At 45.1% G+C, this 60,948-nt stretch overlaps 1 protein-coding gene across 1 annotated transcript; it reads right to left on the bottom strand.

The window, feature by feature from the left end:
• Positions 1-17,432: 17,432 nt before the first annotated feature.
• On the bottom strand, positions 17,433-58,799 carry LOC121616192 (anosmin-1). The gene is made up of 14 exons (XM_041950885.1): positions 58,555-58,799; positions 52,554-52,601; positions 38,902-38,964; positions 38,357-38,579; positions 33,428-33,612; positions 32,959-33,088; positions 30,189-30,394; positions 28,406-28,550; positions 27,142-27,288; positions 23,842-23,930; positions 22,563-22,734; positions 21,460-21,680; positions 20,651-20,792; positions 17,433-18,655 (listed from the first exon to the last, which is right to left on the bottom strand). The coding sequence occupies exons 1-14, from the start codon at positions 58,744-58,746 to the stop codon at positions 18,597-18,599; spliced, it is 2,022 nt and encodes a 673-aa protein (XP_041806819.1). The 5' UTR covers positions 58,747-58,799; the 3' UTR covers positions 17,433-18,596.
• Positions 58,800-60,948: the final 2,149 nt, after the last annotated feature.

The raw sequence follows: 60,948 nt of genomic DNA on the forward strand, positions 1-60,948 counted from the left end.
GCCATAGCAACAACTGGCTACTTTCAAAACTATTGATTTATTAAATAAATCAACTTCTTTGCTAGAAAAGACCTCAGTGTGAATCAACATCTGTAGCGCTGTCCAATCAAAAGCCATCAAGTGTGTAAACAGGAAGTCGCTAGAATCATAAGCTGTAGCATGACACCCAAAACAGTTATGAGCACGCATGCAAAATATTAAGTGTGTTTATCCCTTGTAGAAAAAGTATTGCTTTTAGTAATAATATACATTAATTGCATTTACATATATATTATTATGTTTTTAATAGACATTATTCTCTTTATTTAGCAAAATCAGGACACACACTCTATGAACAACATCAGCTTTGTCATTTCTTGCAGTAACACCTGGCAGTTGGAAAACCAGGGATGCATAAATCCCCCCTCAGTAAACTAGAGTGATACCAAGGCCGAGTTTGATGTTGGTTGGTTGGTGCACCAGCCTCCAGGTCTCCACAGTGACAGCTAGAAGCCTGGCACTGTGGCCTCCAGAGAGCTGCCTCCTCTAAGCCAATAATAAAACCCAGAGCAGCTGCCCTGACTGTCATAGGATCATCCTGTTATTTATTCTATAGCCTACAAATTACTTTCATATGTTTGGCTCTGCCTTGCCCCCCAGGTTAAAGCTCTCATCCAAGCCCGAGGAGGGATACGGAGAGGACCGTTGGCAGAGTGATAGATCTCAGCTGTTGTCTCTCGTTTCCCATCCACACCTCGCGGCGAGGTCCGCGCACCGAGAGAAATGAGTTCCAGAGATTTCCATGTGAAGTGCTCTGCCGATGCTTGGCCTGCTCGTGATCACACCTTCAGATCCAGATGAAAGTCAAATCAGAAGTAACTCAAGCGAGCACCTTCACATGGCAAACCATTACAATCAACGTCATTTGTCCGCGCTGAGCTGCCCGGCGTGATGGGAAGCAGAGAGGGTGACGAATTGTTTTGTTTCCGTATCAAAGCAGAGCTCTTAGTTTGAGGATGGCTGTACATCGACAGCGTGCGGCGAAGGGTCTGACTGATAAATGAATATACTAATTCGAGGAAGTCGTCCTGCGGTGCTACAAAGCGGCTGGAGCTCGAGGTCTGGATGTCACGGCACCAGGTTTGCAACACGGGCCTGTCAGGATGGGCGCTGGACAGCCTGACGTTATGCCCTTCCCAGCACCCCTCGTGTGAGAAGATGAAGCAGGCAACAGCTATTCTCTTTCATCACAGGCCTTGTAACTGTCAGCACCCAAACTGCTGTCGACATGACATGCAAACGAAGGTGAATCTAAACAAAAATAGGTCATAATCTGGATTCCATTACAAGACATGCTGCGGCCTCCTGCCTCCGTTACTGTTTAGTATCTGGGCTGTGCTGTTGCTCCACTTACGTAGCTTTGGCTGAAGTGCAAGATCTGTTTGTAGCTTTTAATATACTGTACGAAGGTCATTTGTAGGAAATAAATCATAATCTTAACTTTGGTCGGATACCAATTCAAAGGTAGCAAATGTCAATGACACCATGAACAATAGCGCAGACTGGGAACCAGCAATAACAAACACTTTTATTTCACTTCCGAGTTGAGTTCCAGGAAAATTTTATGACGCTTCGGGTCACTGGCACAGTTTGTTAGTGAACTTTTCATATTTAATAAAACATATTGATAGCAAAAGCCATTCAGGAAAAAAGAGCCGGTGCAGATTTCGCTCTTAAAAGTCTGGCCTGCTGTGCTGGGAATGGTATATCCACGTGTTCCTCTCTTTGACATTCTGCTTTGCTTTTTAACAAGCTGGCAGAGACACATAAAGCCCTCATCGTCTATCCAGAGAACAAGGTTGATGCAACTCTTCTGAGCAGGTTCTCAGAGGAATTCTCCTCCCTCCCAAATGCAAATGCAGACTGGAGGAAAAATAAATCATAAGGTAACCATCATATCATGTACAGTGGCTGTAAAATTATTTGAAATGTCCACAAACTGCGTGGGTTCAGACTAACTAGGCACACTTGCAATTATCATGAACCAACTATCCACTAAATGGATGCTAATCTATATTCCACTGTATCAAGTATCACCAAATCCTGACGTTTCTTTTGTTCTTTCATGTTTTGAAGCTCGTTTCCTCATCCTAACATAATTCATGAACGCTGCACTGGCTAGGATGTAATGATTAAGATAAACACTTTGATGGTTTGCTTTTGTTTTGAAATATGGATCTATTATAAATGGGCTCCTGACAAACAAACACATGCCTGGCTTCCCCCAGACGTCCTCAGAGGCTCGCAGAGCTTAGGCAGAAACAATGCCACAGCAATCATGAAAGGGAATAGCAAATCCTCTGCATGTCATGTGCTCTCACCGTGTCCATCAGCTTGAAAGAGCTGCTTTAAAAGGGGTGGACAAAATATACATATCCCTGGATTTGACGTGGAATTATTTGAACCTCCGCAGGGGCATAAATCCACCCTCTCCTAATCCTGCGGTGACTTGTAAACAGTCTGCTGCTCACATGACGTTCCTCAAACCCACTGAAGTATTTTTCAGCGTCTTTCTTGTCTTGCAATATGTCATGCTTTTATAATCTGCTTCCACCTAATTCCAATGTAAAGTCAATAGATTGTGGTGTTTCTCACACGGGTGGTGCCGGAGGGGTGGGCAGAGGTGCCACCGCCCCCTCAAAATCTTATTGGCCCCCTTGTGCTGCCACACACACACACACACACACACACACCAGAGTCAGAAGTTTACAGGTAGTTGGTTTAATAGTTTCATGGATGGACTCCTGAATGGGCCCTGATGGGTACTGGCCGGGGATCCCTGGACTAGAACCTCCGTGAGAAGTGAATGAGTCCATCAAATGAATAAACAATCGCAAAACCTCCACAAAGAAACACAAAGACAAGACTCAAAATGGGTAAAACAAGGCATAAAATACCTCAAAATGTAAAACAACACAGAAAAGGACTGAACGTAGACATACAATGACTAAACACCTTTATTTGTATATATTGTTTATTGTATATACTGTATTGTATATTGAATTTTGTATATGTTGTGTATATTGTTTATTATATATTTCTGCACTATGCAACTTATTGTTCAGTCTTTTGTATGTCCTTTTTTCTAATGCAATTACACTGAGTGCAATGTTTAAACCGGAGTCAAACACTTTGTATGTGCACATATACTTGGCCAATAAAGCCATTTCCGATTCTGATTCTTATAGAGATGTAAAACAGCTAAAAAGAGGCAGAAACAACCACAAAGAAATGCAAAACTTCACTTTAACCGTTGTACAGTTTTAATATTGCCAAGAACCTGCGCTTCAGATTTTAGTCTTAACACATTTTTACTAATTTTACAAAACCGTGGCCTAGTCCAGCCCCTCCATTGAAGAGTTTCTAAACCCGCCCCTGGTCTCTCACAAAAACATGTGTTCAGCGCTGCTTTGAGAGGTGATTGCATGCTGTGTGGCGTCCAGACTCCTTGGCCCTGACCTTGGCTCCATTCATTTGAATCAGAAAGAGCTTTTCACTGCATGGCGTTGTAGTCACAGAGGAGCTGGACTCGACTCTCCTCTCTCTTCGCTTTGACTTAACAATAGTTCTGTGCCAAGGGACAAATATTCTTTTTTACTGCAAACCTTATATAAGCTCGCGCTCGGATAAATGATTTTCTTGAAGAAGTTAACGTACGCTTGATTTTTAGGATTTGATCCGAAGCGCATGTGGAGCACACCTACGATTATAAAGCCGTAGCTGTAATGTGAAACAACGCCTGATGTGTTTTTCTTGTGTGTGTGGTCACAGATAGATCTGTCATCTTTACAGTGACTTGCCAGATTCATTTTGCATCCAGCTCTGTTAGATGTCAAAAAGCCTCCATCTCCATGATAGACAGAAAGCGTGTCTGTCGTTCAGATATGACGAAAGCGTGGTGTCACTTCAGGCATGCCCTTTTTTGCGAGAGTCCAAGGCTCAGATCAGCTGCATCGTATGCTTCTCCCTCAGTATATTGCACAGGCGTCATAGCGCAGGCCCCTCTGCCCTCATAAACACATCCAGAAGGGAGTGATTATTTCTCAAGATGTGGAGATGGCGGACTTGCCAGTTCATGCCTCTTTATGAGTGTTTTGGCATGATGGCCTGTTCCGCTTCGCAATGCTTTTGTTCCTCTTGTTAGAGGAGATGCTTAACCCAACCACCCTGTGGGCCATGTGTCTCTGTCACCTTGAGCTCAGCGGCGGGGCTGAGAGAAACAGCACTGTGGCTTTCTATGTTTGTGTCTCCCTCTAATGAAATGCGCAGTATCAAGTGTCCCCAAATTAGTAACAGTTTTGCAGGTCATAAAACATGGCATCTCCTTTAATCCACAGTGACACGACCGTGCCCGCATTCTCTCATGTTGCAACATCAGGAATGCATTTTCATCTAATATGGGGCTTCTTAGCCATGTTCATGCATTTTTGAGGAGACCAATTTGTCCCCAGATTGTGAAATTTGAAGATGTAATAAATCAGGAGTGTGGGCTTTGGAAAAGGATAAAAAAATTGTGTGCTCAGTCACAAGAAAGTTTTTTATTTTTCCGCTCTTGGATAGGACCTCTGAAAAGGTGCCAAGAAGCAAGTTTGTCATTAAAAAGGCACAGATAAGCTTCAGTTCTTAAAGCAGCAACGTCTTACTTCATCTTCTTCCCTTCTGATCTGCGTTCAGTGATCACATCTAATTATCCTAATGCTTCCTGCCCAACGCAAGAAAAACGTCATATCTTTTTATGATGCATTATTTCTGATTATTCATCCATACACACACACACACACACACACACACACACACACACACCTCCCATTCAAATTATGTTCCAGTGGAAGAAAAAAAAATTTGAACAGCTGCAAATGACAACTGGGCTCCCTCCCTCTGCCGATGAAGATCATGTGATGTGACTGAAAGCTCACAACAGCTACTACTAAATGGACCTTGTGGTGATTGTTTTCTCAAATTCTAGAAGAACGTCATGGAACAACTTAAGCTTTGACTAGGAGGAGGGTTTTTTATTTTCCATTCATAAAGCTGAAGAGACATCAACAGTGTAGGATGAAAAACATATAAGAAATCCATCAAATTCTATCTATTTGAAGTAGCTCAGTGTTTGTGTCTCCTTTGTTTATTTCCTGCTTTTCTCACTGTACTGTAGTGTAGTCTCTCCAGAGTCTGGAGTCAACACGACTGAGTAATGAAATCATCACTCCTCCTCAAAGAGCGACTCATCTCCTGAATACCTATCATTTTAATTATATTGCAGAAATACTACTGGCTCTTTTCCCAGACCTATACGGAATAAAAACATATACAGAATCAGTCACACAAGATTGGGCTTGGCAAATGTTTATTTTCCCAAATACTAAATGGGACCCTGGGGATATTATGCTTCATTCCACTTTGTCTCTCACTTCAAAGACACTGCTGGGAATCAACTGACATATTTCACTGAGCTCACCGGTCCTACGAGCAACTGCGAGACACAGATCTTATTATATAACGTATTCGCCAGGGTTTCGCTGGATAATTTTCAATTTTTGAAAGCATTCTCTATCGAAATGAATAGAGAAAATCCCTACAACCCAACAAGCAATAAAAACATCATTTCTGATTGTACTTAGGGGTCTTTATTTCCCGTGGCTGAGCATTATCCCTCAGCATCAACATCGAGGAGGAATGTTCTGGCTTCATACCTACAGACCTCATAAATTAAAACGTGTAGACAAATTACACACAATGGCAAAAAAAAAAAAAACATGAGACGACAGAAATGTGAGCTGTGTATTTAACAGCATGCTGTTTGACTCTCTGGCTCTATAACAGGGCTTTTATTATTGTGCTGCTTCCCGGTACTCCTCAAACAAACTCTCACACTCGCTTAATTAAATCCTCGATCGAAAATGTGTTTGTGGAAAGAAAGGAGATATTCCGTGCAGAAAACACTTTTGCAGACAATCCACGGCCCTTTGTTTTCCCAAAGACGGCTGCACTCACTCCAACCCAGATTGTGTCTGTGTTTGTTGGCTTATGAGTGGCTGAATTTATTTCCAGCAGGCTTTTTTTTTCGAAACTTCTTTTCGATGTCTCGCAAGGCTGTGGTGGATTTTTTGCACTGCTGTGAGCTGACACTCAAACGGAGACCCAGCTCATACGAGCAATTAAATTACTCCAGGCATCCAGGATTCCATACCTGACATTGTGGTGGGATTTTATAGCACTAATGAGGCATCCTTCTTACCCCGGTCAGGACGTATTTCTTTGGAAAAGGTTGCATTCTTGCTCTGTTGTCGGCTTTCATCGCCTCTAATGATTCATCTTTTCAAAATGGCTGTTTCTGAGAGCCGGGATGAAATCTGTCATTTGAAATGTTTAGCGAATGAACCGCCTTGAACTTATTTTGCAGGACTCACGCTGTCCTGACTTCTCTCAAAATGAGCCCTCTCGTCCGTCTTTCTAGCAGGTTACTCTCCGTCCTAGCTGACGTTCAGCTTTCAAGAAACTGTAAATGATTTGAATGTCATCACATGCTAATACATACTAAAATAATTGTTTAAAGCCACTTGATATGAAGTTTAAAGGCATTCCTCGTGTATTATCATGCAGGGGGTTTGTTCCAAGAGTGCAAAGCCACAGGCTACATCACGCATAATGCTGCTTTCTTGCACATGTTTGATGATTTGGGATCGCTGGGCAGGCCGGGGAGTCCACGACAGCCTGTGATGTAGTAGCAACAGGCCTGTTATGATTGACACATTTCAAGTGGGGTTTTGTGGGATTGAAAGACCGTGAGTGCATTAGGAGTGGAGACATGGCGCCAAAGGCAACACCTGTAATATGAGTTGCATGTTTCAAACAAAGTAGCATTGCAGTCACTTTCAATCTGCGCCCTGCAAGAAAAGCGAGCACAGCGGCCAGTTAAACCCAGAGAAACGTAAATCGACTCTGTCGTTCACGTTTCTGGTGATCTTTATTTACCAAAACAGTGAGACGATGGGAAATTTGTCTTTTCATTCCGTGCATTTAGGCTTGTCTTCAGGAGCCAAATGCTCTCCTTTAGGTGGAGCCCAGTGGAGCGGAGAGCAGGAATGCAGGAGGGATGGCAGCTCTGAGAGTGTATTTACTGTAATGAGAAGCAGACAGGAGGAACTCTGAGCTGCTATTGTTGCGCAGGTTTGCTTTGGATTCCTGTCTCACCCCTGCAGGCTACAGACCCATGAATATTTAAATAGGAAAGGGACTTCCTCTAAACATCAATCAAAACCCTATCTATTCAATTACTGGCCTCAGATCTGAGATGTTCAACCAACAGCGGCTTCTGATGGAAAGAAATTCTGCCCGTGGCAATGCCCGTGAATATACCAACCATGTGGACAATGAGTCAATTAAAAACAGCCCCTCAATAGCTGGCAGACCTTCAAGAGAGGAAGGTCGCTGGATATTTGTTCAGTGACACTGCACTTGGTAGACATTCATAAGAAGTTTTACTCAATTGAAAGAGGATCAGAATACAGCAGAAAAATTGCAGTAAAGAAATATAATCCCCGCTTCTTGTGAAAAAACTTCCCCAGTATGAAAGATTAACTCAATTCAATATTTTCTCATAAAGTATGTTGAATAGGCTCAAATTCAAAGGCACTTTCTCTCTCTGAACACATTTCATCCTTGATAAATGCCAGAGGCTAACACTATTTCTTTTGTATGAAAAGAGCAAGAGAAAAGCAGCCGAGAAGCAGTCCGTGGGCGTGTGTGAGAGAGTGGGAGGGGTGGACGGAGATGGGATCACACACACACACACACACACACACAGACACACACACACAGACACACACACAAACAGCGACCAAAAAAACAGAAAAACCGGAGGAAAAAAGAGCGGTGAGAAAGAAAAACAACGGCTTTGGACACCTGTTCAAAGGCATTCTCGCGGGCCTTTGCCATGAGAAAAAGATGACTCACGCTGGCAGAGGATCAGTTGATTGGAGGTGTGTCATTTAGCAGCTCCGACGTCTCTGTCAGTGAGCGATTGCACACAACAGACCCCTGATCTTTTTTAACCACAACAACAACAACGGCTCAGCCCTGCAGAGAAGCCGTGCTCGACACAAACCTATCCTCCACTAACAAGAGCCAGACACATCAGCCAGAGTGCTATTCTTGGCAGTCAGCGCTGGTCCTCTATGAGAGACAGATCACGCAGCAAGGCCAGAGGACTACTAGAGGGATTTTGCAGCAACCACTACAGTGGTTAGTTAATATAATGTTTGCTTTTTGTATTATCTTTACATATTGTGGCTTCCTCTTCTTGATTTGGTCCTATCAATCGAGTTAATCAAGGATCAGAGTGTTGCGCCCTGCAGCAAAAGCTCGATTTAGTATCACGAACACAAACAGAGGATTTCATAAAACAACAAGAGGATGAGAGCGCTGAATCACTGCACGAACTGAACACTGCGCTCTGATTAAAGGAATATAAAGGAATAGGGAAATGCGCCTGTTTGCTTTCATGCATGAGTTAAATGAGAGGATCAATGCAACTCTTGGATGTTTCCACGCTAAATGAAGCTGCAGCGGCTGAAAGCAGGGGGAAACTGCCAGGCTGGCTCTGTCCAAAGGTAACAAAAGCTGCCAACGGGCAACTCTGAAGCTTACAAATGAACATGTTATATCTCGTTTGTTTAATCCTCACAAAAACCAGAGTGTTAAAACAACAAGTTGTGGTTCGAGTCCTCATGCAAATAAAGATTATTAGTATGCAAAGCTAATCATCTGCTGGCAGTAGCTTCAAAGTTAGCATACAAACATGAGAATGCTATCAATCTTTTGTCTAACTCTTGGCAAGAAAACGTACTTCCTAAAAAAGTAGAACTATTGTTTTCCTTTATTGGTGATGCCTCTGCTGATGTGGGCAGCAGATTTATTTGCCAGAGCTGCGCAAAATTACAGTTGCTGTGAATGTTCCATCTCCAAAATATATATATAAAAAACACTTATGAGGTTGTAAAATGCACTAATGGACACTCATATTTTAAGTTTTCATCACCTGGATAATGGTGTTAAATATATGGTGTAGTAGTGTGATTGGAGCTTAACCTATATACACTATGATGCATAATTCTGCAATTTCTTTATTCATTTACGGCATCGCATGTAACATGAGGTCGCCGTTGCTCGAAACAAAGCATAATAAGTTTGCTTTTACTCAAGATTAATTGAAACGCAATCCAGAGAGCCACTAAAAAGATGATGGTAAAATACTGTCAGAGCTGAAAAGGATCTGCAACGCATTAGGAGCCTTGCTTGGAGGAGCAGATGAAAGGCGCTGCCCTTATATTAAAAGAACTGCTGGGGAGGTGAAGGATTCTCCTCAGGAGAAATCAAAAACACTCTTTTCCCACTGGCGCACTGACAGTAACTCACCGGGCTGTCAATCCATTTTAATCAAATTACTGTGATGTTTCAAACAGTCTATTTTAAACCTGGAATGACATAAGCCTGAGAGACTGCTAGTTTCACATTATGGAAGCTGTTTCCAATCAGATCTGCACAATATTTCATTGTCTTTGGAGCTTTGCTTTAAAGGGCCGTGAATTTGAGAAGGGATGAGCGCAGAGATGAGCCGAGGGGGATCGTTGGCAGCGTCGTATGTGAGGAGAGTGAACGCCCCGAGAGACGCGGCACAAATCACACGAAGCAGTAGACCGTCTCCGAATCGAAGAGAGGAAAACGTTTGTTTGTTTAACGCATGTGGCTCTTACAGGAACCATGTGGTTTTTCGGGAATCCTGAGGTGCCCCGCCTCGGCCCAGTGACAGCTGATGTTTGATAAAACAGAGTCTCGTGTGTGGAGTAATTAAACATCAAGCAGTTAAAACCACCCCAAATATGCTGCTGCGGTCATCGGATGTCAGTGTGAAGGAAAGGGGAGAGAGCCGAGCCTGGAACACAGGCTCTAGGTGTCTGTCATGAGTGATGAAAAGCAGATTGTCTCAAAAAAAAGTATCAGATAGGTAGCTGATAATGTCATTTATCCTGATGGTGGGACGTGGTTAACAGCCACTTACCATCAAAGCGTGGAAAAAGAGAGATTATCCATCGTTTAGCTGTGCCGTGCGGCCCTTCCTAACCTGTATACCATGTGTTTTTTCTCCTCCTGAGTGTCATAAACGCGTTACAGGCTGCACGGGCACAGCGGCCTGCCCCGACACTGAATCACAGGAATCCCTCAGCTCGCCTAAATCTCCGGTCCACTCAACACCTCAACACAAACGGAACTGTTTATGTTGCAAACAGCCTCCAAAAAGCACACATGCGACGCTGCATTGAGACAAGGGATTCATGATCAAGATGTCACTGCTCTGTCTCACATGCGGATCCTCCCACTGTCCCCGGATATTAACGCTGAAACACCCACTGCAAATCTCCCCGCTGTCCTTTCAGCGGCCTGTCACTGCGCTGAAAATTCGGACGCTGACGAATGCTTCGCCGGCGTGGCTGAGATGTAGAGCAACGCTCTCTGCTCGCCATCACCCTCACCCTCCGAGACAAACGAGACCAGGCTGTGCCTCGAAGCGCACTGAGGCACAGGAAATGGTCAGCCGTCACCGAGGCCATAAATTGAAGTCATGAGAGTATGTGATGTGGTTTGAACTGTGCGTTGCGTGGTGATAAGGTGCACTTTTTAATGGTTTTTAATGGCTTTGTTGGCGATTATAACTCATTCAATCAGTATTAGCACGTTAATAAGAACGTTTAGCTTCAGAATTGAAGGCTTATTATGCAGTTTTTGAAAACCTTCATGAATGTTTCAGCAATGTAGATTGGCTTAATGGTAAGTGAATAAGCGTTAAAGGGTTATTTCACCACAAAAGTCCAGGTTTCAGCGTCTTTCTGTGGACTACTTCGATCCATGACCTGGATGAATGATAATCTTGACAGATATATTTCAGGCTCTTCTTTTTTTTCTTTTGTAAATTATGTTTTTCGGCCTGTAAGTGCAGAAACATGACAGGAAATGAGGGGGGATATAGGGAATGAGAATATACACATAAATTGACAGTCAGAGGCAAAACAGGGACTTTACAGTCCTTGTTGGTCCTAAACCTCCATGCGGAGGATGGAGTTACGGTGGAAGACGACATACACCAACCAATGGGGCTTTGCCACAGTTTGTTCTCACTCATCTACTTTAACTATTTTATTTATTAACCAATGATAAAGCCATTTGTAACAACTTTTCTAAACCTTTTCTAAAAATGTACACTCAGATATATGAAGTCAAAACGCAGCGTGACTTGTATTTATATGTATACAGGCCTATTTGTGTAAAAGCTTGATTTCTTTCACACCTAAAGCAATCATCGCTGGTTTTCCCAAACTATCCAGTCCAGCAGGTCGAGCGCTCTCTCGGCGTGGCAGCCATGCATACGGCGACAGACGCCGGTGACCAGAGAGCGAGAGGGTTTGACTTCCACCAGCCAGGCCCTCTGTTTGACATCATGTTTTTTTAACGAGAGCCAGCTGCCTGCAACATCAGCATTCAACTTCATACCAGCATCAAAAAAAACAAAAAAAACATGAAAGTTAGTGCTTTAAACATGTCCAGATTCCTTTGTACGCCACGGGCAGAACTAGCCTGCTCGTCAGCATTACAATCAATGGTGCCTGTGATCATCAATGGTGGAAATGAGCTCTTAGCCTTGGAGCGCGTGCGCACACACACACACACACACACACACACACACACACACACACACACACACACACACACACACACACACACAGAGGCAGGATGAAATAGTGCATATTCATTATATAAACATTGTGGTTTGCTGAGCCATGTGCTGGCTTTGTTTTTAATGTATTTAGATCGTCATATTCCTACAAAATGAAAACAAAAAATCATATTATCCTGGTGCTAATTTATCTGTGGAGTCAATTGCTGTCCCATGTTTTCGGTGGGGGACGGGGGGCGGGGGGGGCTGTAAAAGCCTTTGCCTCTATAGCTGCAGTGATTGCACGTATAAGCTGTTCTTTTACAGTGTAATCAATTTCATGCTCCCTTTTCAGCTCATGCCTCATTTTGATTTTCTCAGGACAACAAATGGATTTAACAGAAATTTGGAAAAACATCCCGATGCCTTCACGGCGAGGGATAATTACCTCTGATGCCCTCTTTGTTTGTGTAAACAAACGGTTCATTTATCATTCTGGGTATGAACCAGATGTTGATCAATAGCGGCCCTCCCATATGAGGAGAGAGGACAGGCAGACGTATGGGTCAGCAGTCTTTGCCAGTTAGGATGGACACAGAGCAGATATTCCTCAGAGAAATCTCACACTGGAACGTGCTGCTGAAGAAAGACCCAGACTTTGGGTTTGATGTAAAAAGGGCAAGATAAAAATATGTGGATTTCAACCTCAAAACAAACATGCTCCTCGCTGCTCTTCTCCCTGTCACGCAAGTTTCTTTCGACACAGCGAGGAAGCTGTGGCGCTGAAGCGTGGTGTTTACACATCACATCATGCCTGTCATAATTTCCACTTGTGCTGTAACTGCCGCTCTGCATGGCAGATGCATCGTCTTATTAACGCCTCCGAATTGCCGCTCAGAGCTGGAGATGTGTTTACAGTGTCTGATCCTGCGTCTGCCTCGTGGAGACTTTGGTGGCAGGAAAAGTGGAGGAAAGCCCTGTTCTCCCTTGGCAATATCTGTTTCAACATCCTCTGTGTGGATTCCATCTGAACTCAACCCCTGACCCCTTCCCTTGTCCCTGAGCGCGGGTCCTGCCCTCGCGCTGCCGTCCATCCTCCTGGGTACATGCTGACCTGTGAACTCTGCGTCGCCTCTGAGGCCTTGGCTACCGACCCCGCACACTGACTTCACAGGAGAGGAGAACACAAGCCGGAAAGTTGCCCCTCATCACTAGTCACGCCCTGGGGTGCTCGGCATTGTAGAAAAAGCAGACGCCACCCGGTGATCTCAACTTGAAAGTACCAGCTGTTGGATTTTGAGTTATTACTTAAAAATTGCGCCATTAAGAGCATATTCTGCCTCAACACGAGCTTGTGTAACACTGGGTTGACCGCGGCGAGTAGATGATGGCAAACTTCCTAACTTCATTAATTAGGAGCGGGTCACTCAGGTCAACATCTGTTTATTCTCAGGAAGGAGCATTAAGGGGATTAACACTAATCAGAGGGGATTATAAACAGCTATTACCCAGCTGGATGGTGCTTTCCTGCCCCATCTCTTCACTTTGTAGGCCTGTGGAGAAGGATGTTTGGTTTAGAAAGAGGGACCTGGACACTCTTCCTCTGCTTTCCTTCGTTTTCTTTGTAAACACAAACATGCCGGACCTCTTGCTTACCTTTGACCCAAACTCTGTTAAATGGCCTTTGAGCAAAGTGCATTTCAAGTCAGGAGAAGGGTTGGCAAAATGTTTCGTGCTGTAGGTCAATCCTTCGCGAGGATCATCGGAGGACTCAATAGCTAGTTATGGTGCGGCGCTCATTAGATATTCTGTCTATGGTTCTAAACACTGAGCAGCCAGTTTATTGGGTAAATCTGTGCAATCCAATGCAACAGCTCAGCTAACGTTTAGATTTGTTGACACTTGAGGTGTTGATTCAACATGTGGTCATTTTTGAGGCTGTAGTTAGTGTTGTTGTTGTATTACACTGCGTTATATATGAACATTTAAGCATGTTTAAGTACTTTACCTGAACACTTCGGTTTCATGCCAGCTTTCTACCTGTACTCCTCACATTTAGGAAATATTGTACTCTTTACATTCATGTGACATATGTGTGACACTTAAATGCATTACATGTTATCATCTAGGATATTACAGCATGAAGCATCATACACAATATATATCATATAGCAAGTAGCTGCAATAACTATAATAATAATAATAATAATAAATGAATAAACAACACTATGAAATGGCTCGTTCTTTTACTTTTCATACTTTAAGCACATTTTGCTGATTATGTTTCTGTCCTTTTATCTGAATGAAAGCACGAGAGCATGGCTTTTACATGTAAGGGAGTATTTTTACAATGTGCTATTGAAACTTTTACTGTAAAGAATCCACCATTGATCACACTGAGAGACGAGTTCATATTTTCCGTCCCACAGCACACCTCCCTACAATAGTCCAATATATCTCTGCCACATCTGCCACGAAGTGACCACAGAGCTGCGTCAACAGCTCGCCGACACGGTGTCAACACAGATGAACATTATGAGATTGGAGAGCTGTTGTGTCGGACTGCATTTGATTGCACAGGTGTACCTTGTAAGCTGCTAACTCTGCTTATATGAAGTAACTCTGTCTCGGTTTTATTGCAGCCACGGACGTGCACAACCCAAGATGGCACATCTTCCATATCATCCAAAATATACACGACAGAGAGCTTTTCCAGGCACAGAGAGTCGGAAATCAAATTCCCCTCTGGAGCCACACGAGCAAAGGAAATTGTTGCTAAAATGAAAGGCAGAGGAAACAAACGCAGCATCTGCCTGTCTGTCTGTGGATGTTTTCATTTCTGCGTCCTGATAGGGCTGCTTCAGAGTCACAGCACACACACACGCTTATCAAGCTTTGCACTTCGTCAACGTTTAAAGAACCAGAGAAGAATACTAAGCTTGTCGTCGGTGTTGTAGCTCGTATAATGTGTGGCATACATGTTCTCAGGTCTGTTCATGCGTTCTGGTCTTCATTAGTCTTAGACTGAACATCTTTGCGGCCTGACAGAGAGATCCTTTCATGTGTCCCCTGCCTGGTCCCACTCACCAGAGCCTAAGCAGAAACATGCCACTGCCCAGGGCAAGGTCAGATTTCTCACCATACCGCAGCATTAAAGCAACATTGCTTTTCCTAATGGAGGGGGGAAAACACTCTGGTTATTTTTCATCAATCTCACAGACAATATATTCCATCTCATCATATTGAAGGAGTACCAACGCAAATGGATGTGGTCCATGTGGTAGTAATCTGGAGCGAATGCCTGGCTATGCTTGATGATCTCACTGACCTGAAACTCACAGGAGGGTAAAATTTCAAATCGTTCAGGTTACGATCGGTGTCATCGGAAAAAGGGAAAGCAAAGTCCATCCATTTTATTTTCTGCCTCATCCCTCAAAGCCACGTTATGAGTGGGATTGCACCTATCATCAAAACGCATCCTGTGAGGCGTAATGTTACAGTTGCTCTGTCAACTACTACAGGATGACCATAAAAGCGGTTTAATTTTTGATAAATACCGATGCACGGCTCATTGCAATGTTTATCGGCAGGACGGGTGCAAAGGGGTTAGAGGAAATGTGTGGGAGAAAAAACAAACTGTCTTTGTTGCACTTCACACAAAGGACTCACTGTGTTATTCTCGATTCTAATAAAATGAGGGCTAATGTCAGCCAGGAGACGGGTAAATATTTAACCGACCGGGATTATTCGAAGAGACAAATGAATTTTCCGAAATATGTGTTAAAATTTGAAAGCAATATCCCCGGCCTGACTCTCACAATAGGGATGTAATGTCATGCAAAGTGAATAAGCCCTCTGTGGCCTTGTACCATCAGAGACAAAGCTTTTGTACTGACGACTGGACTATTATTTAGTTGTTGCATTTTTTTTTTCCTTTTCTTTTATGTCCTCGGAGACTTGGACGTCTTGCAACATGCCTCAAAAGAGGCTAGAGGCCCTTTTGTTTTGAGGTTTTCACACTTGAGGACCATGGTATTTGGTGTGTGTAGAGAGGGACTGTGACAGCCTGAAAGGGAGAGGGGCTGGGCTGGCTCACACAGAAAGGAGCCTTGGCTAAACACTGGCCCCGCTCCTAGAAAAGAGAGAGGGATTAGCGTGCACAGACCAAGAGGAACTAATCTCCTGTGACATAATAGAACTGTACATAAACAACATCCCTGAGAAGTGAGTGGCGAAGCATTGACTGACTGGAGAGGCTGAGTGTGTGAAAACGAGGGCTCGCTGCATGCGAAAAATGGTGATGAGAGCACAGACTTCAAATCTAAACATCTGGGCAGCAGCAAACATTGCTCAACATGCACAAATATACAAACACTGCACCCAATTCACACAGAGACAAACAACACAGTGCATGATTTATCATTTTTCATTTGACACTGACATATTTGCAATGCCGAATTGACACTGATTAACCTCCAACTGCAGAATGGGAAACTCTGACTTTGCGGGTGGAACACTGGAATAATATTTGTCTATTTGGCGACTCTAATTTTCCTTAAGTGTATCAGAGGTAAAGGCAAATTAGGATTGCAATTTGAAACAAGGCAGACCATGGCTCAGGGGGGGAAAAACAAACTCATGAAAATGCATCAGTTTGAGGCTGGGAAGCAAACTGCACCAGTTGGAAAAGAACAATTCAAATTCATCAATTACTATTTTTTGTTTTTCTTCTCACGGTAAACTGCTAACAGAGACACTATATGATTCCTGTTTGTGTGCATCCTCCTTCACATACATTTCTGTGTTTTTCATCTGAATTTAACTGAATCTTGGACATATTTTATTTTTGGAAAGTCAGTGTCATTTGGGATCCAAAATACCAGGTTTGAATATTAGTGCAGCGCATAGATGCAGTGGTTTGAACACTCTGATGAGCTAGCTGGGGCAAGTGAATGAGTTAACCATGAACTGATGAGGATGCTGATGTTCATTAATGCAGTGCATTACCTAAAGATTAAGTCACTCAAAATGTCTGCAAAATGAACTTAAATGTAGTGATGATCACGTACCATTCGGTATATCTCTGCTGGAAATAAACCTCTGTGTCACTGGAACCTGGATACACGTGATGAAATACATCAGCCGTGCAGTATTAAACACTGTTCTGCGTGCACTCCTTTTAGGATTATTGTATATGCGCTAAAAAAAAACAAAAGGTTTTCATGTGACGCCCACGAATAACTCAGCTTGCAGTTTTCAACACAAAAATCACCCATTCTGCACAAACACGCTTAACGCTCACAGTGTCACTCTTAGCTTTATTTTCTTGTAAACATTTCCACTTTTCATTTTACGAGGGTGAAAGGCTGCTGAGCAGAGGAGGGATTTAATGCTTCTCAAACACACAAGCGCTCTGAGAAGCAGAGCATTATGTTGAGGGGTGCCCGACCTCAGCGATGGTAAATTCACTCGGGCTGTTGAGCTAGATGACCTGTTTATTTGGACTTGCAGAGCGCATGTCTCGGGCTCCTGGGCCGATCAGTGAATATGCTGTACACGGTCTGCCATGACGGCTCTCGCAGCCAAAATAAGCAACAGTAACTGCCAAAGAGCTGAGCACGGGGAGGAGAAGCATGTCTATTTACTGCTCGCAGCAGCTTCAATTACACAAACAGCAAAGGGAACTGGTTAAGGATTATTTTATTACTTAGCATTTTGTACAGTTTCTACCATGGAAAAATAACATGTAACATAAGACTGTATTTACAATTCCATTTTTACAAAATGTCTTTACAAGATTTTCTGACGGTTCAAAAACTTGAGACTAGAACACACAAAAACATACACATTCACACACATCCAAACCAAACTTTGTAATACACACATAAATAAATATAGACATTCACTGACTGTTCCACGACAAATATTTCTACAGCCAAGAACATGTACAATTCATCATTTCCACACAAGTTATAATTTCAGTAATAAACATTACATATTACTCCCAATATAATTCTTTGTTAATCTGTTAATGAAATATTGCTAACATACTGAAAAGAGGTAACACAGACATTATTTCATGCCAACAGAATGCTAACGGTTGTCATGCAAAACCATTACGAGCTTTCAATTTGAAGCAAGTAATTCATTTACAGTTCAAAAATCAAATGTACTACATGCAACATACTATGTGAAATATTCTGGGTTAGACAACAATGACTTTAGTTACATTATCCATCAGTACTGACTGTATGCCTAAGCGCCTCTTTAATGGGTAACACAAAATAAATAGATGAATTTCTACTTTTCTTTCTCCGTGAATAAACAATTGTTTTACAGTTCTGGCATTTCCCGCCATCCGTGTTCAATCAACTTCAATCAAGCTGTCAAAGTAATTGTTTTTCTTTAAACCATGAACTAATTGCTTGTCATTAATCACCTCATTAAATCCGATTGAAATTTTGTTGCTGCGTGCAATCGCAGCTGGATCGCAACGATTTTAGGGCTTCATCACTTTTGCATTTCAGATCGCCCTGATGAGTTGGGGGGCGCGCTGGGAAGCGGTGTGCTAACCGGCGCAGAAAATGAGACCTTGCAGCGTAAATTTCACTGTACAGACCGACCGTCCGGTGACACGCGTCAGTCAGGACGGAGGGGTTACGAAGGAACAGCTGACGTGTTGTGGAGCCTGGAGAGGATGGACCCATATTTCACGAGCAGGGGTGGGGAGGGGTCAGTTCATGGTCTGGTGCGCTGTGTTTCTGTTTGGTTCCACATTCCTTCCCTGACAGACAGGAGCAGAGAGCCACGGGTACTTCTCCCTGTTGGGTTTGCCTCCGCTTGCAGCTCAGTGTCTCTCGACTGATGGCTTCTGGTGGTGAGAGTGGTGCTGCCGGAGTCTGGGTCCTGGAAAAACAAGAGATCTGTCAGATGCCACTTCAGCGACTCAGAGCTTAGTAATAACTGACGATTTTTCAGACGGTGTAAATGGGCTTGTTGCTACTTGCTGCTGGTGGTACATAGCAGTGATTAACCTGTTATCTAGGTCATAAATACTTTTTACATCCTCTCCCTCTGCTGAGCTAAACACTCAGTGCTCAGTGTGTCTTCTCTGGAAAAACATGCTGCCTAACAAAGAAATGTGGCGGAAGCACAGCGTATTTTAATGCTGATTCTTTGGCAACTTGGGGGCAAAGGAAAGAAGCTATAAACACAACATTGACATACTGTCCCCTCATAAAGTTGATATTGTGAGTTTGTTGGCAAGCAGCTGCCTATTTACACTTCCAGCAGACACAGCATGTATATAAAGTCGTGCTTTTGGCAACCTGTTGCATGTCAGATCAATATTCCTGAATGCAAGATCAATAATCACTTTTCTTTTAGCTTCGTTTGGCTCTCCACTGATTCACGAGGGAAATATCTGACTCGTTAACTGCAACACGCTCCTCTGTGCTCACCAGCTAGCATTTGGTGCCAGGCAGGTAGGGTACGCTGGGCTACTAGAGGTGCTTTTTCTGATACAGCATCTGGAAACGATGCCAACGAGAGCAGCGAGAGCGAAACAAAACAGTAAAGTTGACATCTGGAAAACAGTGAGCTGAAAGATGGCAAAATGCTCTGTAGGGCTGAGGGAATCTGCTGTAACTCTCTGTGGGTTCATCACTTCGAGCAACCGCTTTCACAAACAAGCGATCCAATGCTGTTATTGAAATCTATATCGATCATACTTAAAGGAATACTTTTAACACACTGTATTTTGTTTGTTTTAAACTGTAGTGTAAAAATGTGCAGATTTACAGCGGGGTGTGCACCAGGCTATTTCTTGACTCTGAGGAGTTGCCAGGCAACGAGTTTATTCGTGAGCTTAGAGCCTCTTTCACACATAGTTGCCGGTAAATTACTGGGACAACCTTTTAGGCACTGCTGGTAATTTTCACATGCAGCTACATTCAGGAACATTTCCTATTTTTTTGCGCCTTTTCACATGCACCATGGCAATGCCAGAGCAGATGGGGAAAGGGACAGTCCAGCAGATGGTGGTAAGACCTGTGGATGCCAAGCGCCATAAAATTTAACATAAGAAGAAGAAGATGAAGCAAGGCTGGTTGTACTTGTATACGGTGGAGACGTCTCTTATTATTGTCAGGAACGTGGGCGGGCGAGGAGCCATTTTTGTCTGCTGCTCTTGTTATTGATTTAATATCGAACACGTTTGCGAGACGAGTAACGTTTTTCAGGATCTGCAAACAGTAAAAAAAAAAGGTGCAGTGTCACTTGGACCATTCCGCCCCATCCCTCTCAGAGTGGTATGTTCCATCTCCACAACTATTTGGGTTTTAATACGGGTGTTCCTGCCTTTGTCTTTACCCTTTACCCTTTTCTAGTCCCTGCAGCGTTACTGCTTTCATTCACAACACAGCCGGAGTTTGCCCTCAAATGTTAAAACGCCAGGGAAACTGGCGGTGCAGATCTCCCTGAATATTGATCCCTGCTCCTATTCACACATGACCCGATGCAGGAAATGTTCCTGAATATTTCAGGGATTGACTGCATATGTGAAAATGGCTTTATAAGTACAGTGGATAGACTTTGTCACATTTGGACAGAGTCAGGTTAGCTGCTTCCCCTTGATTCTTTGTGTTAAACCAGCTGCTATATAGCACAGACGTGAGAGTAGGATCAATCTTTTAACTGTCACCAGGAAGCAAATAGACAATGCAACAATAGCCCCAACAAAAACTTAAAGATATAGTCAGAAAAAAAAAATCACATTGGTGGACATGTTGAAAAAACAGATACTAAATATGTTTTTAAAATCCAACAAATTTTCGGGCCAGTTAAGATACAACTCATTATTCCTCAAGATGTTCGTCATAGCAACAGGTGACAGCAACTTACGGTGTTGAATAACTGGTAAAATGTTCGGGGTCTGGAAGGTCTTGACAGTGGCAGGACCCTCTCCTCCGGTTGTTATCACCTGCACCTCCAGTCTGTAGTAGGTGGACGGCCGCAGGTTGGACACGACCAGCAAGTTATGATCCTGCCGAGCGAGGGAGGAGAGCAGCAGAAGACATGCAATCAGTTGAAATACGACAGAGCGTGCCTTTGAATTTGACAGGGCTTGAATTTGAATGGGCTGTAAACCAGGGGAGTATCAGCTGCATAGCTGTCTGCGCACAAGCCACAGACAAAAACAAAGACTTTGTTTTCATAAGGCTTGCTGTCTCTCTTCCTCGCTGCCAGCTTGATAAAGTGTGCGGTGGGTGGTTTTATTTATAGACAAGCTCCAGAGGCTGGGAGGTGCAGATAGGCGGAACGTGTTGTTGATGGAGCAGATTATGTCAAAGCGCGGCGTTTTCAGAGCTCTCACGGAGGATGAAAGAGGAAGACGTGAAGGCAGATGAAAAGGTAGAGGAGGAGAACTTCCAGCAGGACACAACACTTCCTCAGATCTATCCCTGCGTCTGTCTACACACCGCCGCTTATCACAAGATTCATGCAAAGAGGCCACAACAGTCTTATCTTTAAATCGCCCTCACCTCTGACAGATGCTGTGAAACGAAAAATCTGAAGATAGGACACAGTGTCCTACTGCAAGGGACGGTTTACTGACTATATGCGACAGAGCATGTCCCTGTGGTAGGAACTGCCTGTACTCCACAGCTCATAGACAAACACCAGTCCTGCTTTAATGAAAACAGACTTACTGGAGGCAGAATCTGGGACTGGGAGATGATGCTGTTGGGCAGGCTGTTTTGCCGGCTTTCAGTGGTGATCTCAGCCCAGGTGACCTGGAAGCCTGTGATTCGCTGGTGGGGAGCCACCCTGGACACACGCCACAGGAAGTTGCCGGTGATGTTTCCCTCGTTGATGGAGAAAGATGCCGTCAGGTTCTCTGGCTTAGCCAAAACCTTCGGAAGCCCTGTAGCTGTTGGGAGAAAGGTGGTGTCAGTCGGGGTGCTGATATCAAAGGAGTAGTTCAACATTTTGGGATATACTGTAGGCACACTTTTTTTTTCTTGATGAGAGTTACCCCCCAATTTCCACCGGGCGTGATCTGTGACACGTACGACGGAGCTGATCACTGCCATTCTAGTCAATGAGTGCATTTCCACCTGTCGCGTAGTGTCTCCGTTTTTAGAAGCATACCAGAAGCGGATAAGAAGATTGATACGTCTCTCATATCTGTATGCAAGCAGCTGGTTATCTTAGCACAAACTGTAAACGGGGGAACATCTAGCCAGACTCTGTCCAGTTACCAGCCCCCATAAAGCTAACTAATTAATAAGGTATATCTTGTTTATTTAATTTTAACAAGACCCAAAGTGTAAAAACTTAACCCTGTGCTTTTTTTGTGTTTTACATGCTGGACAACTTTTAAACTGGTTTACTTCATTTGCACCATCTGATACCACATCTATAAAGGGAATCATCCATTGTTTGAGTGACTGAGAATCAGTCATAACACTTTATTACAGCGTGCATGAGTCATAGTGATTGTTTCCTATAGTTGCCGATCAACCTTATGGTGACAACAAGACAATAAACAAGGTATAAAGTGCTGACTAGTGAGCTTTAGAGGTGCTGGTACGTGGATTTTGTTTCCGGTCTTTATGCAAAGCTAAGCTAACCAGTTGCTGGTTTTGGCTTCATATTGACTGACAGACATGAGAGTGGCGTCTATTTTATTCATCTATTCAAACAAATATGACGACTAGTTCCCAAAATGTTGAACTCATGATTACCGTGTCTGCACTAATCCAGATGGATCTCAAAATGCCCTTTACGCGTCAAACAGCTGAACACTCACCTCCCTCCCCCGGGCAGGGGATGTGTTTGTGAGTCTTGCTCCGGATGGTGGCGCAGGATGGGGTGAGGAAGGTGGTGCTCTCGTCCTTGGAGCGTCTCTTGGACTTGAGCATGTGAACGGTGACTTTGTACTTGCAGGAGAACAGCAGGCCTGGGAGGTTGATGTAGTTCTCCTGAGCCAAGAAACACATTATTCAGCCCTGATGACTTTGACATGTCACCGAGGTCAGGTCCCATGGAGCTTCAGAGATAATTAAATACACAGCGCCGGGGCAGATCACATTCCCACTAAGGCCTCAGGAACATGCCCCACATTACAGGACCACTTTGAACACTCACATGGTCGGGGTTAGACCACTATTCTTCTATTCAACTTACAATAGAAATGATGTTTTTATCGCTTCCACATGTGGCAAAACACAACGAGATCTTAATTAAGAAGCAGCAACCAAAGTGAATTCAGACAATGAGAATGGCCCGTAAATCCATGATATTGAATCCTGTGCAGCAACACTCATTTCAAACTTTAATCATCTATTGATCTTACCAAAAAAACAGCTTTCTCATCTCTTATCAAGGAAACAAAAAAATTCCCGCTGACTAGTGCATTTAGATCTTGCATTTGTAATAAAGAGGTCCTACATTAACAGGCAGTCCCGTGAGAGAGGGTGTGTGTACATTCTCTCTGATATGGAACAGCTTTGATTAAAAGTGAATGAGGCGCTGTGCTCACATAAAAGCACAAGCCTGGAATCCTTCCCAGCGATCTATAGAAATTGGATGTATATTCCCTAGCAACCAGAGCGCCGGTCCCCAAAGAATGTGTTGATTGCCAAGCCTCTGCCATCCTGTATCAGCCTGAGCCCCAACAGTTAACCCCCCCACCCCCAGACTCTCCCAACGCCTGCACAGATCCTACTACACCCTAAAAGAGAGCCCCATGCAGGAGCACGGCTTGGGCCGTTGGAGGCGAATGATCCCCCATTCCGGGAAACACTGTTTAAGTAAATGTGTTTTATTGGCCAACGCACCACATGTCCGACCACACGACTGACTCATAATATTCAAAACAACAGCCAGTGATTTGCCCAGTGCAAATCCAACGCAACAGGGCTTCAGCTCACTCAGTGGAGCGGTTTCTTTAGCCGAGCTGTCCTTTCTAAGCATCAGACAAAAGGTTCGGCACGTGCTTTGCATAGCACGGAGCTGCTGATCGAGCGACAGCTCTGCACGAGGCGCTCTGTGATCGGACCCTCAGCTGGACGGGGCTGGGGACTGACCTGCGTGACGGATTTTTCTGGTCCTCGGGTCTCGTTGTGGCTGCAGTACTCCGGCATCCACTGGACGTGGTAGCGACTCACGGAGGGGTCTGAAACAAAGGGAGGATGAGATGAGAGACTGTCACACAGCAAAGACACAACTCAGCTATCACATCTTTCACAATTTTAATTCAATTCAATTTTATTTATATGGCGCCACGTCACAACGGATGTTGCTTTCCATACAGAGCAGGTACACACCAAACTCTCTCGCTCTAGGTGGACATCTTTCACTATTTTCTGACTTTTTACAGATTAAACAATCATGCAGTTAATCAATAATAAAGATATTCCCTAGTTTAATCTGTGGTGGAGACAATTCTATTTACTGTATGTACGGTTGTCTAGTTTAATCTAGAACATCAGACTTATTTGATATATATATATATATTTGAAGCTGTAAGGTTGGAGGTTCACTCCCTGACCTCCTCCTCTACATGTTAAAGTGTCTTTTAGCGGGACGTCAAACTCCATACCGCTCTAGATGTACGTGTGTTCATAAAGGTGTAACTGCCTTTCAACAGAAGCATCAAATTACCGTATTTTCCGCACTATAAGGTGCACCTAAAAGCCTTTAATTTTCTCAAAAACTCACAGTGCGCATTATAATCCGATGCGCCTTTTATATGGATCAATATTGGTTAATTATGGCTATCGTAGTCAGGGGGCGTGGCCGAAGTAACAGCGGTAAATGTGTAAAGGGCATTCCACTCTCTGCGTGCAGTTATCCTTTTACTGGCGCGTGCAATCAGCTGTCAACCTGAATAATAAAATGACTATTTCACTGAACAATGAAAAAATAGGAATATATGCCAAATAATAGGCAATTAAAATATTTATCACGTTAACGTGGTTAATGTGATTTCTGCTCCTGAACCTCAGCGCACAGAGTCTGCACATCAGCGCTGTGCGCCGTCACCTGCATCTTTACGCAGGATAAGCTGTCATCTGTGAGCGCGCGCGGGGTTTGTTTCAAAATGAACGAACTAAAATAAAATACATTTTAAATAAATGCTCATTAATTATTTTCAGGCTCCGGAGCCGCAGGTTGCCGACCCCTGATCTAGTTGATGCATAATGCAACCCCAGACACCACAGTACGGTACTTTCTGTCAATGCGCCTTATAATGCGGTGCGCCCTATATATGAAAAAAGTTTTAAAATAGGCCATTCATTGAAGGTGCGCCTTATAATCCGGTGCGCCTTGTAGTGCGGAAAATACGGTAATGTAGTCGAGTGTAAAGAAGAACACTTTTGCCCCTCTATCTCCTGAGTACAAAGTATAAAGTGGCCTGAGATATCTTAAAACTGTACAGTACTTGAGTAAATTTGCTCAGTTATGTTACAACACTGCGCTCACTGAACATTAACCAGATATCAAAAGACAATATCGAAAAACACTCCCTATCTGAGATCTGATATCAGCATTTCCATTATTGATGATCATGATATCCTCTGTCTGTGAAAATAAAAAGAAACCACTTCCTTCTTTGTCTTTGCATTAGTTTATCAACATGACTTTCCTGTTTCCTTTTGTCCGCTGAAGGCTCAATTCCCAAACCAAACTTCCCTGCTTCAACTTTAAGGATTTGCATTCTCATCAGCGGAGCGGCAGCCTTGGTCATGCTGGGACACAGCAGCTCTCTCAGCTGCAGGCCCCATTCGCTTACTGTACAGCAGTCCCCCCCCCCCCATGAGCTCATCAGCAGTGTTTATCCGCCCATCACCCTCATCTTGTGTTACTAGATTTATTATTCATTCAACTCTGTCGCTCGGATATGTGAAATACTTCTCCGATTAATAATTGAGTTATGCTACGTTCGCCCGTCGGCGCAGGGCCTGGGTTGTAGTGGGGAGATAAAAGGGGTCCTTTGAAGGCTTAGACACAGATCTGGCACTAGGAGCCCCTGAGGTCTTTGGAAGCAGAAGAGAGGAATTACAGGGAACCAGGAAATCGGGAAAAAATAAACAAGATATGCTTAGCCGGGTCTGGCGGAGAGGGGAAGTGGTATGTAAAACAAGAAATAGGACATGGAAATCAGGTAGAGAACAGAACCTCAGCGGCGTTCGATAAATCATGACTGGAAGCGAGCCTAAGAAGTGCCGCCACCGCCGGACTGCTCTCTATTGTCTGGGTGTTGTTCAGACAGTGATATATTATCTGAGCTGGTGTACAGTAAGGCTCTCTTTCGCCTGCTGGAGACTTCCCAGAGGTCAGGCTGCTTTGGATCACAGAGACAATGCCTGGGAGTTTAATCACGGTTCGGTTAACCTGTCCCTTTTGTCCGTCACACAAACCAGATGTCCAGAGAGTCCTGCTCTCCAGGCCATCTGCATGTCTGCATGTTAACAGTAGTGGAACCCAGGTTGCCAAGAGCCAAAGCCCGGGTCATCTGTCAGACTAATGAGCGGCAGTGGCACATACACATACTGCAGACCAGCACCGCAAACAAGAGGCAGAGAAAGACGCTGGACCGGGATTAACTCCGCTCTGCAACACTGCGATCCCCCAGCCATGCTTGATCCCCGTCAGCATCACTCAGCTCTGAGTCCAGGCCAACCTCGCTAACAGCCCTGGGCCAACTCCATCTTCCCCTTCTCTCTCGCTCTGATTCAGCAGTTGGTGTCTCACCAGGCCTCTCCTTCAGCCAGGGTTTGCATTCTTGACTCTAAGATGTGGAGTTTGGCTGAGGCGATGACATATATTAGTAACATAACATAGACCAGTGAATGGGACTTGACAGGTTACCCTGAGAGCATGGCTTTCAAGGTTTCCATATTTCCACTCTGGTATTAACAGAAGGGTTGGGGAATGGACGCTGCTGGGGCAGGCATTCCTATAGGCTTTAACCCCTTGCGGAGCTTCAACCCATGACCGGTTCTGTTCCCTATGACATCAGGTCTTGTAAAACAAAATGGGGCGCTAACGCGAGGGCGAGGATCTATTAAATACAGCTGTCAATAAATCCCATCGCACGGCTAAGCTCCGTGTGTTTATTGTTCTTTACTAAACAGTGGCTCCGCTCTACCAGTCCGTGTGCAGGTTTACATCTCCCAGCTCCCACAAAGACACATTGTTTCGTTTATTTCATTTGCACCATCTGATACCACATCTATAAAGGGAATCATCCATTGTTTGAGTGACTGAGAATCAGTCATAACACTTTATTACAGCGTGCATGAGTCATAGTGATTGATGGGCATGCTGGGGTGCTAATTGGATTCTAACAAAGCTATAAATCAATACAGTGGAGTGCATACCTCCCCGGTTCTTCCAGTAGACACGGACCTGCAGCTGGCCGTCCTGGTAGAAGGGCGTGCCCACCTCTAGAGGGCCAGAAGGGCGTTTGGCCAGGGTCGAACCGAGAGGGGATATCTCCTCCTTCTTTGACTTGAGCACTGATTTTACTGGGAAGAGAAAGAAGAAATGTTTGCTGCTGTAGCTAAGACACAACATCGACTGTGTTGTGGCAAACGCTCCAGCATGGAAACAGAAACACAATTATTTCTTTGTAAGATCACAGCAGTTACAACACGTTCTTTATGCGTAAGTGTGGTGTAACTCCTCGGGTACACACAGCACTAACACGGCCAAGGTTAGAGGTTCAATTCCCTCTAGAGCCACACATGCTTAAAATGTACACACTCGTAGCACTGAGGCTTGGTCTGTGTTTCCAGAACACATGGGAGACCCGAATGAATGCAGATGTGCCGTCTGCGTACCTCGGCCTTTCCTGCTTTTTGCAATTCTCACAATGATTGTTGGCCTGAAGACTTGCGGTAATTTAGGAAAACTTAACTCTCAAGGAATACAAACAAACAAGAAGGGAACTGGATTCTCCTCGGTCGGTTCAGCCAGTCCCATATGGATCGGCAACCGCAAAACTGCGGCTTCATCGGGTTCTAGTTTGATTTCAGGTGGTGCATGACCCTGCATGTGACTCTCATGTGCGCCTTCAGTGACTATTTGGTTGCCACATAACCTTGGCTGCATCAGTTTCTGGTTGGACCCTTAAACAACACTCAGTTGTTTTGGATTGCAGTATGGGAAGCATACTGCAGTATAGTATACATACATATACTGCCATACTAGAAGCTCTGTGGTGATTATAGGTAAATGCTCACAATGTCAGAGCTAAAATGCTAACTTTTACCAGGTTTACAACATTCACTATCTTAGTTAAGCGTGTCGGCATGCTAACATTTGCAAAATTCACCAAACACGAAGAGCAGCTAAGGATGATGGGAATGGTTTGGCAAAGATTTGGTTATAAACCAAAACTTGACAAAGCAAATTTTTTAGCCAGTAGATGTTGAGATATTTCACTGGATAAATTAAATCTTTGATCTGTTGGTGGCGCTAGATGAAAAGTTGGAGCATCATCGAAGTGATTAGGATTCATCTTCTGAGATATTTTTCTTTCAGGCCCAAAATAGAGGACTGACCAACCGACATTGCCACATAGTGAGTTCAAAACAGAGAAGGTCCGACAGCTGAATGAGCAACAGGAGCACCAGTGTTTACCTGACTCATTATTCTGGGTGGTGCTGAAGTGGAGAGAAGCCTTGGAGCTCTTCAGACGCACCTGTCCCCAGTATGTGACGGCCTGCAGCTCCACAGTGTAACTGCTGTTTTGTTGCAGCCCCTCCAGATCCACCCAGCTCTGAGCCTGCGACAACACAAAACACTTGCATGTTGGCATTTCTGTGTTACCACACCGTCACTTGAGCCCTGTCCCGGTCCCAGTTCCAGCACAGCTCAGCCTGGGCCGACCCGGGTCTGTGGGAAAGCCCTGCTTATTAAGAACACATGTGGAGCTGAGGAAGGTATCGTGGAGAGGAGATAGCCTTCAGGGCCTCGTGAGGGAGCCATGTTATCAGAGCCTCCCAGGGCTTCCTCACTGTGTTTGACTTGCAGCATTCCACCGTCAGCGTGGGCTTGATGAGTTCTTGTTATTGACTGTGCGTGTTTTGACATTCCTCTACCAGCAGGCTGCTTTCAAAGCCCCGAGGTGCCAAAGTGGAAACCAGTAGTACATGTGTCAATAGGTGTCTGGTGTCTCCCACCTCTTTCTCCTCTGTGTTACATCTGCAGTGCATTTCATGAGCTAATTCAGGGGAAGACTCTGCAGAGGTGTGTGTGGACTGTCTAGACAATCCGTCTTCCTGCTTTTCACAGATACTGAGCCACCGGTATGTCAGGTCACATGTTCCTGAATATATTGCGCAAATGGCCAAATTCATTCAGTTATTCATGACACAGTCTGTGATTTATTCATCAATGATCAAGTCTATTCAATTTATGTGTGTTTACTGGCCCACTGCTTCAATCTGTGACAATTCAATTAATGTATTTTCTGCGTAAAAAATGCAATACTATCAAAATATTAGTCTAGTTACACAAGCCAGGAAGTCTAACTTTGTTAGCTCTTCGCTTGCCTGATTGTTTAGGCTTTTATAACCAAATTATGCTTCTCCTTCTTTGTGTTTGTAAGTGGGGTCTTTATCGATGAGACATCCCAGACAAAACTCTTCTTTCTGGTTGGGCCGAATAGTTGAGATTGTTCCAAGGAATTAAGACTGTGCTGTTTTCATTAAACATGATATTAATGCCATTATTAGAGAGAGTTTCTTGGAAGTCTTTAGCCGTTTTGTCCTGTTTTTACTGAGTCTCCCCTTCGTCTAGACACACTCTGTGCATTAATGATAATAACAGGATAGGAACTGTGAGTGTAGTTATATAACCACTTAACTTTGAAACTGCTGATATCTATCTTAAAATTAAGACAAATAAATAAATTAATAGGCCGATGTAGCGCTTCAGAAAATAGCTGAATTACACAATCAAACACTGAGTAGGAGAAAACATAAGCTCCAAAATACCAACTGCACACAAAAAAAGAGAAGTGAACAATACAAATTGAGATATTTAGGAAACACAGACCTTGAAATTTGATTCATAAATATAAATAGGGCTATTTATCAGACTTAATATGTTTTCTTTTAAAGCTTAACAGAGCGTTTTAAGGGTTCTTTCATCAGTGTAAGGAACTGAAACAATGAAAAGCACATTGTCTCAATCTGTGTGCGATTGATAGCCTTGCAAGTACATATAAATAAATGCAACTCCTATCCCACGGTTAGCCTCTTTTTCCACCGCAGGGCTACATGGATATTTACAGTGATGCGTCGAGGCTAGAGGGGAAGATGCTGAGCTAATCCTGTACAAGACTGTGAAGTCTAAGAGAGCGGAAAAAAAAAGCGAGAAAGAGAAAGAACACATCACCAAGACAGGGAGAGAAGATTACCCCGTTGGTGGTCTTTCTCCTCTTCTTCTTGGATGGCACCATGGACTTGGTGGGCACAGTCCAGCTCCAGAACACTTTGTAGTGATGTATGGGGATGTCGGACTCCTCTGGCAGGGTCCAGTTGAGACGAGCTGTCACCAGGCCTTCGTCTCCCAGCGTCACGTTGGTGACACGCAAACTGGTCGGGCCGGGGGGTGGGGAGGGGTCTGGAGACACAGCAGCAACATGAAACAGCACTGTCAGCGGTAAGCTTTTTAGTGCATCTGCAGACATTTAGGGAGGAAGACAAAGGGCCTCTGGTTCTTGTATGTGACAAATATTGAGCCAAGGCAGTTTTCTCTGGAATATAATTTCAGGGTGAATGTATTACGGGCTGAGGCACCTTTCAACACTTGAGGGTTAGCGCTGCAGTTGAGGAGGGGAACCAGTATGACACTGTGTAAAGTAATTAGTCCTCCACTGACAATCTGCCATGAGATGTTATGACAGGTGTCATGTCACGTCCATGACAGCGTTCGGCAGGACCGAGAGCGCAGGTCAGGGGTTAACAAACACATGCTGCTCACTTTGGCTCCACACTCAACATTCCTGTACTCTAACTAATGTGTGTGTGTGTGTGTGTGTGTGTGTGTATGCTGGTTCTGAAACTATCAGTGTGTGCTGTGACCCAGCCTGCTGCCGGCTGCTGATGTCAGCCTGGTGCAGGAGGAGAGGATGGCCATATGCCAGACGCCGGAGCAGAGGGAATAGCCCTTTAATGAGAAAATGATTCACGCCACAGCCCGGCTGGCTCTCGCTCTCCCCTGCCCTCTCCGACCTGACACACATTTAATCCATCCCAAAAGCACAACTGGACACATTCTTTCTCCAGTCTGGTTGTTCATACCAGCTGATGTTGGCTGCGCAAGATAAATAAGCCGTGGCTTTCCTACAAATTGCCCTAACAAAGTATAGTAGTGCAAAATTGCAATCAGATGATATGGCCGTGCTATATAAATAACAATGGCATGACAGAATGGCCAGGCGCTCATCAAATTCATGACAGCTCCCATCAATCTATCAACGTTCTGGCACTGATTGGCCTGATTGGAGATCGGTTTCCATCCCTGCAGCTGAATCCTTTTCCCACCTGGTGTCTGACTCTGTCTGACAGCCATCCAGAACGCTCTGGGGAGCAAATGTATGACGAAGGCTTGACAGGACAGGTCAGCGCACACAACCACACACACACACAACCACACACACACACACACACACACACACACACACACACACACACACACACACACACACACACACACACACACACACACACACACACACACACACACACACACACACCCCGCCGCCGCCGCCGCCACCACTACCACACACATTAATACAAAAACTAAAAGCACAGGTTTTTAGTATTTGGCAGAACTTGGAGAGTACTTAGGCTGCCTGCCAGCGTTCCATTACCAAACAGCTTCATACATATTCATGAATAAAAAACACAATTTTGAAAAGATAAGATAAGATTAAACTTTACTTATCCCCAGCCGGGGAAATTTGGGAAATTGCCATAAATTGTCCGATGTGCACTGCGCATTGGATAGAAGAAAAATGAAAAGTGGTCCACGCAAGGCAGAAACTATTCTCCATGATATGCGACTGCATACAGCTGAAGTGGCGGGCACGCTGCTCTGCCTCCACATGTCAAACAAACACACTGTCAAGATTAAATCTGATCCAGCTCAGATTCAATCGAGACACAATTCAATATTCACAAACCTGTAATGCCTGGGAACCGCGCAACAATTGGCCGCTGCCTTAACAAATGCCATGTGCAGCACAACACTGTGATTTAGTGTCATTCTGCATTGACCGCGCGGGGCAGAAGAGCGGAGCAGGAACACAGGATGCCATCCGAGCCCGTTCACTAATCTGTGGCAAAGATCTGAAGCGCGCCTCGGTTACGTCACCCCCTCTGGAAGCAAGACAACACTCGCATTCATTTGAAACCTGCAATATCCTGACTAATTCAGACGTATTACATTTTATATGACTGTAAAGAGGGGGAAACCCCTCCTTTGAAGACATAAATGAAGATCTGGTTGCAGCACAGAAAAGAAACGTCCCGCGCACCCGGTCCCTGCTCATTACTCGCATTCTACTTGGCATCGGCATGAATTCCCCGTTCCACTTAGCTCGCTGGGTGAATGTGTGGGAGCACTTATTTGCAATTCAGGTTAACAAGGTAGGCGGAAGAATTCAAAGGCTTAACACCTGAATACATTTTTAAATAAACACTGAGCAGTGTCAGTCAAATGTAAGTAATGCTAAGTGTAAGTTTACAGTCATAATCTGTTTGCTGCTGCTTTATGGAGTCATGAGGTCGGACGGCTTAGTAGTGGATCACACAAAAACGTAAACATGACTTCAGTTCTCACTAAAAATCTGCCTTTTAATCCTCTGAAGAGATGAAAGGTGCAAAGTGCAGGTGAATAAAAGCAACATTTTTTTCCTTTGAGTCTGGGATAAAGAGAGCTTGGCTGAATATTCACCACATACACTTGGTTTGTATGATCAGAAAGATAGGAAATCAGGTTTTAAAACTCTTTCCCAAAGCCTCCACCTGTTCCAAGGTCTTAACCATAACAAATGGAGGGCAATGGGTGTCAAACAGGAACTCAGTCACAAAGCCAGGCCACACACACACATGCAGAAGTGCATACACACACATAAACACACACACACACACATACACACACACACACACACACAGACCGACCTCTGGAGGAGCGGAAGTGTTTGCTGGGCGCAGTGAAGCCGCGGGTCCCGTGGACATTGACTGCAGCAACTCTGAACTGGTACCATCTGCTGGCTCTGATGTCGGCCAGTTGGACGCGCTCCTCTGCAGTCTGAGGGACAGATGGGGGGGGGGAGCAAACCGCAGGGGTCAGGGTTCACGCAGGGTCACAGCCCCGTGCGAGTCTGCTGCCACATCAGTCATCTGTGTGTTTCTTTTTGCCAAACTTTCAAAGACACTGTGACTGTGAGGAATGTGCAACCGCGTGCAACAGTCTGTCAGCGCAGCGCAGCACTTTCACAGCTGTAGCACGCGGCACGCTGGGACACGTGACAAATGTCTGATCAAAAGAGCCACTCGCATAGCAACATCTGATGGGAGCTGAGGGCGAAAACGTTTCATCTTACTGACACGCTGCAGCATTCTGCACGTGCGGCGTGCCAACTCCTACCTGCGCCACGGTCTGCCACTCGGTGGCATCGTCCTCGCTGGGGTGGATGCCATAATTCCAGCGCCGCTGCACCACGTAGAGGACGGGCTCCACGGAAATGTTGAACTTGGAGGACCAGCGGATCTCCAGCTGACCCGACGGCTGCTCCGAAAACACCAGCTCCTTCCTCGGCTTCAGGGGGACTCCTGAAAGTGCACACGCGAGGAAGACGATACCGTGAGAGGAGTTAATATCACCGCTGCGTGGAACCATATAGGTGAACTTCCAACATGAAATTTGTTGTTTTCCTTTCTTGGGTGGAAAGTAAAATGACACCATCAGAGTTGGACAGATACAGATTTGAAAATGAGACATGACCTCACCGCAATAGATTTAATACATGCTGTGGGTCAACAGCATCATCTTTCTACTGTGACAGATTGTGATATTTCCTGGACAGAGTGGTGTGTTTTAGTTGCTGCGCTGCTTAGTAATGACACACATAGTTTATATCTAGGTATGCGAGATGGCATGCGGAACGTCTCTTTCTCTCTCCTTTGCAGGCACAGAACACACCAGTGTAAACATACACACATGCACGTAAAGTTCATCTGCATCACTGCGCTTCACATTCAGCCTTTCAAGTGGAAGCCTATGCTGGCCATGTGCAATAAATTAGAGATTTATTAAGCGCAGGACTGGGCCAAATGCTCAGCCAAGTCAGACTGACTCTCTCAAGTGAATTTATTGCAGTGGAGACATAGTGAGTTGTTGATTGAGCGTCGGGCATAGTGATAATGAGATGGAGATTGGAAAAGCAAGTTTGGAAGTACAGGAGAAGGCTGAATACATCCCACAGTTCTCAATAAATCAGCCAGCACTTCAGACCATTATGTTGGACCTCTGTCGCTGCTGAGCGGCCCACCACCACTCCGCATTTATCAACAGCATCAACACACGCTCAAGGCTACTGCGCTTCACGTCGGTAAACAACATAATCAAGACTGTGTTTTGTATGCAGAGCACTTCATCTACTTCTATTCAGTCCTCATGCAGGGCATGTAAAAGTGATTGATCGATGCATATAAAGCCGTGCAAGATGGAGGAGGGTCCTTGAGCCACATGCATATGGAGTCAGTATTTTGTTTTGTCCCGCTGATAACAGCTTTCTGCATACTAACAGCTGGGGGTCATTGTGCTGTGGTTTCACAGCTCCACAGTCGAGCGTGTGTGCGAGATGGTGTGTGCGTGAACGAACGTGTCACATTTCCTGCGCAATAACCGACACCAAGGTAACCACAGCATTCCTCCTCTCCCTCTGTCTTAGCTCATCTTCCCACAAAGTCACACAAGCACTCCTGCAAATCACAAACCACACACACACACACACACACACACACACACAGAGCATCATTCTTCAGCAATACGCGGGAGGGCAGCGACTACACTTTCTCTCAGCTTGCTCTTTCCAAAGATAACTTTTCGGGCGGTTTTGGTCCAAGAATCATACAGCGTTCATTTTTCAATGGCCGCACACTTACTCCAACCCATGATGTAACTGCTGCTGAGGCACGATCAGGAGTACGGCGTCCATTCATGTCTTAATCATGCCAGCAATTACACTCACAGGAATATAATTCTCAATACTCACGCACATACTGTCATAATGATTGCTCTAATTACAGGGGGTTGGGGAAAACACTGCAAATACTCGCAGCACAAGGACTTACAGTAAACTGGGGGTGGCTGACGGACCGACGTGCTATCTGACTTGTTGCAACAGTGTCGTTGAATTTAATTTCATTCTGACATCTACATTTTTCACATCGCTCGCTTAAACCACCCACCAGGCCCTCTGCCAGGTTCTCTCACAGCATAGCGTAGAGCTGTGCACTGCTTTTGATCAGAAAACACGAATAACAAGTTGGATTGCATCACATGCGGTGTTATTTCTTCCAAGGAATGGAGAAAATGAGAGAACTAGAGAGGAAGATATGGTGTAGAATAGCCTGGTAAAGCACCTATTTACATACAGGCACATCTTATTTTATTTTAAGCACCCCTCCGCGAATACACAGTGGTTGATGTGTAACCGCGTCGGGCTCTATTGATTGAAGAAGAAACAAAAAAAAGAAGCTTTGCTACACATCAAAAGCCCAGTGGGGGTCCAGCGTCTCAGAGATCCTTAAGTTCTTCTCTATCGGGGACATACACATGGGCTGGGGACCCTAACCTGAAGATACACACACACATCTGAGAGTGATCTCAGTGGGGGGAAACGCTCCATTTCTCCCCGCTTGTGTTTGCTAATGGCTTCCAGCATCATGGCTCATCATGGCAGAGCCTACACACACAGACACACATTCGTGCACACACAGAAACAATTACGCTCTTCAAACCATGAGCAGCTAATTAGACCTTTAACACTGAGGACCAGGACGGGAATTCCATCCGGACTTTCACCAAAAGGCTCAGTGTAATTCAGTGTAAATGCAGCGCTGACGGCGACCCGTCATGAGCTCAGTGTTTGGACTAAACCAGCGGGCCGGCTGCTTGATTTGAAGGTCTCCCGGCGCGGTGAATGGTCTGCATTGACTGGGTCACTGTACTGAAATTTTCAAGGTTACGCCTGCTTTCATCTTTCCCCCGATTAACGCGCTGCTCACCTTTTGAGCATGACATCCACCATAAAGTCCCTTGGGATTTTCTTCCAAATCGAATATAAATGCTAGCACGCTCTTCCGCGCGCACAGGCTCGAACTCAAAATCACATGCTCTCACCTCGCTCGGTTTAACGCCGCACGCAGAGTGACGGCGCCTGCGCATACTGCAGTGTGATTCAAAGCATACACAGCTACAGTCTATCACTGCTGCGGTTCAAAGCTTGATTTCAACTCATCTTCCACTGGTCTCACTTCAACATCTCCCCAATGTTATGGCCCCAGGCTGCCAGCAATTGTGTGCTGATAGTGTATATAATACAGTTCCAGCTCCCATCTTCAAGTTCAGAGGCTCTTGGTTGTCTCGCTAAACGAGTCAGCACCCTCAGAACATCAGGCCGCCTTGGGCAGCACTATTAAACTATTTTACTGGAGCTCAGATTCTTGGGTACATCTGTGTCTGTGAAACCCTCCGGCTAATCCAGCAAATTCAAGGCTGGAGATTTATTCCAATTTACAACAGAAACAGCGTGAGGGATGTGTGGGTGAGGTACAATACACAGACATGAAATAAAGATTTATGATTCTCAGCAAGTTGTCAAAAATTGTCCAAGATAATCTGCAATTTGCGTCATTGAGATTTAAAATTAATGTTTCACAGAGAGGGATTAATTGGTTCAACGCTATTTATGAAAATTATGCAAACTGCAACAGTTGATCACATTAAAACGCGATGTTTGCTTTGGACCATTACCAGATATGAAACGTCATTTGCTGAATAGGATAAATAGAGAGGGGGGGGGTCCATAATTCAGCTGACGAGCCGTGTTAATTTGCTCTCTTGTAAACAGCACTGAGAAATAATTAAATAAAGAGATGAGATGCTGAGCGCACGGACAATTAAGCAACTTTACCAGTGCACACAGTCCAGCGTTTAGACGCTGTGTGCATCCGAGTCTGTCGACCTGGCTCGCCGCAGACCTCCCCTCTTCCTCTCATTAATGCTGTATGATGTTTCTAATGTGTGGTTCAGGTCGTAATTTAGCAGCGCATTTTCATTTAACTGCCACAGATTGTTTTGGCCACTTAAACAAGTTCTGAACGCCACATCAGCATGCCACTTTTTAATACAGTCATGCATAATATGGCGAACTTGTTAGCAAACAGTTGCTAATTTACACATCCATCAGTTCCAGAGAACTGAACTTCATTTGAAATTCTAGCTGAGATCCCAAAGTTTTCAAAGAGACTAAATAAATCAGGCTGAATTTTAGGGAGAGTCCTCACGGTTTGCATATTTCATTCACTTCAAACATCATGCACCTTCAATAAGGACCTGCAGCAAGTTGATACAAAATGTGGGATTCTTTGTAAACGGAAATAAAATGGGAAAACTGCATGTCAATGGGGCAGTGTCTCTTTATGATTTTACCAAAACAAGGGCTTCAAATTTGTCTTAAGAATATCTAATGATGATGCATTAAGACATCACACACCTCACAATTACATAAATTGTTTGTGAGATTAACAACATGCATATTAATGTCCTAGTCTTTTATTCTAAATTGAATGCAATACAGTAACATAGGGGCATTATATTCCTCAAGATTTTAATGAAATCAAACCCTGTTGTGGTACTATTTATGGTTTCAGGAATAGTTATTTAGTGCATTTACATTCTGAAATTACCTGCCTGTGGCGGAGTCTGCCATTCCCCCATGCATGTATGTAATCCATCATTCCCTTTTATCTCATTGAGAACAGCCTCTCTGTTTACTGTTTACTCTCCTACTGGTGTTGCTTCACATTAACAGCCTTCAAGTGGCGAAACACAGGAGGCTTTGATTGCGAAGCAGTCACAGGAAACGCAAAGTATTTGTCCCCAAAGTAAGAGCCGACAGCTACTGTTCATCAAATGATACACTACATAACAACCATCGGCTTTAACTGCTGCAGTGAGCTGTTGGATGAAGAGCTGCAGGCTGCAAATCTCAAGCTCTTCAGCGAGGTAACCAACTCCTTCTCCCGTGCCCTGCAGTTATATGGAAAACTACTAAGATGAAACTAAATGAGCTTGTTTGGTTGCACTGCAAACAGAAGCTCTTCTGCTGTATTTCTGACAAAGCGGCTGCTAAAGAAGTGTTTGCATTAATATTCATTAAACCGCACACGTACCACCAGTGACCACAGGTGTCGCCAAACCAACCAGGAAAAAAACCTTGAGGATTATAACTTTAAAAAACTATTTGTCGTTGCAAAATCATCTTGCAAGTTAGGTGTTTAGCATTACCTTTGTAGAGGTTCTTGGGCAACTGGCAGGTGTGGCCACAGCCGTTGGAGCAGCACTTTTTCACGGCTGAACACTCTCCATCCTCCTCACAGCTCTCCACGCAGGCTGCCGCAAAGCCGCTGGCCTTCTCCGGGGCAGGACAGTCGCCCTGCTTCACTCCCTCTACTGACTTCAGGAACTCGCAGCTCGTAAGACACTCATAGTGCTTCTTGGGAAAGAGGGGCTAAGGAGTAGGAGGAGGATGAAAAGGAGGAGGAGGAGAGGAAAAATATATGTCAGATTACTTTTTAAGACCAACCTGCCTGGCTGCTAACAGGCAGCTCTGTGAGCTAACAGGGAGCTGTCCTGTTTACATTTCAGCTCATGACTCAGTGGAGCGGCGAGGACATTAAACAGCTTTGATTCAGCCTCACAGAGTGTCATTACAGCGCAGAAAGACTTACTTCACGCTCCTCTCAAACTTTCCTCTCACTGAATTTTCCCACAAAGTATGCAAAGCTCAAACGCTCGCGTCTGAGGCGACAGCATTTGTGGTAGTGACATACCTCGCATAAATCCTGGCACTGGTTTTCCTTCAGGTCCCAGGATTCCTTGCAGGGCTCCAGGCACTGTGAAAAGGAGAAGGGTGTCAGTTCTTCAAAGAGCCAGCCACATCAAAGAGCCACTGCTGTGGAGATGGTGCTTTCTGCGCTCGGGCCCTGGCTGTCTGACAGGCACTTCACTCAGCCGCTTCCCGCGCACGTTCGCAACGACCAGTCACGCCTCCTCTTGCTACAGATGCCCGGCACACCTTCAAATGACATAAACAATCTCCTACAAAAGCAAACATGGGGCAGAGGGCTTGTCAGTTATGACGCGCCTCGCGCTGTGTCTACAAACCTATTGATGCTTGGGTGTACCCTGGCAGATTCCTTCTTCATGCCTCAACACTACTAGCCTCCCATACTGTCGCTTCTCCTGCTCGTGTCTGGGCCTGATACTCCCTGGCGCTGGCACCAAACTCCCCTCTCTTTACCAAGCCGAACAGAGAGCACTTAATAAATGATACGCTTGGTTTAATGTTCTTGGGATTCCCTCTTTTAACACGTGGAACAAATTTGCTGAACGCTTGGCACAGGCACGGCCGAGTCATTTTGCCAAACATAATGGGATGATAAAATTTAAAATGAAAGTTTACCAATCGAGTCAGGATCCTCTCGCTTTAAACACTGCACCCTGAATGAATCAAATTCAATAAAACGTAACATAACACAAAAGCTCATGCATGTCCAATGGAATCAGGCAGATGCTGCCGCAGGAGGGGAGGGGGGGGGCGTTCAGATAGAGGCGAGGGTCTTCTGCGCTCCTGTTGCTGGCCACTCGGAGCCGGTGTGAAAGAGAAGAGCGAGCTTAGTTCAACCACTGCCAGGCTGCTTCTGTGCTGCACTGGGAGCAGCCCAAACCACACCAACCAGAGACCTGCCAAAGTCACTCATTCAACTCCATTTAATTTAGACTCCTGCACCAGCTACAGTACTAAGACAAGGCACAGCAGTAAATTTTCAACAAATTCGCCTACATTCCTCATCTGGGACAGTCCAATATGTTCAGTGAGTGGGAGAGGGAGGTACGATGGAATAGATATGGAGGTCTGCCATCAGCGGAGGTCCACTTTTGGCTGGAATAAAAGATCATCAGTACAATATGTAGGGTTACGTAAGGCACAATATGGAGGAGTGGTTAAATGAGGGCACCTACTGTAGCGAGTGTATTTAACGCAAAGTTGATGCAAGAAATGTCACATCTCAGTCAGGGGGCCGGGGTTTTATTTATGACTTTAATTCGCTCATTAGCTAACTCTGTCATTATTATGCCATCGCCAGTAAAAAGTCTATTTGCTTTTTATGGAGTGTGGTGGACGGGCGCATGATGAAACGTAAACCTTGCTTCTGGAGGAACACGCTGCAATCAGGACCACGCACCCGCCTGCCAGCGCTCAATTACACTCAGCCCCGGCGCTCTGCTTTGCCCAGCCCTGTCTGGGGCAAAGGAGAAGCCCTGTGTGGACAGTGTGTTGAGTGTTAAACAGCCGGCTCCGGAGGGTGGGAGGGAAGGTATTTTCTTAATTACTTCATCGCAATATAGATATCTCTCTTGTGATGACATAAAATGTAACATGCCAAAGGGAAACTTGGACACCTTGGCAGGAAAGCACGTAGTTATGACAGCTGAGAGCTCCAAAAGAAACTAATGTGGTTTCTCCAGAGCTGATCAGGTGAAACCGCTGCAACACCTCAGAGATGTAAGATGACATATGAGCTCAATTCCACTGTCCAAGCTACGCCTCACCGTCCAGAGAGTCTGTGCAGTTTTATCATCATCTGCTATTAATAATATGGTGACCTTACATCATTAATTCTGTTCTCGATTGTGTCCTCTGAGAGGAGAGCCTGCGGCGAAGACGGGCAGTAGCAGCAACCGTCAGCATCCCCGCCTCGCAGGAACAATGAGGTGTTGAGGCAATAACTGCGCGCTGCACCAGCGTCTAAAGGACATTCTGCCAGTAGACGCACATGTTAAAGCCCCCAAATCCCTTCTACAAATCACTGAACATACACACGTAAGCCGGGGGGATCAAGCTCATTTTACTCATTGAAAGATCTTGTGTGCACGGACTGAATGCATTCCACGGGCTTTTCTCGAGGATGAATCTTTTTCTGGTTCGGCACAATCGCCACTATACAAGTGAAAATAGAATCATCGTTACCTCGAGATGCTCGGGCTTGCATGCCAGGCAGCATGAATTAACACAGCACATTGCGTACCGAGGATATTGCAACACAGATCAGAATGCTGGCTGTGTGTTTAGTGTTGTCTCACCCTCCAAGTCCTGTTTTTTTTTTTTTTTAACTCTTCAGGGCAAAAGTTCCCAGCTAACTAAAACTGCTGAATTCTTTGTAAGGAAGTTGCGTTTAAAGAAATGTTTTAATCAGGGCGGCTATTTTTGCTGAATGAGCGCATTTATTGTAAACGGCGCTCTTAAAAAAGATAAGCATTTGTGTGGAGGCAGTGAGAGCTCCCTGCAGGTGTGCTGAAAACTGACAATCTGTCAGCATTGCTCCCCAGCCACACCCACAAACCTGACATTTAAGTAGGGAAGAGGAGGACCGACGACAGATGTCTTGCCAAAGCAAATAGGACGGCTGTATATAATTACAAAGGTGCTCTCATCAATCAAGTTCCTGATTCCTATTTACACAGTTTGGTGCTCAATCTAAACTGTAGCACTGATGCCGCCAAAAGCATGCTTGAGAGAGTGCCATAACATGTTTTCTATAAGCTCTTGTGCAACTTTTTTTTTTTTTTTTTTTGGGGGGGGGGTGGGGGGGGGGGGGGGTGTATACCGGCTCCACCCGATCACATGCAGATACACACCCACATCCACCCATAACATTTTGTTCTGCTTTCGTATGTTGAAATTAAATTGTTGCATTGGCCCATGAGCATTCTAACACTAATTGCTAATTACAACAAGCCAAAAAAAAATGCCAAATCACTTCCAAACCATTAGTAAAACTTCCTTTGTGGATGAATAACACATAAAACTGACACTATCCTCCTAATGGGATCACATCAGGAGGTATCTGTGGTCTCGCAGTTAGTATTAGTGGGTCCCCTTTGAGGCTTGGAGGCCTCAAACATTTGCACACCCTGCACCGTCGATAGCTATGCTAGTGTTTGACTTCTGAGATCTAATCTGGGAAAACACGCCGCGGAACTGGAGCAGAGAACATAATTGAGCTGGACAAAGTGTATCTGCTGGGTTTCGGTGCCAATGTCTGGGTCTCCCTCAAGCAAATCTCTCCAGCTGGCAACACAGCTACCATCTGTTTGAATAGCGTAAGGAATGCATGTAATTATCCTATGTGATGTTAACATATTTCTGGACAAATTTCGCCTAAAAAGACACAAATGGTTTTACTCCGAGAGGTAAACAAGAGCATGGGCTTGTTTCTATGGACTCGAGCTGTTGGTCTGAACAAAAGCATTTGATTTCCCCTTTGTCCTCTTATCTTCCTGCCCAACAGTGACACATTCTGCATGGTTAAGTAGGAACATCCATAGCGGTCTTTCACTCCCCATTTCACGCTGTAATAAAACGCAGCAGTTGTTACTCTGGGGGACCCTGAAAGGCATTCTGTGGGGCCGACGAGAGAGTCAGGCTGAATGGCAGCCAATGCCACAGCCCATCTTCACTTTGTCAGGGCTGGGACGAGGCGGAGGGGGAACCAGGGGGGAGGAGAGGGAAGGGGGAGAGACGGGGGTCGGTTGCTGCGCACAGAACTGCCTTTCTCCATCGTAGGAGCATGGTTATCTCCACCCATCGAAAAAAAAAAAAACTGCTTGCTGGAGTGAGTGGCTGCAATAACATAAATGATTAAAGTGCAGATATTAAAAAAAAAAATGTCGCCGGAGTGTTTTGTTTCAGTTAATGAAGCATGAACTGCTACCAGTGGAGACTGCCCCGGGCTTAGCAATACACAGCGTATACAAAATAAAAGATGGGCTATAATTCATGCTGATGCGGATGACATACATTTGTGCAGACGCGGGGAAATGAGTGAGACAGCTCCGACTGATCCTGTTATTTTGTAAATGAAACCGAGCAGACGCAAACCTGTGCTTTCCCCCCGGAACTACACGGGCACCTCCTGTACTCCCAAAAGCTCGGAGCTGACATCCGGGAGGCGGACGCATCGATCCCGGCGCTGACGGTCAGCGCAAAGCTTGAGCGGTGCCAACATATATTTACAAGGTGCCTTTGCTGGCCCTCGGGATGGAGCAGCTGCTCGCTGCTTCTCTGGGAGACTCAGATACGGGGGAATCTCTGCTGTTGATCATACACGTCGTAAATCTCACCTCCAATCTCATTGAGTTATGGCTATTTTCTGCTGCCCTGGCGCTTTTCGCACTCCCGCTGACCGGACTCAATTATTCCAGCAGCTCGCAGCTCTCTGCTCATATCTATCGACCCATCCAGGAGCAAGTCTCCGGGCTCCGCTCTCTCCTGTCCTGAAACAGGCACTTACTCCACAATATTCACTCACTCCTCACTCTATTTCACTTTAATTTGGCTGTCGTCTCCCCTCGACTTCCCCAGGTTCTTATCTGCCTTTCATTCTCGCTCACTCAAACCATGTCCCCTCTAATCCACATATATTTTAAAACTCATCTCTTTCTCCCTGTTTCGGCCTTCCATCTGCACTAAGCCAGCATGATCACACTCGGAAAATGGATGTTTTCCAAAACGCTCTCCAAAGTAGATAGATTTCAAAATAGCAGGCTCACGTTGCAGCGCAGACAAAGAATGAGCTTTTTATCGTGTGATACATCTTTCGCAAACACGGCCAATGCACTTTCACTTGCCAGCAATGTTATGAGGCCATGTTTCTGTATCCTCCAAATCTTTTTTTTTTGTGTGTGTGCACGCGCATGTGTGTTTTCCAAGCCTATAGCCAAGCAAACAAAACAGGTGATGTCACAGACACATGTTTTGTGTCTGATGGATGACAACTGAGCAAGTGGAAAAACAGTCATTTAATGAAATATGCCAATCACAGACTGTAGAGAAAAAAAAAACAAAAACAAGAACAGGTTCTCAAGAGACGTTTTGCAGCCTGGATTTGAGCTGCCTGTTTTATGCAATCTTGGCAGCAGCTGGAACCAGAGAGCAGAGATTCGGTCAAAGTGGAGGAAGGGTTGAGCCGAGGTGGGACGCGGAAGCAGCGGCGCAACCATGGCCGACCGCAAGCAAGCAGTCACACCCCGCATACCTTTGGCATTTCATCAAAGAACAGGGTTTTTTTTTCAATGGAGGAGCTCATCTGTGTTACTAATGATGGCTAGAAGAGCTTCACTCCTGTTTGAAGCGCTCCAACAAGCCAGTCTATGCAGAAAGCACTGCATTGCCCTTATAAATGTTACTATTACAGATTGGCATGTTTGCTAACTGAATAACCAATTAACTGTTTCAGCTTTTGGCTATGAGTGTGACACCAGCCTACACAGTTTGAATAGAGATTTCACCGTTTTTTAGTTCTTTTGGCATTCAGTGTGGATGGCGACGATTTAGAGAGCAATCTGAAACCAGCAAGATGGATGAAAAACTGAAGACATGTAAACAATATTTCAGATTTATTCGCAACACAGCCTGCCTGCCACTCGCTCAGTGGAAAAAGCCACATAGAGGCCCATGACTCTTGATGATTTCCCTCTTTTCTCTCCCATTCTCATCCATTGCGCAGGCCTCACTTCAGGCCGCCTTACACGATCCAAAGTCAGCTTGATTTCCATTCAAAATTTACGTCTATTTTCGTAAACACGAAATGAGCAGCATGCCTAAAATCTTTGTAGTTGCCTTCCAGTTGATGCCCACAGAGACGATTACTGCAGGTTAACCGGGCTGAAACATATTTTATCAAGTGCTGGAGTTGCGATCTGAATGAGTGTAAAATCATATGCTAGCAAGGCTTTCCAATACGTCTCTGACGTGCCATTAAGTTTCACAGGACTGTAAAAAATCTAGCGAGTAAATCAGGAAGAAGATATCCCCGTCCTGAGCAGTTATAAAGTCTAGACGCACCATTTCCTCAGCAGTACGTGTGGTGTGTACAGTCCATGAGATGCCGTGTATCTAATTTCTGCACTGCTGTAAATCGGCACAGGTGTGTGTTGAGCAGACAGTGGGGTGGATCAGGTAGATCGAAAAGATTAACGGCGTGCTGACTTGAGATGCGAGTCTGCAACTCTACCTGCAGCGCACTCACATGGGTGCTCATTAATACGAAATGAGGCTTTCCAATGAGCAGAAGGTCGCTTATCTAAATGCCACACTTATCAGAAAACTTAGGAATTTTACTCAAGCTGTTGGAATTATTCCCAGCCAATGTTGATGTTTTCATTTGCAAATTAAACTAACAGACAAAGCAGAGTCAGTGTCTTATGCATTCAACAGAGTTTTGGTCTGATATTTTGGGGGAGGGCAGATAAAATTAAACCGCAGCGGTTGCTGTGGGGTTTTAAATTTGCAATTACATAAAGCCTCTGCACACTAACAGCAAACCCAAACAGCTCGCAGTGTCAGAGGAGGCCTGCTGTATTCAGGGCAAGAAAAGACAACAATTACAGCATGTCGCTGCTCCTGCGCTTCATTCGCTCCCACTGCAGAAGTCCTGCCTGTACATAATGCCTGTGCCTGCACAGGTAATCTACAGTATGTGTGTCGAGCAAATTGGTGGCTGTCTGCTCCTCCGTCTCCCTAAAGGCGCAGGTATCCAGACTGTATGGAAATTCAGCATTAGGTGCAGTAGACGTCCCCGTATCTGTTTGTCACGTCTGTCACCGCCGTCAGAGGAAGGACAAGCTGTCTGTAGCAATACCCTGCAGCACCTGAGACATGCAGAGTATGTTTTGACCATATCTGGTAGAAATTAGAGGCTAAAAATGGAGTGAGATGAGGGGCTGCCAGCTACTTTGTGCTATTATAGCAACCGATCAACAACATTTCTTAACTGTAAGTAATACAGTTATCACAGCAATGCTAATTAATTCAGAGCCATGTTGATTCCAAGTAATTCTCCAAATTACTCTTAGACGAGTAATGACGCATTTTCCAAATCTCCAAGTGTTTTACAGCTCTGAGAGGGACGTACACCGTGAACGCTGCCAGCGTCATAACTCCTTCATATTTACAACCAACTAAAACACTGTAGTATTCCAGCTCTGGTGGGGTGAACTGAAATGTATACGGCCCCGACACTTTCTATTTTGTTTCTCAAACCGCCGGGCCTCGGAGACGGTGAGTAACCTAGCAGGTGGTGTCACAGACATTCTTTGAGCATCACTTTAATTATTAATTTAAATGCAGTTGAGGGCGCAGACAACAAAGAGCTGAAAAGGAGTAGCTTGGCAGAAAGTGAGAAGAAAAAGAGGAGGAGCAGGAGGGGCAGTGCATGAATTATACATTTACCCCACAATCAGAGGTGCCTGCCTTATTTATGAGCATAAAGCCCACACAGCTTAGCCAGAAGTGTGCTTTGTCTGCTGTGGAATGCAATAGCAGTTCGCTTAATACTTAATGACTCTGAAGTTTCACCCACACACTCCGATGACCCCCTCCTCCTCAGCGAGGGCTCCTTCTCTTACAGGTCCTCTGCCATCTCGTGTTGTTATGTTCTGCGGCGACAAGACTCAGGAATACAGTGGCTGTAACCGGAGCCTCAGTTATCACCTGCCTCTGGGCTCGGTTTACATTTCATGACAATTAGACTCAACAGGATGTATCCATCACGCGGGGTCAGATCGGCGATAGAGAGGCCAGCTGTGACGTGGCATGGGAAAGCCAAAGGCCCCCTCCGCCGTCACATCTGCCCGATGCATGATTTACTGTATTGACTCCCACACCATCGCGCTGAATAATGTCGCGACGACGGACGCGTGGGAGCGGAGTCGAGAGCGGGATCGCACGATAAAACACTTCCTCGCCGAAGCCCTTTACTCAAACTGCCCACGCGCTTGATTTACGGCGACGATGATGAGGTCGCATTTTCCACGCGGAGGATGAAAAATGCATTACTGCCGCGGCGCCGTCACTCACTGCAGATCGAGGAGATAATAAACAAGATGAAGGAGGTCGGGCCCGGCTGGCTTGTCCTTACGGTGACCACTCAAGCCGTCTCAATCCCTCCTCATCTCCAATGAAATGAGACCTGGAGATTCTCTCAATGTAGGCCAACAACATGTAGAACACGACGCGCCGTTAAGGAGAGCAAAGCCGACCTAATCCCACGCTGCAGCCACATTCCACCACTATCTCCGCTTGTTTATTGAAACACTTGAAATTCACTAATCCTACTTGCCCTCTCCAGCCTCCGCTGACAGCTCCTCACACCGGCGGTTCTTCCCGGTCCTCAACTGTAGCACGTACAGATTGAGACATAATGTGCAGCCCAGTAACAGTCATATAATGCGCTCTGTCTGCTTGGAGTGATGATTGATCTCTCTTTCATTGTATTTCTATAGCTGAGAACAAAGACATGGCACATCTGGGGGAGCTAAGTGGAAATGTTTGATTTATATCGATGTAGAAAACAAACAAAAGAACCAGGAAAAGGCAGTTTTCTTAATCTCTGATTCATGAGCAGTCTGGAAATCTTATGTATAAATTACTCTGCTGGAGTTATCACCTCCAAGTCAATGGTTAACAGAGCTGTCGATCAGCGAGTCTCTGACACACATTCTGCTTCTCCATCATCCTGAAACTGTCTCACAAGATCTTTGGGATTTATCTGCAGGGTGCAGCAGCTTTGAGTGGAGCTGGGATAAATTGATAAGCCCGCGTCTACTAAGTACATCAGCTTTAAGATTCTTACATTCTAATCTTCCCTTTCGTCAATGTGACTGTTGGCGCGATTACTTGGGTAACGACATGTTGGCCTACACGCGGAACAAAGCCGCAGGATCATTTCCTGCTTTGGCACCTCTCGGCACGTGAGCTCGGGAGGGAAAGTCAACGTGAAAGGTGCGCTTTCATCTACGATATTCAACCGATCCGTCCTCAGAATGAGAATAAACACTTGGGTGACGGCAGATTGTCTCAGCGTGACTGGTCATTATTGCTAAAAGAGGATTTCACAGCAGCTTTGATTACATTAATCCTTCAAGAGAATAAAATCCCTTCTGACAGGGAGAACATGCGAAATCAGGCTATCTGCGAAAGGTTGATTATCTCCGGAAATAAATCGCTGCTATTTAAAAGGCGCCCGTGCTCCGTGGGATCAATAAAAACACAGGCCGGTATGAGGAGGTGAGATGAAGGATTTCCTGGAGTGTTCATCACTCGCATACTGAACAGACAGCGGCTTTAGATGTGAGCTTTCACTGCTGAGGAAGACTAAACTGCAGCTTCACAGCCTCTTCGCTTCCTCTCCTATGGCCACCTTTTTTTTTTTTTTTTTTTTTTTTTGCTGTGGGGGGTTTTCATTCTGTGCCACCCACCATGTGAATAATGAGCTCCACAGATAGCAGCCAATGAAGCGACCCCCCCTTTAGCCAATGAAACTTAACAACCATGTCCAGATCAGGTCCTTCCTGCTGGGACTGACCAGCCCCGCTTCACACTCCTCTGCCACCCACACACACACAAACACTCACACCGCCTCCAACGATACAGAACACAAGAGGAAGAGATGTCTATTTACACAACCTCAGAATTCTTCCAGATATATATATATATATGAAATTAGAAAATCAATTAAGTCAGGCTGGCGAGGAGCGTTTCTGTCTGCCGACAGACCGTCCAGACATGCTGCCCACTTGAGAGATTGATTTCTAGTGCAGCTCACTTTGAGGTGTTGGTGCTGGTAATGGGGCTAACACAGGGAGGTGAGAGCAGCGTCTGGCCTCAACATGACCAAAAGGTGCTTTGAAGTCTGTCTAAGCGCCTAACAATCCGAGCCATGCCCAGCCGTAAACCTGCACAACCGGCAGCCCACTCCATCACGTCTTTTCAGCGCGCCTCAAAAATATACTACCTACCGCCAGAGAAGAGATGGCCGCACAAAAGACTTGTAAACTGCACCGACACACCCTCAGAGCTTCAAGCGAAAGCCGCGTTTGCCCAGAAAGACCGAAGAATGAGGCTGCGCTTCGGATTCAATATTTATAGGTGCGCCTGACCCTGAGGAGAGAGGAACTAAAGGGAAGTTTGACCACTTATTCTGGCGTGAGAAAATGTGGGGGTTGGTACGGGAGGTGGGGGCTTTGAAAGACACTTCTGAATGAGACATAGTAGCATTCCAGCGATTGTTATTCAGGCAAAGCGCTTCAAAGCTTCAAACACGCGAAGACGAGGGCGCACGTCATACAAAAGAGCAAACGCTTCTCAGTCTTGCGCTAATATGTGCGGCTCTGGGTGTGATTGGTAGGAAAAGAGCCACCTGGGACATGTGAGGCATCTGCAAGACAGACATGCACGACTCATTGCCGTCAAATGGGGACCAGGCAGCGTTACTCACTCAAGCTTTTCCCTCTGGAAACTCTGGATAAATAAAAAGGGCGGGGACCTGGCTGGCTTCGAGAAATCAACATCACCCTGCTGAAAGATGTCATATTAAAGACGCGTTAAAGTTTCAATTCCCTCCTGTTCAGGATATTCAGCATTTACGCAAGAAAAGTGTTACACTTTCATCCTCGGGAAGTATAAGCGATGGACACGTTCCAAGGACACACCACAGGCCAACTTATCCAGGCATGATGCACATGTCCTTTCTTCTCTTCCTTCCCTGAGAGGAGTTTGAGTAATGAAGCGCACCGCTTTGTTGCAGACCGGCATTTAGCTGCCTCAAGTCAATCCCAGCATTTGATTTGGAGCCTGGATCACACCCATGGGGGAGAGCGAACCCTGCTAATATCAGCCCTGCTCTGAATGTGGAAAGCTTCTTGGCTTCTTCTGCGCCCTCTCCCATGCGCACGCACAAACTCTATTTTCTTTGCACCGGCAGGAAAAGAGAACACCCTGGAGTTTTTTTTTTAACTTCCAGGGAACGCATCCAAACTATTCGAGTGGGGGCTCGAGCTCTAACAGTAGAGAGGCAAAATGACAATGGCTTATAGAAAATGCCGCCGCTGTCCTGTTCTCCTGCCCCCCCTCCTGCTGAATAGAGTTGGTCTGCCGGTCCCAGCGTTATGGCATGATAATGACTCCCCGGCTCTCCAAATGCCACCTCGCCGTGCTCTGAAGAGCGGGGCAAGCAGGTTAATTACCATGACAATGGGGACACTGAGAGCGGGGGCAGACTCTGGACACCGCATACGAGATGACCGCAATGACTTTCTCATCACGAATGGAAACAGGAGGCTTTGATTTCCTAAAACGCAGACAGATGGACGGGGTCAGAGCATCTTTGTCTAAATTATTAGGCGGCCCTTTTTCGCATTTCCCTCACAGGCAGGGAGCCCTCTGCTGCTCTTTAACAGAGCCCTGGGTGGACAAACCTTCTGCCCTAACGCACTCCCCGGGAGCCACTGCCTTTGTCTCTCTGTTTGAGTGTGCGCTGTTCATGAAGTGAAGAGGCTAATCAGCGGCTGTAGAGCTATTCACAGGGAACCACTGTACAGCATGGGCCCATTTGGTACAATTGTTAGAGTGGCCACAATAGCTCCGTGTTTTGACACACTACACACGGGCGCTGAGTGCGCACTCGACTCATTGATGTGGATGTGAAGTGCGGTGATGTTTGCTACCAAAATATTGACTTCTGGCCGCAAATTAAACTTCAGCGAGGTCCCCTGGCCCGCAGCCTGAATGGCTGAACCAAAGCCTAGGGCACAATTAAATTAATTAAATTCAGAGAGCCCTTGAAATTGTTTGGACAAGGAGAGCAGCAGAGCCATGCAGTAATACAGCAGTAACACAAGCACATCATTATTTTTAGTGGGCTTACATCAAATCCAGTCTCACTTATTTACAGCCTACAAGTAGGATAAAGAAGTGCTAACTGACATGCTTGTTACAGCACGGAGCTCGAGAGGTCCACCAGAGAGTTTTTGGACATTTGCAGAGTTTCAGCAATGTTAGCTGGTTGATTATGAAAACAGTATGCTGTGCCTGGACTCACAGCCAGCAAAAGCCTTTTTCAAACAGAAAGCTCTGCCGAATGACTGGGGAATGACTGGTGCCAAGAGCCAATGTTGGCCATCACAGTGGAAAGGAGAGAAACAAGTTTCACAGCATTATGGTGAAAACAAGGGAGGTTTGCCTTCTTAAGTGCCTACACAGTCACTTTAAACTTGTCACAGAAGGTTTGAAATAACGTAAGGGACATTTTTTGTCACACGTTTCGTTTTAGGGACAATCGGACAAACTTAAACTGACTGTGCTGTGCTTCGAGATGCTTAAATTACAGCACAGAGTTCCATAATAAAACTTAGCAATTAGAATCAACACACAGTAATGTAACAGCTTGAAATTTCCACACAGATTAAGACACGCTGAGTGATGTGGCAGAATGTGTCGTAAGCATCTGCTAATTCGGGGAGGGGAAAATAGCCTATACATGTGCAGATGCAATAGAAAGCACAGAGCACAATAGCTCCGCTGTATCCCAGGCAAATGCAAATTACCACGGAAACAATTTGAAATTCAAAAAAGGAATTTAGAAAATCAAACACAAAGGCTCATTTGGGCAGCTGATACTAAACACTGATTGTGATTAATATGTACACCAAACGTAAGGCCGTGTTAAGCAAGCATGAGGGGGAAAAAAAAGAAGCAACCACTCTGCATTTTCCTGAATTTCCATTGAATCACAGTCACTGCAGTGATTTGCCCCAACTCTCAGTATGCATTCCTCTATAAGCACAACAAAGTCTGAGGACGGTGGAAAAAACAATAAATACATGCAGGGCCTATATGTAATTTGTCATCACCTGAACAATAACATACCTCCTGTATTTTATTTAGACAATAAATATGTGCTGCCTGTGTCCTATTTTGAGTCCTCATGGGCTACCAGCAATAAATCCTGGTTTCACAGACTGTGTGTGTGGAGATGAGAGCCTTGGACGGCAACAGAAAGCATTGTTTAGATTTCTGCTTGGACCGGCCTCCGCTAGCGTATCATCCTTATTATTTCAGCCCCATAGCGTTCTCTGTCTACAGCCTATACAGCACGTCTCCGAGGGCCTTGTCAACAGCTCCAGGAGAGTCTGATAGAGTATGTCAGCGCCATCTTTTTCCGAGGAGCCTGTCAACACCAGCTTTGTATCAACCCTCTTTGGGACAGGGCACAAAACACAAACAAGCCCTGCGGGAGACGTACCGTAACGCATCCGACTGAAATTCCAAATGGCAAGAGTGGGAAAAACAATCACGCTTTGCCTTTATAAATCGACAGGCATTTAACCTCTTCAAATCTTATGTCAATGTATTTCACTGGATCTCATTGAAAAGGAGTATCAATGAAAGCAGGACTAGCTGAAGAGAAAAGAGGTTTTTTTTCATGACAGACTATGTCAACAGCGCTCGAAGGCTCCCTTCCTGCAGGCATGACAAAACTAGTCCTGTCGTGACTCGTGCACTTTATGTTGTATTATCCTCTGATAATGAGGCGTATATGCGGCATGCCTCTCATTCATGAAAGAAGCGAAACCACACTACCTTGGAGCACTGCTTGTGATTCTGGCACCACACCAAGGATCCATTATTCTGTGAAAGAGAAGGAAAAATATCATCAGAGATGTTGCTGAAAATGTCCAATAATCATCAAATGAATATGCAGCTTTGACCCTCTCCTCTCCTATCGCATTACATCTTAATGCCACTTCCCTGAAATCATCGCCTGTGTGAGTAATAATAATGCAAACAGTAGAAAAATTTCAAAGGCAGACTTTGAGTCAGCTTTGCGTGCATGCAGCTTTAGCAGGAAAGTGAGGTCGCCTGCACCGGGGCCAGGCCAAACCTCTGGTCAGTTTCAGCAGAGCGTGGTGACCTCAGGGTCTGTTTGATCTCTCAACAGACGTCCCCAAGGCCGCTGAGGTGGGAGCTGATGTCAGCACTCCTGCGTAGACTGCAGATACTGCCAATTTCCTCTAATTGCTGTGGAAGTGCCACCTTCTGCGCTCCAACGAGGCCAACATTTGGTCCTAATAGCGGCGTGCATTTATAAACCCTCTACTTTTAAATATAAGCGGTGTGGAGCGAAGGACCAGTGGGGGTAAATGGCTTGTGCAAGTGGTCATTTCCTGAATTCCATTAGGGCGGAGAATTATGCTGTCATCCTCTGCAAACATAATTGTGCTTGGATGGCAAGTGCAAGGCTAGTGCTTCAGAATAAAAGACCAGTTGGTCAACATGAAAGGGAGGAAACGTTTGAACGTGATGTGTATAAGAAAAGGCCAATGTTTTAAACAGTTGCTTATTTACACATCTGGCAGACACAGGGCAGCATTAGCATGAGCTTGGAGTCGAGTTTCTGGCCACTCGACGAATGTAAGTCCAATATTCAGTCGTCTTTTAGCAGTTTTTGGGGAAATGCTTGGCTCTTTATCTGCTAAACGCTCCACTTTGTTCACCAGCTAACCGCTAACTCTCCTTGTCTGCTGTTTGGTGGATACAGTCCTTACTTGGAGCTTTTTCACTAAGAATATTTGTGTACCATGCTTCAAAACATCGCTACGAGAGTGAAGCAAAACCGTTGATTTGCATGTCGTAAAACCAATTAGGCGAATGATGCTAAAATATCCTCTGCAGGTTCATCACCACAAGCGACATTTGTTACAATGCACATGGTTTTTAGCCGCTTTAAGGCCTACTGCCTCTTGTTGCTCTTGTTTTCCACACTACACAACGCAAATATTCTCAATGGAGGCTCCGAGTTTCATTCATGGAATCCATCCTGGTTGATGTCCTGGATCTGAGCTTCACTTCTGGAAGTTCCCTGCACTTCTTAATGAAAGCAACGAAACTGTAGGACACAGCCAAACTTTAGGGGTCTGAAGGCAAAAAAAAAAAGTCTGCTTAAGTTCAATGTCAAGTTCAAAGCCTTTTCCCACAATGTAATCCAGAAGAAATTTCCCATGAGACCTTAGGAGAGAACTTATCATTAAAGGGTTTAATTTGACATCCAGTACCAGTAAGTGCTGTGCTTTTAGTGTCAAGGATAATGGTCAAATGGCTTCAAAGGAATCCATGATTGTATGGTCATGTCTTAGGAGAATCTCTTCAACAAAAAACTGCAGATAAGGATGAAAAATACATGAGTCCGAGCACCAAGGAGACTCTGAATAGTTGCTTGATTTTGTTACCCAATGAAGTGGAAATGAGTGCTAACTTGGCTGAGGAGTTTGGGCTGCATCAGCAAGTTTTCTGCGCTCTAATACAGCACTTTTAATCTTTTTGGTCGAATGTTGATTGAAATATGAATTATTCCTCACTGGTACATCATTTTGTACCATATCAAATGATTAAAATCCTTGCGGAGTCCGCTAACTTATAAAAAATGATCAAACCAACCAAGCCAAACCTCCTGGTAGCGCGCTGTAAATAAAACCTTGACATTTACACTGGCAGTCGATGCACCGGGACAATTTATACAGATTGTCACAACTCTAGACCATGTCCTAAATCATCAATCCTGTTTTTGACACCTTTCTTCGCCTATCCATCAACGGAGACAGGGTCGGATCCACAGAGGAGCTAATTTTGCTGTGTGACAGCATCCCTGTAGCAGAGAAGCTCAGCAGGATGTTGCCCCAGCTGTCCAGGCCTGACCCCACCATGTCAGGGACCAACGGGGGAATAATTATAGGTCAGGACTTCATCCCTCTGACTCACCACGACATTCCTCTGCAGTCTGAACATTATGCAGTGCTGAGGACTGTCAAGGACTCCAGTGAGCGAATGCTTTCCAGATATCTTCCGGAGTTGCCGGGGTCAAGGAGAGGAGACCAGACAGTGGTCTACGAATGTGTGGCTAAGGTGAACTCGCTGCTTTGTTAGTGGCGCTGGCGTCATTCGAACACAGAATATATCACAGAGGTACACGATGGCTGCTGTCATCTGAGGAGTCGGAGCAGGTGGCCAGGGGCGTGTTGTATTGTCTAGACAACTGAGGCGAACATGGACAAAACCCCTTTTATCTGTGAGGGCAGCATTCCACCTTTAGAAAATGGAAATCCTTTGTTTCCTACCAGCCTCTGATTTGGATTAAATGGATGAGAGTTTTCAATGACGAACTGCTTTTGAATTGTATTCAATCTTGCCTGCATGTGTTCCAGCATTGAACTACTTGAAAATACAGCTGGGTTTATGAGACCTTGTACATTTCTGGCCCAGTTAACAGGAGACAGGACTTCAAAGGACAGACCGGTGTCTCTGTGTGTCCTTTGACGGCCTCAGGCAACACCAAAATAACTGATCCTTAAGGGCACATATGCAGCACTAAAATAAAGGGCTTCAAGATTTAGGCTTGGACTTGAGTGGGTGTGAGGGCTGTGGTCATTCTGCTCATCAATTATTCACTTTATATGAATTATTTGACAGGGGCTCTGAAAGTGAGCTAATGTGTTCAGCGCACATCCAATGTTAACATAAAAGGGTGTTTCAGAAATCTCAAACAACACTGGCGCAAAGTTGTCTCCACTTTAGGAATGAGGGCTATTTGTCAAATGAGGTAGCTCGGGGTGTAGCAGCGCCGGAGATTTACAGACAGGACTGTCATGGTTTAAAAGCATTTACAGAGAGGTGAGGCCAAGCTACATAGACCCCTATTCATCCGCTGTCTTCGCTAATGAAAAACTCCACACATGAGACGAGCACTGGCTGAGGTTTGATTCCACCGCACGTTATTTAATATCAAAGGCAAAAACAAGGGGACACGGAAAAACTACTTTCCAATGTTTTTCCTTCCCTTCGCTTAAAACACAAATCTCTCAAGTAAGATGCTTAGACTTTACTGCGCAGCACATTAGAAATGAATGACTGAGTTTAAAATGTTCGATTTTTATTGCTTTGAATGTAATAACAAGACCTCATGGACACACCTTGTTTTTGGCTTCACAGGTCCCCACATAAATAATCCACTACAAGGCTGATGCTTTCAGAATACATTATTGCACAGGGCTCCCAGCTCGCTCTTAATATTTTAAAGTGTCCGAGGCTAATATTTATGGTTGGGTGTTCCCCTCTGTCTATTGTACCGGGGTGACAAGTTCCCCAAATGTAGAGTAAAATGTCAATAAATCTGTATTTGGAAATACTATTACATCAATAAATCTACAGTTGCTATAAATCTGACAAGCAATGGACGACCCATGGGTTTCCCAACTCCACAACTCCATGCTTGTTTCCATTTCACACTAATTCATAATTGCCGCAATTAAAACAAAGTCTCTGATTCGTCCTATGATTCAGCCACATAAAAAGGAAAGCCGCGTGGGTGTTCATAACATCTGCAAGTGCTAAATTCTCCAAGTATCATTCCAGTATTCGCAGAATGATCATATTAAAAGCTGATATGAAAAACAGAGTTTTTAAATTCCAGCTGCAGAACGTGTTAGGAAGACAAATTGTCTCTTGCACCATAACCAAAATAAGTAGTGGTCCATACAGATTACTAGACATTGAGTAGACATAGTAAAAGATTGAGAAACAGTAGGCAAAAGTCACCGCTTTGACACACAGCCCAGGCGTTTCATTTCCATTAAAATGGAAAGTGTTGGGTGTCTTGGTTTTCCTATCAAGTATTAAATGACCCCTGAAGGATGTCCGAGTTGAACTGAGAGGTCTGTCGTCTCAATCACTGGAGTGGAGCTCCGAGCTGCCTGCCGGGGCCCGTCGCTGTAATGAGATCTGCCAGAGGAAGCAGATCCACCTGTAGGCTGTGCTGACTGAGCGTGCTCCGGTGTTGTGGCAACTGCACATTAGAGCTTATCACATTTAGCCCAATTAGGCGCCAGCATTTAGCAGGAAGGTGACCTCGGCGGAGCGGCGTTGGTAGCCCGGCGTGTATCCTCCGCATGCCTATGAGGTGCGATGCTGGCATTTATTGGCAGGGCCAGGGGGTAGAGGGCGGGGAGGGGTGGTGGTGGGGGGAGCCATATGTTTTTGCAGCTGACCAGACCCCCCATTTTCACATGAAAGGACTGTTGAGAACACAGTGCATAAGACAGTGCTTGCAGATTATCAACAATTGCCTTCTATTCTTAGACCAGCAAGCTTGCTCCAGCAACCTTGCTTATCTCTAACCACAAAAATGCCCCTCTCTTTAGACAAATACCTCCCCTCTCATTTTCCCCTCATTGAATAAGGCTGCCTCAGACTCTGAGGCTCTGCAGTCAATTATATAGACTATTAGCTGTTCATTAGAGGTGAGACTTCCATCACTTATTTGACTTCTCAGTCAGCTGGTGACTAATTTAATTCCCAAACTTTGCAACCTGGGGCAGCGATAAACCTTTGAAGTCTTCTCAAAACAAATCCCAAACACCACTTTGGCAAGTTGTGAATTAAGAAACACTGTTTTCAATCTGCGTCCTTTGGAGGATGTTAATTCCAGTTGCCCACATTCATCGTTCACCCCAGGTGTATACTCTCCTTTAATAAAATTAACCGCAGTGTCCCATCGAGAGCCGCCACACTGGATCAATAAGTGCTTTCAAAGTAAAGTTAATTGGTGACAAAGAAACAAGCAGCGCACTCTGTTGATTCACTGCCTAATTACAAATTTACCTTACTCCACACTGTTTCCTGACAATCAGAGATTCATTAATGCACCTTGAGAGAGACAAGCCTTGCTAATGCAAAATAAGCGAGTACAAAAGGCAGTCACCAGATAGATAGCTGGTGAAAAGGAGCAGAGGGGAGAGGGATCAGTGACCGGTCCTTTTCTCAAGAGTCCCGGGAGAGAACAGTGTGTCCGGTGGAGGGTGAAAAACAACTTCTGACACCGCACACCAAACCAGCCAGAGAACACAGCTAATTTATAGCAGCTTCAAACAAGCTCTGCATCCCAGCAGCGTGCCTCATGGGGACACGAGTGTAAAACCCCACCTAAATGAATATATGAGGCAGTGGAGTACAGATGCCTTTAAAATAAGTGGGCAGCAGGGAAAAAAACAGTATATAGAGTCACAACAGGAGTTCAGTCCATCACATTTGTACTAACAGGATTCTCATTTTCCAGCAAATATAAAGTATTAAATAGGAACTGGCTGCACTGACATGCGCCCACCATGCCTCAGTATTAAAAACACTGCAATGTGTTCATTAGATTTTTAGGGGTCCCACTCTACACACTCAGACGACCACTGATGTGGGCTGCTGGAGGCTTTGTGGCAACTTTGCAAGCAACTCAAACCCTCATGCAGATGCTTATATCTGCAACTGGTGCTCCTGTTTTGGCGACGCTGTCCCGTCGAGGAAGGTCTCATTTCCTCAGTGACAAATCCTGACAGAAGACAGAACTGAGAAAGTGTTTCAGCACCATCGGTGACCTGCTACCGTCCGCTCACCGCGGGCTCGACAGAAACAGGTTGGACTCATGTGGGAAAGGCTCGACTGGCACACGCTCATTCATTAAACACCGCCGCGGCGCGTTAATGTCGGATTTCCCGACGCCTCGGCAGAAGTTTGGCGAGTGTGCGCGGCCGCATGCTCGTACCTGAGAGTGCTTGAAGAAAGCGGAGATGCGAGTGATGTGCAGACTGAGGCATCTCGAGGCGCATCTTGCTCGGTAAATACTGGCAGTGAAGAAAGAGTCGTCCTGCTTCCTCGCGCACACACTTCCCGGGCCCATTAACGCGGTAATCCACACGCACAGGGTCACACACGCGCTCAGGCTCCTGGAAAACATGGTCCCGCGGCCGTGTATTTTAATCCCTCCACGGATCGGACAATACTGCGTGCGGGCTCCGCCGGAGAAACTAAAGAAACTTCAATTATACACTGGGGAGGAGTCACGGGCTCACGCGCCCTGCGATTGGACGAGCGCGCGGTGACTGACAGGCGCGAGGAGCGTCGAAGCAGGTAGACTGCTGCATAGTCCCGCACGCTGCTCGCACAGCGCGAGCAGGTTGTTCAGAGCGCAGGCGGAAAACGGTGGATGAATGGAAATCAGCGTCTGTCATCAGAATTTGCATTGCGATCCTAACTTGAACCGGAACGAGCTGCGGTAGAGTATAAATAGAAACAGACAAGTGATTATTATGTTAATTACATTTTAATCTGCATAACATCACTCCAGCACCTCGCTGTGCAGTACACAGTTTGCACTTTTAATGTGCAGTCTTTCATTACAGGGCACATTATCCAGCGTTACTCAGTTTAGTCTCTTTTCTTAGACTTATTATTACTTAATATTGCGTATTAATATTGTTTCAAATAGTTGTTGTGTTTGTGTCATACCTACACGTCTACAACCAATCTGATTATATTCTTTATCTGGGGGGGAAAAGACTGCATTACAAGTAAATGATGCTGCAACACGGTTAAAGAGGTACTGCAGCGATGCAGTATTTCACATCCGCGAAGTTGGGGAACTCATAAGAGGCAGATTAAAGGAAGGAAGAGTGGTCAGAATCAAAGCAGCAGAGGCCAAGATGTCCTCATCTTTAGCCCACTACGGTATGGAGATCCTACATTTCCCACAATGCAACATGATGGCATCTTTAACTGGCACCCCTGCCTCCCAAATGGCCACTCCATATGACCAGTTTGTAGCTTTCTGATCTAAAATTCCAATCAGGGATAACCCCTCATGATGTCATCAGGGTCAGCTTCCTCCAGAGGCAGAGTAGGACTCCTCCTGACAGGTAAATATACCTTTGTGTGTAAAATTGATGAGTGTCCCTTTAATACAAAAATTGCATTTTCAAGTTTTAGTTGAGGTGCATTATAGACACATATAAAAAAGAAAGTAGGTATTCATTAATTTATTTTATTTGCTTCCTTCCTTTCATTTATTCATCCATTATTTGGTACTCTACCAGCTTTTGTCTTACCAAAATGCCCCCAACAATATACCCAAACATCATGTACAATGGGAGGCCAAGTACACACCTGTCCAAATATGAGCAGGAGGGTTAGACCTACGGCCATTTACCGATGACACAATTCATCAGAAATGTGGAGAAGCCAGCTTTTCTGTATCAAACTCTCACATATGGCCTTGGTGGAGCTTGCCAGCATCCCAGGGAAGCCCTTTCCTTTAGCTCTCACCTCCCAGTTTAACAGTAGCTTGGAAAAACAATTCTACTTGGAAAACTATTAAAACCATCCTTCCTAAATTCCTCATGATGGACTCCCAACTTCTGGCATCGTTTCATAGCCTCAGGTATGGAGAAAATATGACATGTAGGAAAAGTTTGAAATCCTCGCTATTTATTGGAATTAAAGAGTCAGTATTTAATTAGAAAGTTCCCTCGAGGGGTTTACAAGACACTCCTGCTTTTGTCAGCTCATGGAGTACTTCCCTGAACCCCATTACAGCAGCAGCATAATGAACTTTTATAGGTGTTGCTCTTAAACTGTGTGCAGAGTGGGAGTGAACACACTCACACACACACACACACTCACTCACACACACACACCATCATTAGATTTGGCTGAAGTCGCCATCTTGCCGGGAGCCGGCTCCAGATTGTGCCAAACAGATTGACCCTTGCCCCTCCGCTGAAATGGTAATGTGCCCATATTAGCACATCCTGAACAGCATACGCCATTTCTACGATGGGGGGGGGGGCTCAAGAAATCAAAGTAACAATTCCCATCAGACACGTATTCCCATGTCAGTCACGAATACACAACATCCTGCTGGGTGAGAGTAAGCAGACCGCTGGAACAAGAGAAATGGCCTGTTCCAGCTACGTGAAAGCGCTGTTGTGCATCATGCAAATCATCTCACAGCTCTCTAATGATAAGATGGATCGGCGTTCCTTTCCCTGGTGGTCTCAGACGTACAATGTAACTTGGGGTGAGAGATCCCTTGCTACTCTTAAAACATTTAAACGCGGATGTCTGTGTACCTTAAAAACAGTATAATGGCTTAATTTGTTGG

This window comes from Chelmon rostratus, chromosome 13 (genome assembly GCF_017976325.1).
Source record: "Chelmon rostratus isolate fCheRos1 chromosome 13, fCheRos1.pri, whole genome shotgun sequence".
Taxonomy (NCBI): domain Eukaryota; kingdom Metazoa; phylum Chordata; class Actinopteri; order Chaetodontiformes; family Chaetodontidae; genus Chelmon; species Chelmon rostratus.

Bases quoted from the DNA above. Each gene is read 5' to 3' on its own strand.
- LOC121616192 (XM_041950885.1), bottom strand. From the start codon at position 58,746: ATGTTTTCCAGGAGCCTGAGCGCGTGTGTGACCCTGTGCGTGTGGATT. The intron at 52,602-58,554 runs GTACGAGCATGC...TCTCTTTCACAG, and splicing joins CTTTCTTCAAGCACTCTCAG to AATAATGGATCCTTGGTGTG. The intron at 23,931-27,141 runs GTATGCACTCCA...CCTTTGTTTCAG, and splicing joins CTACTGGAAGAACCGGGGAG to ACCCCTCCGTGAGTCGCTAC.